The sequence below is a fragment of the Ranitomeya imitator genome, chromosome 2 (genome assembly GCF_032444005.1).
Source record: "Ranitomeya imitator isolate aRanImi1 chromosome 2, aRanImi1.pri, whole genome shotgun sequence".
Classification (NCBI taxonomy): domain Eukaryota; kingdom Metazoa; phylum Chordata; class Amphibia; order Anura; family Dendrobatidae; genus Ranitomeya; species Ranitomeya imitator.
Genome location: NC_091283.1, coordinates 166,373,985 through 166,446,073, shown reverse-complemented (window position 1 = coordinate 166,446,073; position 72,089 = coordinate 166,373,985). Strand labels below are relative to the sequence as shown.

Below are 72,089 nucleotides of genomic sequence, written 5' to 3'. Positions count from 1 at the left end.
ATCCACCACATTTGGATACTTCAAATGGAACCTGAAAACCCATCTCTTCCAAAAAGATTACAACCTGTAATGATCATACGGCCACCTCAACACCATTGGAGCTACTGCAACCCCGGTCTACTGTCTCCTTCCCCATAATCCTGTAGAATGTAAGCCTGCAAGGGCAGGGTCCTCTTCCCTCTGTATCAGTCTGTCATTGTTAGTTTGTTTACTGTAAGTGATATTTGTATTTTGATGTAACCCCGTCTCATGTACAGCACCATGGAATTAATGGTGCTATATAAATAAATAATATCTGGACACTGCTCTGTTATATCTGGCACTGCTGTATTATATCTGGGCTCTGCTCTATTATAATACAAAATCTTTAGGACAGAACACATTCTATAAAGGGTGACCCATTCCTATGTAACCAGATCACCAAAGGCAATAGCCGTGGAAATTACTCCCACCAATCTGTAAACAGAGAATGGAGTAAAATAGTCCACCAAAAAAGTAAAAGCAAAGAAATTTTATTAAACCAAATGTATAGAAGGCACCAAAAATAGACAATATTAAAAATACCATATCATTGACAGACCCCTGGAAGCGCTTGGTATTAGCGCGAAACGATCGTCGTCGTCTTGCCTGTCGCACTCCTACTTTCACTCCCTCCCTTGAACCGTGAAGATGATTTGCTGCATGTTCTAATAAAGGACGTTTGAATTGCCACTGATTGGTGAGTGCTATTGCGTTTTTTCTATTTTTTTATTTATATAATTGACAGAGCTAAAGAAAACAAGGAATCAGGTGCAGCAAAAAATCACGTGCAAGCACACAGATACAGCATAGTAGAGTCTAGTAGTAAAACATATAAATACAACTAAAGTGACAGTGCTTCAAGTCTTTATCCAGAAAGAGTAAACAGTGAGACACATGCAGACATGTCAGCATAAGTGCGCAAAATATAATGTCTTACATGTCATGATAGATAAACATTCTAATGCTCACATGGCAACATAAGGATCACAAATAGTAAATGCCCTTACCCATGGCTGTCCTGCAAGTCACACGTGCAACCCCAACGCGCGTTTCACGTGGGCTCGTCAGGGGGCTGTGATGGTGTGCTCTGTCCCTAATGCCCCTTATAAATCCCTTTGCCAGCTGTAGAAATCATCGCTGTTTATGGTGCTGTGGCCGAAAGCCGAAACCCAGAGGTTGCGTCGCACCAAGCGCCACAATTGTGGTATGGGTAATTTTGAATAATAATAATAATCTTTATTTTTTATATAGCGCTAACATATTCCGCAGCGCTTTACAGTTTGCACACATTATCATCGCTGTCCCCGATGGGGCTCATAATCTAAATTCCCTATCAGTATGTCTTTGGAGTGTGGGAGGAAATCGGAGAACCCGGAGGAAACCCACGCAAACACGGGGAGAACATACACACTTCTTGCAGATGTTGTCCAAGGTGGGATAAGAACCCAGGACCCCAGCGCTGCAAGGCTGCAGTGCTATCCACTGAGCCCAGTGACGTCACTGACCCGCACGCGTCACATACAGGCGCCAGTAGTGATGCACCAATATTACCGTAATCATCTTGGAGACATGCGCCCTAGCAATCTCATTGCAATACGGCAGCCTTAACAAGATCTATTATATCTAGACAGTGCTCTATTATGTCTGGACAATGCTGTATATCTGGGCATTGCTGCATTATATCTGAAAACTGCTCTGTCATATCTGGACACTGATCTGTTATTTCTGGAAACTGCTCTGTTATATCTGGCACTGCTGTATTATATCTGGGCTCATCTCTATTATATCTGACACTATCATATCTGAACACTGCTCTATTATATCTTGGCACTGCTGTATTATATCTAGACAGCACTCTTATACCTTATATATAGACAATGATGTATATCTGGGCATTGCTCCAATATATCTGGATACTGGTCTATTATATCTCAGCACTGCTCTATTATATATTGGCACTTCTCTATTATTTCAGGACACTTCTGTATTATATCTGGACACTGCTCTATTATTATTGCGCTATGATATCTTGTGGTAGATCAACTCACGTGGCGGTATAGCGGCACATTGAGGTAGAAAATAGGAACACCGTCCTTTTAGGGTAAGATCCTGCATTTGAGCAGAGCCAAAATTTTACCCAGACACCCATAGATCAAGAACCTCAGCCTCACTCAGCACCAAATCATCCTCATCACCCGCCAGGACACACAAGGGGAACTGCTCCACCTTCGGCTATGACGGGGATTGATCAGGGTTGAGTTGGCTTCTGTCTGAGTCAAATATCAATCCTGCCTTCCTCCACAAGTCCCAAAATAAGCTGAAGTCCCACCAGATTATCACGGGGTGTAGTAAATCTCTCACTACCCCGACCTCATGGGGCTCAGTACCACAGTTTGTTTTTATATATACTCTGGCAACAGGGTAGTCCTTGGCATCACCGTTCATACAGCGGACGCCCACATGTTTCAGTGGGATCAACTGGTGGGGGAGTGTGGCCCTTATCAGGGTCACCAAACTCCCTGAGTCCAATAGTCCTGATACCAGCACTCCATTTATGGACACGGGACATGATTGCGGCCCATCTTCGGGCTGATGGTCCGCACTGTAAGCGGGATAAGCATAATACATGCAGCACCTGCATAGGCTGCAATCCATCTGCTTGGAAGACAAAGGATAATGGGCGGCTATGTGTCTAGGACGTTGACACAGCCAGCAGATCAGGTCTTTCCCAGCAGTCTTTTGCAACCCCTCCATGGCTCCTTGGGATCACGGAATTCCCCCAGTGGTGGCTCTGCTACCTCTCTTTAGGGACTCTGGCTCCAGCTGAGTACCCCAGTATAGAGATGCACCACCCCCAGCTTCCTTAGCGACCTCTTAACCACCTGGTATCTTTCTACAAGGCCCAATTGTATTAATTGTATGGGTTGGATATCCGACTTGAGCACCACCAGCAGCATTATTCCAGAGTGCCGTGTTATTTATTTCCATTTACTTTCTACGAGGCCCACCAGGTCATCCGCTTTCAAGGGGACCCCCCTGGGCAACCCATGTCTGTACTGGCCTTGGTAGGGAGTAGATAAATCTGTCCATTACAAACCGCTCCACCATCTGGGCTGGAGTGGAGGACTTTGGCTGCAACCATTTCTGCACCAGATGCAGTAAGTCGAACATTTGAGAGCAAGGAGGTTTATCACCGCATGAACCCTTTGTGCTTGGACAGACATAGTCCACAGTTTTTAGTTTGGCATATTCCCAGGCATCTTGCAATGCCAGGTCATAATAAGCCTTCTGGGGCTCCCCGGTTATATATGGGGTCAGCACCTCCGCCTACTGGTCTGGCGGCAGTCTCTTTTGCTCCAGTACCCGCTCAAAAACAGTCAGAAATGCCTCTACATCATCCCCGGGGCCAATTTTCTGTATCGCTCGTCTTACCACCTTCCGGATGTGCGTGTCGTCACCTGGACTTGTGGAATGGGCTTCCAGTCTCCCACGAACCGTCTCGGCAAGCAACTCGATCTGCTGCTTTGTCTGAACTGGTCCTGATGCTGTTGCTGCTGCTGTTGCATCTGCTGGATAAGCAATTTACTTGTCTCCTGTGCCAGCTGTTGTTGCTGCTGCGCGCTCACCAGATGCTTGAGCAAATCCTCCATTTTGCCTGACGTCATCTGCTGGCTTGTGGCCTCCTTAAGGCTGGGTTCACATTGCGTTAACAGCAGCCTGTTCAACACATAACGTTAATGGGCTGCTGTTAACGCAAGTGCTGGTTTTGCAGCACACTAGCGCAGATAGAGCATCTGCTAGCTCTATCTGCGCTAGCGGTGATGGACCCGGAAATGCTGCAGCCCGCGTCTCAGTCTCCGTCACTCAATGACGGCACATGGCTAGCGCACGCCCATTGTGGGCATGCGCTAGCGATGCATCCGACATTGCTTTCAATGGCGGCGTTAACGGACTACGTTACACCGTGTTATGCCGCGGTGTAACGTAGTCCCTTTAACGGAGGCACAGAACGCAATGTGAACCCAGCCTTACCCAGGACATGCAGTTTGACCACAGCTGCTACTGGTGTTCCCGGAACGCTGTCTGCATTCAAAACACCACTTGTGGTAGTTCAACTCATGTGGCGGTATATTGAGGTAGAAAATAGGAAAACTGTCTCTTTAAATCCTCGGTTGGTTTATTATTATGTGGTATCAACCAATAAGAGGGGAAAACAAAGACAGCCTCCTGGCTAAAACAGGAAAACAACAAAGAAAAACAAAAACTCTGCAACACTGTCCATACTTATGTGGGTAACATCCTGCTCTGGAGCAACACAGGTTCAGTCTTCTTCCACAAGACACAAAACCACTGGACAATCCTCTTTCCAGTCAATCTGGCCAAAGATTGCCTCTAGAGCCCAGTTATTTAACCCCTTAATGACCGCCAATACGTCTTTTAACTGACCTGAGATATAAGAGAATAGCCTCCCCATACAGGTGACAATCCAGCAGCTGTCGGCTGTACACTATAGCTGACAACTTGCTGCACCGGCCACGATCAGTGTTTGCACCGTCCAAATCTTTTTTAAAGGGAACCTGTCACCCCGTTTTTTCAGTAGGAGATAAAAATACCGTTAAATGGGGCCTGAGCTGTGCTTTACAATAGGGTATTTTTGGTCCCCTGATTCCCTACCTATGCTGCTGAAATACCTTACAAAAGTGTCCTTTTTCGCCTGTCAATCAGGCTGGTCAGGTCGGATGGGCGTGGTCACAGCGCTGTTTCTCCCCCACATCTTGCTTATGTTCCCGTTGGTGGCGTAGTGCTTCTCGCATGCGCAAGTGCCGAATGCACTGCGCAGCTGTAGAAAAAGAGCGCGCTCGCCGCTATTCAGCGGTTTCTCGGTAGGCGCGGCCATCTTCCTGAGGCCGCGCGTGCGCAGATGGAGTCTGCTGCTTCCCGGGGCTTCAGGAAAATGGCCGCGGGATGCCGCACGTGCGCAGATGGACATCGCGGCGGCCATTTTCCTGAAGCCGAGATTCGAACTCGGCTTCAGGAAAATGGCCGCCGCGATGTCCATCTGCGCACGTGCGGCATCCCGCGGCCATTTTCCTGAAGCCCCCGGAAGCAGGAGACTCCATCTGCGCACGCGCGGCCTCAGGAAGATGGCCGCACCCACCGAGAAACCGCTGAATAGCGGCGAGCGCGCTCTTTTTCTACAGCTGCGCAGTGCATTCGGCACTTGCGCATGCGAGAAGCACTACGCCACCAACGGGAACATAAGCAAGATGTGGGGGAGAAACAGCGCTGTGACCACGCCCATCCGACCTGACCAGCCTGATTGACAGGCGAAAAAGGACACTTTTGTAAGGTATTTCGGCAGCATAGGTAGGGAATCAGGGGACAAAAAATACCCTATTGTAAAGCACAGCTCAGGCCCTATTTAACGGTATTTTTATATCCTACTGAAAAAACGAGGTGACAGGTTCCCTTTAACCCTTTAGATGCTGCTGTAAATAGTGACTACATCATTATAAATGGCTAACAAAGTGTGGGGGCTTCCTCTTTATCCCAAATGGTGCCCTCAGATCATGACTGTGTGGTCCTGATGTTTGCCATGGCAGTTCACAAGCAAATAGCGGCCTTAGAGTCTGCCGGCTGTAGTAATCTGTTCAGAAGTTAGAGGCATTTAGATGATAAAAATACAGTTTTTCATTTCTGTCATGCCACTTTGCATTCATTCCTGAAAATCACCTGAAAGGTTAATAAACTACCTGACTGCAGTTTTCAATATGTCAGGGGGTGCTGTTTTTAAAATGGTATAACTTTTGGGGGTTTCCCAATATATGGGACCACTAAAGTCACTTCAAACAAAAAAAATGAAAAATTGCTGCTACATTTTTAACCCTCCTAAAATGCTAACAAAATAAAAGAACATTTTACAAATGGTGCTGATGTAAAGCAGACATGTGGGAAATATTATTTATTAATGTTTTGCTGTAGTATGAGTATCTGAATTAAAGGGATAATTATTCAAAATTAGAAAATTGCTAATTTTTAACATTTTTCTCAAATTTCTGATATTTTTTTATAAATAAACACTAAACATATCGACCTAAATTTAGCATTATAATAAAGTATAATGTGTCATGAAAAAACATTCTCAAAATCACTGGGATTTGTTGAAGTATTCCAGAGTTATTACCACATAAAGTGACACTGGTCAGATTTCAAAAATTTGGCTCCGTCACGAAGGGGTCAAACCCCAGACCATGTGACTCTTTCCATCATGTGACTGAACAAATGATTATGACATCACAGGGGTTCTGTCGGCTCTGCATGTGGAGATATGGTGGACCTCCTCCCTCCCGCTCTATGGAGGTCCACTAAAACCAGCCTATTATGCAACTTTAGCTTAACCCTTACAACACATAGTGTGCTTGAGGGAAAATACTCTGGTTTCATATCACTGACGCCATTAACCCCTTAACGATTGCCAATACGCCTTTTAACAGTGGCAGTTAAGGGTACTTATTCCTCAGCGCTTTTTTAATGGCACTGTGAAATAAGTCTATAGCGCCCCCCAGCGTCGGCAAATCTCTGGGGTCTCGTCTGCCGGGGGATAGCTGAGACCCCGCAGAACATGATTTGGGTCAGTTTTTACCAACCCAGTGTTGCGATCACCATTATTCACCGAATAACGGCAACCGCAAAAAAAAACGGTTTCCCATTTATTTCTTCCTCCTCTGATATGATCTAGCACATCAGAGGAGAGAGAAATGATGTCCCCTGAGCCCACCTGGTACCTCCGATGTCCCTGATGTCTCTGATGTCCCCTGGTCCCTCCGGCTCTGTCCCCCAGCCCTTGGCGTCTTCTTCCGGGAAGAAAATGACGGGTGCATGCTCAGTGTGCCTGCCGAGATCTGACGGCCCGGCACCTGTCAACAATAGGAGATTTTTCCTATTGGTTCACTTTGATCACTGTGATAGACCCTATCACAGTGATCACAATAAAAAAAAATTGTAAATCAAGCCCTCTTTATTACCCCCTTAGTTAGGTAAAAATAATACAAGTTAAAAATTATTTCCATTTTTCCAGTAAGGTTAGGGTTGGGGTTAGAGCTAGGGTTAGGGTTGGGCTAAGGTTTGGGTTTGGGCCAGGGTTAGGGTTGGGGTTGGGGCTAGAGCTAGGGTTAGGGATGGAGCTAGGGTTATGTTTGGGGTTTAGCTAGGGTTAGGGTTGGGGCTAGAGTTAGGGTTGGGGCTAGAGCTAGGGTTAGGGCTAGAGTTAGAGCTAGGGTTAAGGCTGAGCTAGGGTTCGGGTTGGGGCCATGGTTAGGGTTGGGGCTAGGGTCAGGGATGTGGTTAGGGTTGTGTTGGGGTTAAGGTTGTGTTGGGGTTAGGATTGTGGTGTTGGGGTTAGAGTAGTGTTGGGGTTAGGGTGATGTTGCGGTTAGGGTGGGCGTTAGAGTTATGGTTGTGGGTATGGTTGGGATTAGGGTTAGGGGTGTGTTGGGGTAAGGGTTGCATTAGGGTTGGAGTTAGAATTGGGGGTTTCCACTGTTTAAGTACATCAGGGGTCTCCAAACGCTATTTGGCGCCCACCATCGATTCCAGCCAATTTTGCCTTCAAAAAGCCAATCGGTGCTCCCTCCCCTCTCTGAGACCTGGCATGCGCCCAAACAGTGGCTTTCCCCCACATTCGGGGTATTGGCGTACTTAGGAGAAATTGCACAACAGATTTTGTGGTCCATTTTCTCCTGATAACCTTGTGAAAATAAAAATGTTTCCAAAGTTAAATTTTTGTGAAAAAAGCAAAATGTTCATTTTTTCCTTCCATATTGCTTTAGTTCTCATGAAGCACCTGAAGGATTAATAAACTTCTTGAATGTGGGTTTGCGCACCTTGAGGGGTGCAGTTTTTAGAATGGTGTCACTTTTGGGTATTTTCTGTTATACTGATCCCCAAACTCACTTCAAATGTGAGGCGGTCCCTAAATTTTGTAAATTTTGTTGGAACAATGAGAAATTTCTGGTCAACTTTTAACCCTTATAACGTCCTAAGAAAAAATATATATATTTCCAAAATTGTGCTGGTGTAAAGTTAGCATGTGGGAAATGTTATTTATTAAGTATTTATTAAGTGTGACACCACTCTCTGATTTAAGGGTACAAAAATTAAGTTTGAAAATTGCAAAATTTTCAAAATTTTTGCAAAATTTCTGCTTTTTACCTAAAGAAATTTTACCACTAACATGAAGTACAATATGTTACGCAAAAAAAAAAACCCTCTCAGAATCAGTGGTATCCGTTAAAGCATTCCAGAGCTATAGCCTCATAAAGTGACAGTGGTCAGAATTGTAAATATTGGCTTGGTCATTAAGTACAAAATTGGCACTGTCACTAAGGGGTTAAGCACAGTGACACATATCTCCCCTCTATTACATTACCAGTGACGTTGTCACGGTCTGGATACTGCTCTATTATATCTGGGCACTGTTTGTATTATATATGGGCACCTCTCTTTTATATCTGGACACTGTTCTATTATATCTGGACAATGCTGTTTTATATCTGGGCACTGCAGGATCTATGGCTTTGATGTATGTACTTCCCCACCAGGGCACTGGCTTGTGGCCTATCAAAGGCTACATGATTTTCATTATATATATTTTTTTATTCCTTTGCTTTTGTAGCCACATGCCCGTACCCTACTCTTTGGATTTTCAACTCCTGCACATTATACTGTATGCATAATATCGTTGCCTTGGTCTTCTGCGGTACCATCTATTGGTCACTCATATATCAGACTCATCACCCTAGTCTTTGATACTTTTTATAATAATTCAATATAGGGTAGTTTGTTTTTACTATTTTGCTACTTCCTAGCTCATTGCTGCAATTTCTTTATATGTTCTTTAGATTTGGACACTGATCTTATATCTGGGCACTGCTATATTATATGTGAGCACTGCTCTATCATATCTGAACACTGCTCTATTATATCTTTGCACTGCTGGAATTATATCTGGGCACTGCACTATTATATCTGGCCACTGCTCTATCATATCTGGGCACTGCTCTTTTATATTTGGGCACTGCTTTAATAAATTTGGACAATGCTGTATGTCTGGGTACTGCTGTATCATATCTGGACACTGGTCTATTATATTTGGGAACTTCACTATTATATCTGGACGATGCTGTATTATATCTGGATACTGCACTATTATATCTGAGCATTGCTCTCTTCTATCTATGCACGTCTCTATTATATATGGCCACTGATCTATTATACCAGGACACTGCTGTCTTATATCTGGACACTACTGTACTATATCTGGGCACTGCTCTATGATAAAGGGGCATTGCTGTATTACATCTGGGCACTGATCTAATATAGCTGAGCACTGCTGGAATATAGCTGGGCACTGCTCTATTATATCTGGGTTCTGCTTTTTTACATCTGAACGCCGCTGGTGTTTTTTCTGCTCACTATTGATCAGATCGGAGCATAATTTTAGGCCAGTGCCGGTATAATATCTGGGCACTGACATTTGTACCTGGGTATACTATAACGTCAATGGTGGTATAATATTTAGAGATTCTTGCCATAGTATTTGATCATTGGTGGTATAATCCATGGGCATTGAGAGTACAGTATGTGAGCATTGGTGATATAGCACATGGGCATTCACGGGCATGGGTACAGTACTTGGGCATTTACGCTACAGTATGTGGGCATTGGTGGTACAGTATGTGGGCATTGGTGGTACAGTATCTGGGCATTGGTGGTACAGTACAGTGGGGCAAAAAAGTATTTAGTCAGTCAGCAATAGTGCAAGTTCCACCACTTAAAAAGATGAGAGGCGTCTGTAATTTACATCATAGGTAGACCTCAACTATGGGAGACAAACTGAGAAAAAAAAATCCAGAAAATCACATTGTCTGTTTTTTTATCATTTTATTTGCATATTATGGTGGAAAATAAGTATTTGGTCAGAAACAAACAATCAAGGTTTCTGGCTCTCACAGACCTGTAACTTCTTCTTTAAGAGTCTCCTCTTTTCTCCACTCATTACCTGTAGTAATGGCACCTGTTTAAACTTGTTATCAGTATAAAAAGACACCTGTGCACACCCTCAAACAGTCTGACTCCAAACTCCACTATGGTGAAGACCAAAGAGCTGTCAAAGGACACCAGAAACAAAATTGTAGCCCTGCACCAGGCTGGGAAGACTGAATCTGCAATAGCCAACCAGCTTGAAGTGAAGAAATCAACAGTGGGAGCAATAATTAGAAAATGGAAGACATACAAGACCACTGATAATCTCCCTCGATCTGGGGCTCCACGCAAAATCCCACCCCGTGGGGTCAGAATGATCACAAGAACGGTGAGCAAAAATCCCAGAACCACGCGGGGGGACCTAGTGAATGAACTGCAGAGAGCTGGGACCAATGTAACAAGGTCTACCATAAGTAACACACTACGCCACCATGGACTCAGATCCTGCAGTGCCAGACGTATCCCACTGGTTAAGCCAGTACATGTCCGGGCCCGTCTGAAGTTTGCTAGAGAGCATTTGGATGATCCAGAGGAGTTTTGGGAGAATGTCCTATGGTCTGATGAAACCAAACTGGAACTGTTTGGTAGAAACACAACTTGTCGTGTTTGGAGGAAAAAGAATACTGAGTTGCATCCATCAAACACCATACCTACTGTAAAGCATGGTGGTGGAAACATCATGCTTTGGGGCTGTTTCTCTGCAAAGGGGTCAGGACGACTGATCCGGGTACATGAAAGAATGAATGGGGCCATGTATCGTGAGATTTTGAGTGCAAACCTCCTTCCATCAGCAAGGGCATTGAAGATGAAACGTGGCTGGGTCTTTCAACATGACAATGATCCAAAGCACACCGCCAGGGCAACGAAGGAGTGGCTTCGTAAGAAGCATTTCAAGGTCCTGGAGTGGCCTAGCCAGTCTCCAGATCTCAACCCTATAGAAAACCTTTGGAGGGAGTTGAAAGTCTGTGTTGCCAAGCGAAAAGCCAAAAACATCACTGCTCTAGAGGAGATCTGCATGAAGGAATGGGCCAACATACCAACAACAATGTGTGGCAACCTTGTGAAGACTTACAGAAAACGTTTGACCTCTGTCATTGCCAACAAAGGATATATTACAAAGTATTGAGATGAAATTTTGTTTCTGACCAAATACTTATTTTCCACCATAATATGCAAATAAAATGATAAAAAAACAGACAATGTGATTTTCTGGATTTTTTTTTCTCAGTTTGTCTCCCATAGTTGAGGTCTACCTATGATGTAAATTACAGACGCCTCTCATCTTTTTAAGTGGTGGAACTTGCACTATTGCTGACTGACTAAATACTTTTTTGCCCCACTGTATGTGGGCATTGGTAGTACAGTGTATGGACATTACTGGTATAGTATCTGGGCATTGGTGGTATAATATTTGGGAATTGATGGTATAGTATATGCGTATTGGCAGTATAGTACATGGACATTAGTGGTATAGTATGTGGGCATTAGTGGTACAGCATATGAGCATTAGTGATATAGCATATGGACATCATTGTTATAGTATATGGGCCTTGGTGAGATAGTATTGGAGCATTTCAGACACAAGCTGGAGGATCACATGTTCTTGGTTTTCTCTTGGACCAGAGTTTTACATTCTCGGTTTCCCGCTGCCATTACTGCAGATGACTGTGTAAGGGGATGAAAGAGTGAAGAGACGCACACAGCAAGTAAATATCACCATCTGCTGACCAAAGATGATAGAGAAAGTCAAAGCAGAAAGAATTGCATTATTAGGAACCAAAAAGTGAAGTGCATGTTCCCTCAGGGAAAAGATTGTAGAAGACACTAGGTCAGGTGATAGCTGTGGCACAGTTAGTAATTATAAAAGGACAGGAGGGCAGCGAAGTGTAGGAGTTGGCATCCAAACCTGTGGCAGGACAAACGTGCAGTACAGCGAGCTGGCTTACAGCCGTCGTTATGAGAGACCAGATGAGAGTGAAGAGCTGACCCAAGAAGTCAGATGCAAGTGAAGAACTGAGAGACCAGATCTGGGAGATCCAAGCCGAGTGGGCCAAGTCCAAACATAAAGAACAGTGTGCATATATACATAATTGTATTACTGTTTCTGATTGTGCCATATTTTACTGTACTGTCATTGTTTACTGTTTCCCTTGACACCGTTCCTACATATCTAAAGTGTTAAATAAATAGTTGTTTGTGAAGTAAGGCTGTATCTTCATTGTCTGTGCAGTTGCATTCGTGTACCTGTTACCACCCGGTGGTGACCCTCCCGTGCCAGCTTACACAACACTCTGGTTTTTTTTAGCACTTCCCTGTTTGCTGTATTACAACATAGACTGGGCTCTAATTCTCCTAAACAGCACTGAGCACTGAGGACAAGAGGGCAGGGGTGGAGGTGAGCCAAAGCCTTCATAAGCCGGGGCCAGCGGCTGTGACAACATAGACATTGCACCACTGGTATAAGCTATATACAGGGCAGACAGGCAGGACATGCTAACACTTAGCTGGAGTCAACCAGAAGCATCATGGTCTCTCTGCTGCTACTACTACTCTCCACATCCATCCTTCAGACTGCTGCAGGTCAGTAACCCCGGCCATCGCCCTGGTCCCAGAGGACATTGTGCCGATGTCCATTTTTGTTTTTCAATCATTTTGCTGGTGATGGATCTGAGTCATTTTCAAAGCAAACCCACAAGGCCCTGGTAATAACATCACTACTGGGCATTTGTGGCCACCGCATTGTCATGAGCACACAGCTATGGGGCATTTGCATCTGGCACCTATGGAGGCATTTATGTCTGTCGCTGATACATTGTTATGGGGCATCTGAGGTAGGCACATTGTTATGGGGAAATCTTTGTATGACACTTCATTACTGGCCATCTTTATCTGGTTGATATGAAGTATTTGCATCTGGCTCTTAGGAGACACCTATGGTTAGCACATTGTTATGATGACAATAGCTGGTGATTGTTGGGGGATCAGGGGTTGGCACATGGGGCTTGGTAGTTGTCATTTATGGGTATTCCATTGCTTATGGAGAGCATCTAAGGCTTGAGGGGTTACAATGGCCTTACAGTGATGTGAGTGAATGTGTTATGTTTGCTCCTTTAGTAGGACACTGAAAATATATCTCCCATAAATATAAGATCCATGCAAACCCCAATATTCATCACTGACCACTGGCTCTAAAGTGTCTTAGACATGCCCTTTGAACAGAGGAAGCTCTTGACTTGGAAATGTACTTCTCCGCCTCTGAAAAAATGAATCCGTGATTTAGTGTCTGGCTCCCAGAGGAGATCTTTACTGTAATCACCTGGTCACTGCAGAAGGCCCAACTACAATGGAGGTTAAAATGTCAACTGCTTGTCAGTTCCTCAGTTATAATTACTCCCATATGTTCAATGTGAGGTCCTACTTCTATGGAGATTGAAGTGTCATCTGTTTCTCACTTCCCTAGTTATAATTAATCCCATATGTATGTAAGGGTGATATGTCCCATCTGTGAAGATGTCTTTATTTTAATTTTTCTCTATGATAGCCTCCATAAGAGCTTGGAAGTATGCTTAAACAAACTAATTTTCCCAGCCCAGAGTAGAATCTCAGCAGCACCTGCTTATGGCCCTCATAATCGCATAGGTTCTAACTCGCAGTTTCCAACTTTAAGCCATATAAAAAAGAAGTCTGTGGCCACCAGCTGTCCGGGCTGTACCAGCCGGCTAGTCGGCACACGTCCCTGCTATGTGTCACAGGGTCAGTGCCAGTATGGCAGCGCTCCCCTGCCTTCATGTGCCTTGTATCACTCGATGCCATCTCCCTCCCGTCATGATGATAGCAATTTAATGCGACAGACTAACCATGCAGCACCATATCGTGCAAAAACACCACACCCAACATCAATAATAACAAATCATAGCAGGGACACTGGGCACAAAATGGCAGCAACCGATTCCTCCACCATAGAACAGCTTACCTCTGGTACTATGCCCTGGGCACGTTATTATGATGCAGAGCCATCTGGCCCTTGTGGAAGCTCAGTAATTGGCACATTGTTATGGCGGCATAGATGGGGCTATTGGCATATCTTCATAAGACAATGATGGAGCATAGTATAGCCGACGTGTTATAGAGGGTGCAGGATCTGTGCCTGGGATACTATAAGGGGGCATCTGAGGCTGGTATATTATATAGGGTTGTCTGTGGCTGGTATAGTAAAATGTGGCATCTATGACTGGTATATTATGATGGGGCATCTGTGGCTGGTATATTATAATGATGTCACGATCCATGTTTGGATCTGTGGCAGATCTGGTTTCCCTCAGATTAAAACTTTTTTCCTTTCAGGTTATCAGGGGTTAATGCAGTCCCCAGGGTGCTGTACTTGAGAAGGGTTTACATACAAATTACAGATATCACTTACAGTAAACAAACTAACAATGACAGACTGATACAGAGGGGCAAGGACCCTGCCCTTGCGGGTTTACATTCTACAGGATTATGGGGAAGGAGACAGTAGGTTGAGGGTTGCAGTAGCTCCGGTGTTGGTGAGGCGGTAGCTCCGGTAGTGGTGAGGAGGCAGTGGGGTCAGTGCAGGCTGTAGGTTTTCCTGAAGAGGTGGGTTTTAAGGTTCCGTCTGAAGGATCTGAATGTTGTTGATAGTCGGACATGTTGGGGCAAAGAATTCCAGAGGATGGGGGATATTCGGGAGAAGTCTTGGAGGCAGTTGGGTGAGGAGCGAATAAGCGTGGAGGAGAGAAGGAGGTCTTGGGAGGACCAGAGATTACGTGAGGGAAGATATCGGGAGATTAGTTCAGAGATATATGGAGGAGACAGGTTATGGATGGCTTTGTAGGTTAGTATTAGTAATTGGATACAATGAGGGAATGGGAGCCAGTGAAGAGATTTGCAGAGGGGGGAAGCGGAGGAGTAGCGAGGAGAGAGATTAATTAGTCGGGCAGAGGCAGCAGCGTTAAGAATGAACTGGAGAGGTGCAAGGGTGTTAGCAGGGAGGCCACAGAAAAGGATGTTGCAGTAGTCGAGGCGGGAGATGATGAGGGCATGCACAAGCATTTTAGTAGATTGAGGGTTGAGGAAAGGACAGATTCTGCAGATATTTTTGAGCTATAGACGACAGGAGGTGGAAAGAGCTTGGATGTGCGGTTTGAAGGAGAGGGCAAAGTCAAGGGTTACTCCGAGGCAGCGGATTTCCGGCACGGAGGAAAGCGTGATGTCATTACTTGTGATAGATAGGTCAGTTAAGGAAGATCTATGAGATGGAGGAAAGATGATGAGTTCAGATTTGTCCACATTGAGTTTGAGGAAGCGGGAGGAGATGAAGGAGGATATGGCTGATTGACACTCACGGGATTCTGGACAGCAGAGAGGTGACGTCTGGGCCAGAAAGGTAGATCTGAGTGTCATCAGCATAAAGGTGGTACTGGAATCGGTACTGGAATCCATGGGACTTTATGAGTAGTCCCAGGCCACGTGTATAGATTAAGAGTAAGGGTCCTAGGACAAAGCCTTGGGGGACTCCAACAGAGAGAGGGTGGGATGAGGAGGTAGTATGGGAGTGGGAGACGCTGAATGTGCGGTTGGAAAGGGATGAGGAGATCCAAGATAGGGCAAGGTCTTTAATGCCAAAGGAGGAGATATGATGGTATATTATGATGGGGCATCTGTGGCTGGTATATTATGATGGGGTATCTGTGGTTGGTATATGATGGGGCATCTGTGACTGGTATATTATATTGGGGCATCTGTGTCTGGCATATTATATTGGGGCATCTGTGCTTGGTATACTATAAAGTGGTATCTGTGTATCTGTGGCTGGTATATTATATTGAGTCATCAGTAGCTGCTACATTATAATGGGGCATCTCTGGCTGGTATATCATACTGGGGCATCTGTGGTTGGTATATTATAATGAGGTATCTGTGACTGGTACATTATAATCGGACATCCATGACTGGTATATTATAATGGGGTACCTGTGTCTGGCATATTATATTGGGGCATCTGTGCTTGGTATACTATAAAGGGGTATCTGTGGCTGGTATATTATATTGAGTCATCAGTGGCTGGTACATTATAATGGGGAATCTTGGCTGGCATGATGAGGCATTTGATCACATTTAGAGAGTATACGACCAGGTTCTTCTTGGCTGACCCAACTAAATCTTGGCCTCCGCTTTTTTATTCCTCAGACACCCCCAATGTTCATTGCTTCGCAGAGGTGAACGAGCAGACTGGTGAGTGTGAGGACTACCTGGGGGAAGGAGTGTCCGATATCGACTGCTGCCTTAACATCAAATATGGCTACAAGCTGCATGGCTCATCCTCGTGTGTGGGCTGCCGGTAAGAAAGATGTCTGCTGCTGTCATCATTCTCCCGGTTGCCCTTGGAAACAGACTGCAGTTTAGCTCCCACCTGTAGTCAGACATGTGATTTACTCTCTATGACTCTGACTCTGAGCTCCCATAATGCACTATTTTTCGGTAGCAGGAAACCAAATTTCAGGAGTTTGCTTTAGCTATGAATATATTGTGCTGGGACTGCCCCTTGCTCCATTCTTGTCTAGTTAATGTTTTTTTATTTTTTTTATTTATCTAGTTAATGGGAGTGTCCCACCAATTTTTTTTCATGCAGAAACAAGGACTGGCCCATAGCAGGAGGCCCAGGGTCTCAGACGGTAAAATAAGGACAATGAAGTCCTGCTCCGATGACCACCCAAAGCCAAAAGGGAACCCTTACATTTTGTTGGAATTTACGTAAACCTTGCTATCTTTCTGGACAGGCATAGTGACCAAATTTACCCCAGTCCATCCAGACCTCAAAGAAGGAAATGGTCTTAGAGGAGATACAGTATTCATGTAGCAATGAAGCCATCTTGTACCAGAAGGCCCAATGTGACTTCTTTAGTCCCTGCTGGTCCATGCCACTCTCACACTGATCCTTTCCTATACAGCCCAGCTGAGTGGTCCCAGTGGAGCAACTGGACGCCGTGCACGGTCTCATGTATGGAAGGCGTTCAGCAGCGGCAGAGGGTTTGCATAGGAGAAGGCGACTGTCTAAAAGGAGAAAGCCTGGAAGTTCGTTCCTGTAGCCTCCAAGATTGCTGTCCCCGTAAGTTCTATTACAGTGGATGCTGGGGTTGGTATAGGTAAATCTCTAGAATGTGACTGCTGTCCCTGTAAGTTCTATTACACCGGATGTTGGGGTCGGTATTGGTACAGCTCTATATAGTGACTGCTTTCCTTGTAAGTTCTGTTACATCGGGTGCTGGGGTTCGTATTGGGATTGTGTGGGCCCCTGAGGGTTCAGTCGCCACAGAGGTACTGCATCTCACCCATAGGTGTTGTGCCCCACTCTCAGGTAATGAGTGGACACCATCCAGGACTCTAACACTCGCACCCAACACATATCAGTTCAGTCTGGGCACCTGGACGTTCCCTAAGGGAGGAAGGTCTCATCTCAAGCTGGATAGGGTGTTGGAGGAGTGGGTGGGGTAGGTAGAGTAGGGGAGGAGCTAATTAGGAGGGAAAGTAAGGCTAGTTTCACACTAGCGTTTTGAGAAGCTGCAGAGGGCTGCGGACTTCCTCCGTGAAGCACTGCCCTCGTCCGCACATCCGCCGCTAGCTCCGCCTACTTCTGCATGCCGCCTACATGCGGCCTGCATACCTATCTTTAACATTAGGTACGCAGGTCGTGCGGCTGTATGCGGATGCTTCCACATGCGTCATTTTGACAGTGCGGAGAAAAAACGAAATTGCTACCAGCTGCGTCCTACGCTGGTCACCGCATCGTCAAAACGACGCATGCGGAAGCATCCGCATACAGCGTACCTAATGTTAAAGATAGGTATGCAGGCCGCATGCAGAAGTAGGCGGCGCTAGCGGCAGAGGTGCGGCCAAGGGTGGGGCTTCACGGAGGAATTCCGCAGCCCTCTGCAGCTCCTCAAAATGCTAATGTGAAACAGGCCTTAGTCAAATAGAGAGAGGATGGAGAAGCAGTAAAATGTGCTAAGAAGGAGTTCCATGCCCCTAGGACCCCTTCTGTCCTTCTGGGAGTTTCCTCCTGCTTCTCCTTCTCACTTCTCTCTTCTGTCTGTCAGGAGCTGCAGACACTCACGTCTGCTCAGCTCCACTACCTTTCTTAATCTTTTTCTAGCCCCCTCTTTTTCTAGCCCCCTAGCAGGGGAGCACACAGATCACAGGAAGCACATAGATAACAGGGGGCACAAAGCTGGGAGCCACATAGATCACAGGGATGCACATAGCTGGAGGGCACATGAATCACAGGGGGAACAGAGATTGCAGGGGGGTACATAGCTGGGAAGGCACAGATCACAGAGGGCATATAGCTGGAGGTGCAGAGAGATCACAGGGAGAACAGAGATCACAGGGGGGGCACATAGCTGGAGGGCACAGAGATCACAGGGGGCATATAGCTGGAGGGCACAGAAATCACAGGGGCATATAGCTGCGGGGGGCAGAGAGATCACAGGGGGAATAGAGATCACTGATGGGCACATAAATCACAGGGCACATAGTTGGGTGACAGGGATCACAGGAGGGGCACAGAGATGACATGGGGGAACACAGCTGGGAGGCACAGAAATCACAGGGGGCTTATAGTTGGGGGAGCAAAGAGATCATATTGGGGCACATAGCAGGGTGCACAGAGATCACAGGGAGCACATAGCTGGGGGGCACAGAGATGACATGGGAGCACATAGCTGGGAGGAACAAAGATCACAGGGGTCTTATAGTTGTGGAGCAAAAAGATCATATTGGGGCACATAGCAGGGGGGCACAGAGATCACAGGGGGCACATAGCTGGGGGGTACAGGGATCGTAGGAGGAGGGGTACAGCGATGACATGGGGGCAGATAGCTGGGGGCCACAGAAATCACAGGGGGCTTATAGTTGGGGGAGCAAAGAGATCATATTGGGACACATAGCGGGGTGCACAGAGATCACAGGGAGCACATAGCTGGGGGATACAGGGATCACAGGAGGGGCACAGAGATGACATGGGAACATATAGCTGGGAGGCACAGAGATCACAGGGGTCTTATAGTTGGGGGAGCAAAAAGATCATATTGGGGCACATAGCAGGGGGGGCACAGAGATCACAGGAGGCTTATAATTGGGGGAGCAAAGAGATCATATTGTGGCACATAGCGGGGGGGCACAGAGATCACAGTGGACACATAGATTAGCTGAAGGACACAGATCACCTGCAGAGCTGCCAGCAGAGAGATCACTTTGGACTTTCTGGCTGCAGCAGCTCCTCATCCGAGACAGTAGGATGGGTGAGCATTTGGCGCTGGCCATGGCCATGTGCAGGGCAGGCAGCGTTCTGTGATGAACGCTGTGTTCCGTGCACTTGGAGTTAAAAGGCCGGCAGAATGCGGCTGCCGCCCGGACATTGCGGACTCTGGGGACCTTCCCGTGGGCCGCATGAAAACCACCACAGGCCTTATGCGGCCCACGGACCGGAGGTTCCCCACCCCTGATCTACAGATTGTGGCCAGTAGAGGGCAAATTTAAAGAGGTACAGTCCTTTTAAGAAAAAATTGAAAACATTCCGGAGAAGCAGAAAGTTTTCTTTGGCCTTGGCCACTCTTCTGAGGAAGCCGAATTTTACTGGAAGCAGGAGTTGGGTTTTGTCAGTTTTCAATATTTGTTGTATGATTTGGGCAAACAAATCAATGAAAACTACACAGTGCAAGAGCCGAGGCCATGGCCTGAGTACACAGGACAAGTCCCACCCCTGGTCACCTGCACGTTCAAATTTTGGATTTTTTTTCCTAAGAGCGTCTGTGGCCTTTCATCATAAAGCGTTTTTTTTTTTTTACACAATCACATATACAAGTGTATCTCACTAAATTAGAATAGCATCAAAAAAAATTTATTTCAGTTCTTCAATACAAAAAGTGAAACTCATATATTATATAGAGTCATTACAAACAGAGTGATCTATTTCACTTGACACTTGACACTTGACACTTCACAGAGTGATCTATTTCACTAGGAGCAACATGGCAGATGTGACAACCTACATGGTGAGCTGCAGCATGTGCTACATGTTCACAGATCGACCAGAAGAAGAATCCAATTTCACCTGTCAGAAGTGTAGACTAGTGGCCCTTTTAAAAGAAAAGGTGCGGGGTCTGGAAGAAAGAATAGCAACTTTGAAACTCATCAAAGAGAATGAAGACTTTCTAGACAGAACAGAAGCATCTCTACTGGTCACAGAAGGTGCAAAAAGTGTCAGAGAACCTCCAAAAGCAGATGAGTGGAAGCATGTGACCAAAAGAAGCAAGAAGACCATGGAGAAATCACCAACCACACAACTGAAGAACCGATATCAAATCTTTGTAGAGGATGAAGATGGCACACCTAAGAATGAAGCAATACCAGCAAGCAAAAAAGAAAAGGGCACACAGCAACAAGTGACAGCAAAAAGTACAGCCAAGAAGCAACGAAGAGTGGTGGTGGTGGGAGACTCACTACTGAGAGGCACCGAAGCAGCCATCTGCAGACCGGATATAACTGCAAGAGAAGTATGCTGCCTTCCAGGTGCGATGATCAAGGATGTGACCGATAGGATACCAAAGCTCTTCAGCTCCAAGGACGTCCACCCATTTCTTCTGATACATGTTGGCACCAATGACACGGCAAGGAAGGACCTACCGACAATCTGCAAGGACTTTGAAGAGTTGGGGAAGAAAGTAAAGGAACTGGATGCACAGGTAGTTTTTTCTTCTATCCTTCCAGTAGACGGGCATGGCACCAGGAGATGGAACAGGATCCTTGATGCAAACAACTGGCTAAGACGATGGTGCAGACAACAAGGATTTGGATTCCTGGACCACGGTGTGAATTACTGGTATGATGGACTCCTCGCCAGAGACGGACTACACCTCAACAAACCTGGGAAACACACATTCGCCAGAAGACTCGCTACACTCATCAGGAGGGCGTTAAACTAGAAGAAGAGGGGACGGGAAGACAAACATTAGACTCGAACAAAGACGACCCAGGAAAACATACTCAGAAGGGAGGTAAGAACATTTCTAAAACAATCCACAGTGAGGAGATTGGAACAAAACAAAATCCTCTAAACTGCATGCTCGCAAACGCCAGAAGCCTGACAAACAAGATGGAAGAACTAGAAGCAGAAATATCTACAGGTAACTTTGACATAGTGGGAATAACCGAGACATGGTTAGATGAAAGCTATGACTGGGCAGTTAACTTACAGGGTTACAGTCTGTTTAGAAAGGATCGTAAAAATCGGAGAGGAGGAGGGGTTTGTCTCTATGTAAAGTCTTGTCTAAAGTCCACTTTAAGGGAGGATATTAGCGAAGGGAATGAGGATGTCGAGTCCATATGGGTTGAAATTCATGGAGGGAAAAATGGTAACAAAATTCTCATTGGGGTCTGTTACAAACCCCCAAATATAACAGAAAGCATGGAAAGTCTACTTCTAAAGCAGATAGATGAAGCTGCAACCCATAATGAGGTCCTGGTTATGGGGGACTTTAACTACCCGGATATTAACTGGGAAACAGAAACCTGTGAAACCCATAAAGGCAACAGGTTTCTGCTAATAACCAAGAAAAATTATCTTTCACAATTGGTGCAAAATCCAACCAGAGGAGCAGCACTTTTAGACCTAATACTATCTAATAGACCTGACAGAATAACAAATCTGCAGGTGGTTGGGCATTTAGGAAATAGCGACCACAATATTGTGCAGTTTCACCTGTCTTTCACTAGGGGGACTTGTCAGGGAGTCACAAAAACATTGAACTTTAGGAAGGCAAAGTTTGAACAGCTTAGAGATGCCCTTAATCTGGTAGACTGGGACAATATCCTCAGAAATGAGAATACAGATAATAAATGGGAAATGTTTAAGAACATCCTAAATAGGCAGTGTAAGCGGTTTATACCTTGTGGGAATAAAAGGACTAGAAATAGGAAAAACCCAATGTGGCTAAACAAAGAAGTAAGACAGGCAATTAACAGTAAAAAGAAAGCATTTGCACTACTAAAGCAGGATGGCACCATTGAAGCTCTAAAAAACTATAGGGAGAAAAATACTTTATCTAAAAAACTAATTAAAGCTGCCAAAAAGGAAACAGAGAAGCACATTGCTAAGGAGAGTAAAACTAATCCCAAACTGTTCTTCAACTATATCAATAGTAAAAGAATAAAAACTGAAAATGTAGGCCCCTTAAAAAATAGTGAGGAAAGAATGGTTGTAGATGACGAGGAAAAAGCTAACATATTAAACACCTTCTTCTCCACGGTATTCACGGTGGAAAATGAAATGCTAGGTGAAATCCCAAGAAACAATGAAAACCCTATATTAAGGGTCACCAATCTAACCCAAGAAGAGGTGCGAAACCGGCTAAATAAGATTAAAATAGATAAATCTCCGGGTCCGGATGGCATACACCCACGAGTACTAAGAGAACTAAGTAATGTAATAGATAAACCATTATTTCTTATTTTTAGTGACTCTATAGCGACAGGGTCTGTTCCGCAGGACTGGCGCATAGCAAATGTGGTGCCAATATTCAAAAAGGGCTCTAAAAGTGAACCTGGAAATTATAGGCCAGTAAGTCTAACCTCTATTGTTGGTAAAATATTTGAAGGGTTTCTGAGGGATGTTATTCTGGATTATCTCAATGAGAATAACTGTTTAACTCCATATCAGCATGGGTTTATGAGAAATCGCTCCTGTCAAACCAATCTAATCAGTTTTTATGAAGAGGTAAGCTATAGACTGGACCACGGTGAGTCATTGGACGTGGTATATCTCGATCTTTCCAAAGCGTTTGATACCGTGCCGCACAAGAGGTTGGTACACAAAATGAGAATGCTTGGTCTGGGGGAAAATGTGTGTAAATGGGTTAGTAACTGGCTTAGTGATAGAAAGCAGAGGGTGGTTATAAATGGTATAGTCTCTAACTGGGTCGCTGTGACCAGTGGGGTACCGCAGGGGTCAGTATTGGGACCTGTTCTCTTCAACATATTCATTAATGATCTGGTAGAAGGTTTACACAGTAAAATATCGATATTTGCAGATGATACAAAACTATGTAAAGCAGTTAATACAAGAGAAGATAGTATTCTGCTACAGATGGATCTGGATAAGTTGGAAACTTGGGCTGAAAGGTGGCAGATGAGGTTTAACAATGATAAATGTAAGGCTATACACATGGGAAGAGGGAATCAATATCACCATTACACACTGAACGGGAAACCACTGGGTAAATCTGACAGGGAGAAGGACTTGGGGATCCTAGTTAATGATAAACTTACCTGGAGCAGCCAGTGCCAGGCAGCAGCTGCCAAGGCAAACAGGATCATGGGGTGCATTAAAAGAGGTCTGGATACACATGATGAGAGCATTATACTGCCTCTGTACAAATCCCTAGTTAGACCGCACATGGAGTACTGTGTCCAGTTTTGGGCACCGGTGCTCAGGAAGGATATAATGGAACTAGAGAGAGTACAAAGGAGGGCAACAAAATTAATAAAGGGGATGGGAGAACTACAATACCCAGATAGATTAGCGAAATTAGGATTATTTAGTCTAGAAAAAAGACGACTGAGGGGCGATCTAATAACCATGTATAAGTATATAAGGGGACAATACAAATATCTCGCTGAGGATCTGTTTATACCAAGGAAGGTGACGGGCACAAGGGGGCATTCTTTGCGTCTGGAGGAGAGAAGGTTTTTCCACCAACATAGAAGAGGATTCTTTACTGTTAGGGCAGTGAGAATCTGGAATTGCTTGCCTGAGGAGGTGGTGATGGCGAACTCAGTCGAGGGGTTCAAGAGAGGCCTGGATGTCTTCCTGGAGCAGAACAATATTGTATCATACAATTATTAGGTTCTGTAGAAGGACGTAGATCTGGGGATTTATTATGATGGAATATAGGCTGAACTGGATGGACAAATGTCTTTTTTCGGCCTTACTAACTATGTTACTATGTTACTTGTTTATTTCTGTTAATGTTGATGATTATGGCTTACAGCCAATGAAAACCCAAAAGTCATTATCTCAGTAAATTAGAATACTATATAACACCAGCTTGAAAAGTGATTTTAAAATCTGAAATGTTGGCCTACTGAAATGTATGTTCAGTAAATGCACATGTAACACCCCTTTAGGGCTACCACGGTACACTGGGTGTTATGGGAGTCTCACCTCTCCAGGGCGCAGTGCCTCCACCCGAATCTTGATTGGAGCTCTCTCTCTGGGACTGCAGAAGGACTATTATCTTCTGCCAGGGGCTGACTCGGGAAGCCCCTGCCACACTCAGTACACACTCACAGGGATCAGGAGTAAAACAGTTTTTAACAGGTTTATTGCTATGCAGCATAAATGAGATTGCAATAACATGCAATACAAGTAACTGTGCTCTGTCAAAGTCATATATACATCACACTCTAATTCTACTTCAACCCTGCAAGTATAACGTAGCAGGGTATTTTTGTCTCTTCTGGTTTAACTCAGTCCAAACGTTGGGGCCCAGTTGCCGCGGATGTTGGCGCGCAAATTAGAACAGTTGGTGCACTTAGATGAATACTAATGGCAATAGTCTGGGCTGTAGGGTACTCACTGTAAATAGTGCTGGTAGAACCACAAGTCTCAGAAGGGCACTCACTGCACGTCTCCAACGGTCGGATGGGTCTCTGGACACCAGCTGGGGGTGGCCGGATTCAGTCCTTTATACGGTGGGAGTGCCGGCAGAACTCTCCAAGTTCTTGATGTAACTTGCTTCAGAGGGTAAAAACAAGCCGCGCTCTCTCCAGCAGTGTGGGTATATCCGAGGGGACAGCAACACTGCAGCATAGAGGGATGCAAATCCACAGCGCTTCTTTCTCTGACCTTTTGCTTTCACTTTCTGCCCAGCTCCTCCCTCCAAGTCCCTCCTCATCCAATCCAGGCAGTGTCATCTGACTGAAACAAGGGTCCCTGGGAATGGTAGTCCACTGCAGCTCAGGGGAAAATCTGCTAATGTCTGTAGGCCCCTAACAGCAGCTGCAAAGCTCTTCTTAGTGTCTGTAAGTCCCAGTATGCCAGTAGCTACCCTGACAGTTCCAGTGCAGGTGTTACACACAAGATACTTGGTCAGGCTCGTTTTGCATCAATTACTGCATCAATGCAACGTGGCATGGAGGCGATCAGCCTGTGACGCTGCTGAGGTGTTATAGAAGCCCAGGTTGCTTTGATATCAGCCTTCAGCTCGTCTGCATTGTTGGGTCTGGTGTCTCATCTTCCTCCTGACAATACCCCGTAGATTCTCTATGGGGTTAAGGTCAGGCGAGTTTGCTGCCAGTCAAGCACAGTGATACTGTTGTTTGTAAACCAGGTATTGGTACTTTTGGCAGTGTGGACAGGTGCCAAGTCCTGCTGGAGAATGCAATTTCCATCTCCAAAAAGCTTGTCGGCAGAGGGAAGCATGAAGTGCTTTAGTGAGAAGCACATGTATTTGTGCAATCTAAGGCTGTGTGTGGTTGTTCAGTGTTTATGTTTACTCTATTTATAGGACTATTACCGTATATAGGAACTGCGGGTGTGATGTTGGGACTGTGTAGCAGTATTTTGTGGAGCATTGTATGGCAGTATTATGTGAGCAATGTATGAAAATATTATGTGTGCACTGTATGGAAATGTTATGTGGGGTATTGTATGGCAGTATTACGTGAGCAATGTATGCGTTGTATTGGCATTGTATAATAGTTTTGTGTAGGCACTGTATGGCAGTATTATGCAAGCAAATTACAGCATTTATGTATACTTTATACTTAGTGTCTGAACACACAGGGAAAATCCAGACAATATAATAACTCTGCAGCCTCCCCAGTCAGGCTTATATTTCTTCCAAAGCAGCTTTTAACAAAAGTACTGTACATTATCGGTACTGCTGTTGTATTATTTTGGGCACTAGGAGGCAGTATTATAACATTAGCACATCAATATGTGCACTCTAGGGTAATGTAAGAGGTTTACTACATGGCACTATAAAAGAGGCACTGTATGGAACGATTACCGTATATAGGAAATGACAGTGGTACGTTTATACTGTATGGCTGTGATACGCTATACTGGTATTAGATAGACGTATTGAGATATGACTGCTCTCAATTCTTCCAAATCAAGGAAAGTAAAACTACAGTAGAAAATTCTTTTGTTGAATTGTACAACTAATTTCTGCTTGGGACTTAGGGTCTTCATCAGGTATAGTGCATACATATTACTTCTATAATTTGCTCACTTAATACTGACATATAGTACCCACATAAAACTGCTATGCAAAGCCTGTATAACACATTATGAACTGATTTCACTCACTGACCTCTGACCCATTGTATCCCTATAGAGGTTGGAGGCTGGTCCTCATGGTCCTCGTGGACCCCGTGCTCCGTCACATGTAGGGTTGGACAAAGACAACGCACCAGAGAATGCACCAACCCTCCGCCATCTTGTAATGCTGACTGCACAGGTCACAGGGTGGAGACCGAACAATGTGACACTTACCAAATCTGTCCCAGTAAGTAACAGGACATGGCACTGAACTATGGTAGTCTAAAATAGAGAAAGTGGTTCTCCAGCCTCACTACTTGGTGCTGAACTGGGTGTTGGGACCCTACTGATGACCTCGCACAGAATTAGGAGAAACCGTTTATGGACCGGTTCACTTTTAATATTACTTATCTTTTTTTCAATCCGCAGCCCATGGTTCTTGGGGTACCTGGGGGTCTTGGAATCCATGTTCCTCCAACTGCATTAGAGAAGGTTCTGGAATTTTCCCAACTCAGCCCCGTTATCGAGATTGCGATAGCCCCCCACCCTCTGTGACCCCACCTGGAAGAGCATGTGATGGAAGTCGGCAAGATACCAAGGACTGTCGAGATCTTCCCTTTTGTGCAAGTAAGCTATTAAAAAATGGAACCTGTCAGCAAGCAGGACTCTTTACCAGATGCGATACTCTTAAAGAAAAATGTCATGATATTCTCATTAAAAATGTAGTGGTTTATTGGGTTATCCACAAAAAAATCACATTGCAGCAAAACATAAAATAGGCGAAGTAGTTACAAAGAGATTTTCCACTTGAGATTCTGAATGGTAAATGGCATCTGTCTTTGTCATGGAGTAGAAGTCATCATGGCTACCAGCTGTTCATTCCTTCTGTGAGTAGTCTGAACTTCAAGTCCATAGAGAATGAAGGAGAGAAGGCAGGAGGTGACAGCCCCCATGTGCCCCCACCCTAAGAGACATGATTATATATGTCCCATAGAACAAGTGTTCTCTCTATATGGTGTTATACTCTGAGCTAAATATACAGAAATAGCTTTTGTATTGTCAGGGAGAGGCAATGTACTCAGTACAGAATTGAGAATAAGAATAATTCAAATAATAATTAATATTTAACAATTCACCCTTTTGTGGGTGACAGACATTGATTGGAACCCTCAAAGTAGATATATTGATAATAAGATCTTCTTTTCTTCTTCTTTGGCAAAATAATTTAATGTCCATAATAATAATAATATTGTTATACGTACTCAATAACATAATGATATGTAAATTCATGTTATGGTAAGCCGTGACCAATATTCATATAAAATATATAATTATACTTCCCTATACATAATTGAAGCATCTCAGGTCCGATTATAATCATCTGATGTCATCGTCGTCTTTATCTTGACGTCTTCTTCTTGGTTTTTTAAAAGAATCTTTATTTTAATTCTTTTTAAATGGCATGTAGATATTGTAGAAACCGTGTGTCATGTGTCAATCAAGGTCCATAAATTCAAATGTTGATAAGAAAACAAAGTCCATAAATGAAATGTAGCTTTAATATCTGTGCAGTGTCACCTTTAGAGACCTGGACTTACATTTGCTCACCTTGGAAATCATCTGGAATCCTTCCATATCATCCGCACTGGTCTTGGAACAGGTGTGACGTCTTTGGTCAGCACAGCAAGGGTTAAAATGACTCTTCCTTGCTATACATAGCACCATAACACATGTCAGGGTTGTAGCGTCCTGACAATTACCTGATTGTTCCCCAGCTTTTATCGAAGCTTTATAAATGATAGGAAACCACTGGAATGTGATAAAACGTAATAACACAGTTCATCTTAGCAACATAGGATCATTGTCCTCTCCAATTGTGGTTGTCAGTTTAGATACTGCAATCATAGTTGTCAGTGAGGGATGCTGCAGTTGTGATTGTCAGTGGTGACATGAATTGTAAGTCTATTATTACTCAGAAATCATAGCTTTGTTACCTTGTGGAACTTCTGGATAGCGGCTTTTTCTTCTTACAACTTTTAAGCATCAATTGAATTTAGAAATGTGAAAAGTCTTTATTAACATAACTCCAGCATCTTGATTGAAGTCTTCATTCCCTATTCTATACCAAATCTGGTAATTTTCTAACCTATAATATCCATATAATTATTATCAGAATATTAATATGGAATTCATATTTGGAAGAAATGAAATAATAATAAATGATAATACATTATTAACCATATTTTTCATATGATAGAACACTTATGTCATAGGTGTAATTTATTTTTGAACCCATAGATGTCAGTGTATTTTTTATGTCACAAGTGTTTCCATCTTTATTACTAAAACTTTATTAATAAGCTATATTTATTAGACCAATAATATGTAAAAATGTATAGCCATGAACCAAAATAATATATATATATGAATGAATGAGTGAAAGAATTGTTGTATTTAACTCAGAATTGAAACATTTTTCTCATAATGAAACCATATGATCACTATATTTAATGAAGCAATATTCTTGTACTAGACATTACTTTATTAAATATTGATGTTTTCTTCCTGAGATAAAATAATAGAAATTTTGAAACAAATGAAGTAATAATAAAAATTAGAATAAAAATAAAAATAAGGCCTTTATATGTTGATGAAATTATGCAACTTTGCATATAAAAGTTGAAATTATGCATCTTTGCATATAATACCCTTCATTAGAGTAAAAAAAATGACTTTTATAATACTTAATGTTATTATACCCAATAGTACCTTATTAATAACTCTTCTTTATTAAAATGTGTGAAGAAGAAGTATTGATGAAATGTGCTGATGTAATCAGCATCAAAAACACATTTCCCCCTTAATATCAAAAAATATTATTTTATGACAAAAATTCATTTGTAAAAATCACAATTAAAATAATTAATTATTTTATAACTGTCATATCAGCTTTATACCATATATTTGTCTGAATATGTGTACCCATCTATGTAACCATTAAAAAACACCATTGAATACCATAAAATTATCATTTGGAAAAAAATATTCTAAATGTAGATTTTCTTGATAAACCATATTGATGTGTGATTGCACTTAGCCACTATTAACTACATCAAGAAGTCTTACGTTAAAATTCACTCTTAGCAGCTGCTCATACACGTATCTGTCACTCAGACTGTGACACACATACATATGTTCACACCGCAAAGTCCTTATACAAAAAAAATATGAATGCATGTGTATTAACCCAAATTATTGTATCCTAATTATCAGTGTGCATTGTAAACTATTACATTTAATATTTTAATATTTCTTTGAATATTTCCCAAACACACATTACCTAAAACTTTGTAAACCATTTTATGAATAGAAAGACTCATAAGAACTTGGTCTTTGACTTGCCAAGGCTGAGGGATTCTCAAAAGTTCTTCTTACTGAGATTACCAGCTTTAAACTGAAACAGGGGTGTATGGTATCCTTAATATTAGCCCACAGCTCAGATATCACCTGTTGTGACATGCCATTTCATGCCATGCAGTAAATATATATATACGGTATATATTATTACCATGCAAAGAATTACATCTGCATTATGTTACAGAAATGTTAAGAGTACACAAATGTTAGATTGTTAGTTATGTATTATTTCTTTTAAGTGATATATATATATATATATATTACACACACACAATAAGAGGTTTTTGTTCAAATTCTGCTTTGAAATAGAAGTTCTAAGGAAAAATTATAGATAACAGTTAAATTTCATATTCATTCAAAGAACAAAATTATTTAAATATGTTCTACATATGTATATATTTAATATATGTATTTATTGTGGTTCTAAATATTATTACTGAAGTAAATCTCACATCTTGTTCAAGCTCCACATAACAGTCAATCTTGGGAACATCACTAATTTCCTTAGAAATTCTTTCTACACAGTCTTTTTTTTATTTCTCTGAAACAAACTTGTGAAATACGTCAACCAAATGTAAAATATTTTTCAGTTTCTCTTTTTTTTCTATTGTAAATTAGCTTAGAATCTATCTTTAGATTTGCTATCTTGCATTCTGCATATAAACTCAGCCAAAATACTTCTAATTTTTTAACTCGCTTAAAGATAAGAATTTCAGCTGACTTGACTTAGAATATGAATTAATTAAATCCATTTTTCTTGCCTTAAAATATCTCAGCTTGTAGTTACTTTGTTGGACAACGCTTTGCTCTGGTCTTCAGTACTTCCCACTTCTGTCTGTCTTCAGTACGTCTGGCACTTGTACTTCTACTAAGGCCGCCGTCACACTTGCGAGTTTTACGTACGTAAGAGCGCAGAAACTACGTGCGTAAAACTCGCATAACATATGGGTCTAGTCCTATCAGCCGTATATTACGGATCCGTAATATACGACGTTCTACGGCCGCACAAAATCGCAGCATGCTGCGTTTGTCAGCGTATTGCGCAAAAAATACGCCAATGCAAGTCTATGGGAGAGCGTATAATACGGAATGCATACGGACCATGCGTGTGACTTGCGAGAAATACGCAACTCACTAGCAGATGTCCGGAAATGTCCAAAGGCCTCAATCAGGCAGGTGAGACATGCTAATTAGCTGAAAAAGCCAGACAGTGAACCCGGAAGTCTGCTGCACGCCTCCACGGAGTGAGATTCAGCATGGCCAGCATAATAAATGTCGACATGCTGATCATTTTGGTCCAAGAGAGGCCTGTGATCTGGGACCAAAGAGACCCCAACTATGCTAACAGGGCCCAAAAAGAGGCAGCATGGAGGAGCGTGTGTGGGTCCCTCTTCCCACATTATGACCAGCAGCCACGTGAGGCACAGCGACAAATAAGTAAGTACACCCATGTTTGAAATGTAATGTTCTTGTTAAACAGCAGGCCCTTACTACTTTGAATTTCTAAACAAGAATTTATAAATTAATCCTGAAAGATATAGAAAGCACACCAGTAGATACATGGTATTGTACATGATAAACGGATTTCAGTAATGTTTTGAATAGGTGTCCCTTACTAACAGTGTTTCCCATTAATTGTGCTTTCTGGGATAGAGGGTAGCGGACTCTGTCCTTGTGGCCTTGCTTCATAATTGTGTGAGTTTTTCAAATTTAATACTAAATGTGCTCCACAAATGGCTATTTCTATGCTACACTTAAATCTGTGTAGTCGATTACACCTTGTGTGAGCACTCTGCATAATGGGCTAATCAATGTGTTTAATTTTTGTTGTTTCAGTGGGTGATGTTACAACAAGGTGGCGGAGTATCCGTGACCAATATAGGAGGGAGAGGCAGCAGCGGGAGAGAAGTGGAGCCGGGGCACCTCCTAAAAAATGGAAATACGTGTATTTCGACCGGCTAACCTTTCTGAACCCCAGCATGGACCTCAGGCCGTAAGTAAAAACATCACAAACTTTTTTAATTTTTTAAGTTGGAGAAATGATTCCAAATAAAATTTAAACTAAATACATTTTTCTTTTTCAGAACTCAGGTTAACCTCACTGACAGGGAGACAGGGTCTGACTCTGAACTGGTCATTGACCCAGTTGGTGAAGGTGAAGAGGTGGCTGGTCCATCTGCTGCTCCCTCAGGCTCCATCCCTCCAGGATCCTCCTCATCTGGCCAGCCAGCTCCAGCTGCAGCAGAACAACAGCAAGAGGCCCCACAGTTCGCATCAGCAGCATCAGCAGCAGCAGCAGCACCACCACCTAGCCAGGATGACCCTGGAAATAGCAGCAGCCCAACTGTTGCCCTGGAGCGATCCCCACAGGCTGCAGTCAGACCACAGCATTCACGCCGCAGGAGAGAGCTTCTCCAAAGCAGGAGAAACGTGGATGCTGGGGTCATGAACTATTTGGCACGGGTTCGAGAGGATGATGGGGAGGAGGGATTTACACGTAGCCTTGCCCAGTACTTACGGTCCATAGAGCGGGAGTTGAGGCTTTGTGTGAGAGGGTGTTTTCAGATCCTTATTGATGCATGCACCCCCCCAAATAACCCATACAATCTCTTGCAGATGATTGAACAGTGGCAGATGTCACCAGAAAATATTCTGCGGCCTCAGAGATTACAAGGCATGCATGCTCAACAAGGATCTGAAGCACCCCCTCCATGTCAGCCAACACCTCAACCCCAACCCACAACGAGAACCTACAATGGCAACCTCAGCACCATATGGCGGGATATCAGCAACCATCCCAATATGGCCACTTGTCCACACCCAGTGCTGGAGGCTGGTCCCAGCCTGGGTTTGGACAATATGGTCATTTTGGGTTGGGGTATGATTCCCGCCCATATGGTCATCAACATCAGGGGTATCTCCAAAATCCTGTCCCCACTCTTCAAAGTGCCCAGCATCATAGCAGGCCTAATGTCCCTCAGGCCACTACAACATCCGCACAGGGTGCTGGACAATTGGGCCTACAAAGGCCACCTGATGCTGACCCTGAGCAATCAACATCTCCAGCACCTACCTACCAGGACTTGTAATTTTTTTTGTTTTCTTTTTGTTTGGTTTTTTAATTTTAATTTAACCATTTTGTTTATTTTTTATCTTTGATTTGTATAGACAATATTGTTTTTGCTTGTGCTTACATAGCAATCTTGAATGTGGATGTTGTTCCTATTTTTTTGGCCACAAAAAAATTTGGAATTTAGATAAAAAAAATGGTTATGCCAAAACAATAACCAACCAAAAAAAAAATTACATAAGTAAAATTTTCGTTAATAACAATCAAACTCTGGATGCGATCTATTCATTCTTACATCACACACACATGACATGCTCATAACCATATGTGAAATAATTAAATACAACAGACCTAGTTTCAAAATTGGTTAACACAAACTTTATATATCTAACTAATTACACATGCAAAATTGCATAGTCTTGCCAGGGAGTAGCACCTTGAGGAGTCAAAAAATAATTTGTCAAGACATCACGAACTTTGAGGCCAGAAAGTGGACGACGCGGAGGAGGGACATATGGGGTAGGCCTACTAACATTGCTCATGAGGTGATCTTCAAAATTTGGAGAGGAACAATCATGTATTCTGGTGAAATTATGTAGAATTACACTGGCTTTGATCACTTCATTGATTGTAGTCTCACTCAGCTGGATGGCAGACTGAAGAACCCGCCATTTGGCAACAAGAATCCCAAAGGCGCACTCAACCAGTCTCCGTGCCCTGGCAAGTCTCAAATTAAACACCCTCCGCCGGTGGTCAAGGTTGCGCCTGGGGTAAGGCCTCATGACGTGCTCGTCAGTTGGAAGGCCTCATCTCCAACCAAACCAAAAGGCACTGCTTCCGCATTGGAGCCTGGGAGCTGTTGTGGTGGTGGGAGGTTCAACTGGTTGTCACGTAGCCACCGACCCATTATGGACGAATTGAAGACCCTAGAGTCTCCAGTTCGCCCATAGGCCCCAATGTCTACAATTATAAACCTGTAGTTACTGTCAGCAACTGCTAACAGAACTACAGAGAAAAACTGCTTATAATTGTAGAAATGGGAACCAGAGTTCGGCGGCTTACGCACCCTGATATGTTTCCCATCCACAGCTCCAATGCAGTTAAGGAAGTCACAAGTATTTTTGAAACCAGTGGCGATTTTGAGCCAGTCCTCCTGTTTGGGCTCAGGCATCACAACTTCCTGAAGTTTCTGCCATATTTGGGAACAAGTTGTCCTAACAATACCTGAAATTGTCGACCGCCCAATCAGAAACTCCAGGTGTAGACCCGCATAAGACAAGCCTGTGGACAGGAAGCTGAAATACAAGAAAAATTAAAAAAAAAATTAACATGAGGACTATGAAAACATGAAGAAGCACAAGTGTATATTTCATTTACTATGACATTATTTACAATATAAAAAGGTTCATTTAACATTCTTACTATACTAGAATATTAACACCATTTTTTTTATGTGCTTGTGGCTTCATGTCCAAGTAAAGTTACTGAAACATAGTAGGACACAACACATTTTTAAAAACAATAAAAAAAACATACAGTATGTGCGAACGTTGAATACATACCGTAAGGTTAGGAGCAGACGCTCCTCAGCATAGATGGCTTTTCTCATCCAGGTGTCCTGATAGGTGAGCCCAGGACGTAAGATCTCTAACAACATGTCAAAAGTCCTGATGGACATGCGACTATACAGGTAAAACTTGTCAGGATGTGCCCTCAAAGCTGAATATAGTCTCTGGAAATGTCCTTTACTCTGGCGTTGGGTCAATAGAGGATGTACCCACAATCTTCGTCTCCTCCTTCACGGATCAACATTGACCTGATATGGCTGGCCAAAGCGACGAGACAACACCCAGTGAAGCAACACCCGCTGAGTTGTGCTTAAATACACATGGTCAGACATGTTTGTAAGGTCAAAGCAACACAGCCAAAATATGCTAGAGAACATATAGGGCAGATGGGAGGGGTCCACCTGTTGTAGAGGGCTTAAATAGTGTGGTTAATGATGGTTTAAATGATTTGCAGGTCTGAAAACCGTTAAATGTCCATTTTGTGATGGTGCGTGAAAAATACGCCATACGGATCACATACGGATTACACACGCACAAGCACATGCGCAAAATACGCGACCACACCTAAGCAACGCATTAACTACGGAAGTAGATTTCGGGGACATTTTGGCGTATTGAACGCGTAGTACGGACGTATAATACGTTCCGTATTGTCTTACGCCAAGTGTGACGCCGGCCTCACTCATAGGTTCCTGTCTGATCCTTCTGACTTGAAGTGTTGTAGTGGAATTCCTGAAAACTTGCACAATTGACGTTTAGCGAAGCTCTTCTTGTCCCCCGTGTGCAGGGAGAAGGAAATCCACGCAAAAATAGCACAAAAAATCAGATCTGTATGGCTTGGCCAAATGTTAAATATGCTTATTTCGCACATTTATTTAATTAGGACTCTTTACCAGATGCGATACTCTTAAAGAAAAATAATCGTCTAAGGGTCACTTCCGTCTCTCACGGAAAACCCGCGTCGCTGATTGGTCAGAGCACAATCCAGCCGCGAATTCGAACCTTCCTACTCTGTCAGTGCCCCCTCCATACTCCCCTCCAGTCAGTGCTCACACAGGGTTAATGGCTGCATTACATTGCGTTATGCCGCAGTGTAACGCAGTCCGTTAACGCTGCTGTTAACCCTGTGTGACCAACTTTTTACTATTGATGCTGCCTATGCAGTATCAGCAGTAAAAAGATCTAATGTTAAAAATAAGAAAAAAAATAAAAAATCGTTATATACTCACCTTCCGGCGCCTTTCCCGCTTATCGCGACGCCATGCATTGCGGTCTCGCGAGATGATGATGTAGCGATCTCACAAGACCGTTAAGTCATCTGGGTAATTTTGCAATGCATCGCTGGGAACGTAAGCTGGTGGCCACATCGCGCGCATAGGGACAGCTTCGTTGGATGCCAGAGGGTGAGTATATAACTATTTTTTATTTTCATTCTTTTTTTTAACAGGGATATGGTGCCCACAGTGCTATATAGTACTTGAGCTGTGTTATATACTGCGAGGCTGCTATATACTATGTGGGCAGTGTTATATACTGTGTGGCCTGTGTTATATACTGCGTGGGCAGTGTTATATACTACGTGGGCAATTTTATATACTACGTGGGCAATGTTAAATACTACGTGGGCTGTGTTATATACTGCGTGGATGTTATATATTACGTGAGCTGTTATGATCTGGTGGTTTAGGAACAACATGAGACAAGCTCTGAAGGAGGTGGTATCTGTACTGACCGCAAACCCTGAACCTAGCAGCGCAGCTAAAAATAGCCGTGGGGGGTACCTGACGCTCCCTAGACCCCTCGGCACAGCCTAAGATCTAACTTCCCCTAAAGATGGAAACAGGAAACCTATCTTGCCTCAGAGAAAATCCCCAAAGGAAAGATAGCCCCCCACAAATATTGACGGTGAGAGGAGGGGAAAGTAACATACGCAGAAATGAAATCAGATTTTAACATAGGAGGCCAGTCTAGCTTGATAGATAGGACAGGAAAGGATACTGTGCGGTCAGTATAAAAACTACAAAACAATCCACACAGAGTTTACAAAATCTCCACACCAGACTAAAGGTGTGGAGGGTAAATCTGCTTCCCAGAGCTTCCAGCTAACCGAAAAAAATCCATACTGACAAGCTGGACAAATATAGAATGCACAGAACAAAAAGTCCACAACATGTGGACTGAAATGAGCAAAGCCAGAACTTATCTTTGCAGAACTGGTCAGGAAACCAGGAGAATCCAAGCAGAGATGTGAATCCAGCCAGGAACATTGACAAGTGGCACAGGCTGAAGAAAGAGCCAGACTTAAATAGCGGACAATAAGTGGAGGCAGCTGATGACAGCTAACTCCAAGGAGCAGCCATACCACTAGAAACCACAAGAGGGAGGCCAAGAGCAGAACTCACAAAAGTGCCACTTACAACCACCGGAGGGAGCCCAAGAGCGGAATTCACAACAGTGAGCTGTGTTATATACTACGTGGCAGTGTTATATACCATGTGGGCAGTGTTATATACTACGTGGGCAGTGTTATATACTACGTGGCAGTGTTATATACTATGTGGGCTGTCTTATATACTGCGTGGGCTTTGTTATATACTGCGTGGCAGTGTTATATACTACGTGGGCTGTGTTATTTACTGAGTGGGCTGTGTTATATACTACGTGGCAGTGTTATATACTACATGGGCTGTGTTATGTACTACGTGGGCTGTGTTATATACTACGTGGGCTGTGTTATATACTATGTGGCAGTGTTATATACTACGTGGGCAGTGTTATATACTACGTGGCAGTGTTATATACTACGTGGCAGTGTTATATACTACGTGGCAGTGTTATATACTACATGCGCAGTGTTATATGCTACGTGGGCAGTGTTATATACTACGTGGGCAGTGTTATATACTACGTGGGCAGTGTTATATACTATGTGTGCAGTGTTATATACTACGTGGGCTGTGCTATATACTACGTGGCTGTGTTATATACTACGTGGCTCCTATATACTACATGGCTGTGCTATATACTACGTGACTTTATTACGTGGCCTCTGCTATATGCTATGTGGCTGCTATATACATACATACATACATATTCTAGAATACCCGATGCGTTAGAATCAGGCCTTCATCTAGTGTCATGGTATTTTCATAAAAAATGTAGTGGTTTATTGGATTGTCCACAAAAAAACCCACATTGCAGCAAAACATAAAATAGGTGAAGTAGTTACAAAGAGATTCTCCACTTGAGATTCTGAATGGTAAATGGCGTCTCTCTTTGTCATGGAGTCGAAGTCATCATGGCTACCAGCTGTTCATTCCTTCTGGGAGTAGTCTGAAGTCCATGGAGAATGAAAGAGAGAAGGCAGGAGGTGACAGTCCCCACGTGCCCCCACCCTAAGAGACGTGATTATATATGTCCCATAGAACACGTGTTCTCTCTATATGGTGTTAACTTATACTCTGCGTTAAATATACAGAAACTAGATGGTGGCCCGATTCTAACGCATTGGGTGTTCTAGAATATGTATGTATACATATAGCAGCCACATAGCATATAGCAGAGGCCACATAACACAGACAGTCACGTAGTATATAGCACAGCTATGTAGTATATAGGAGCCACGTAGTATATAACACAGCCGCATAGTATATAACACAGCCCACGTAGTATATAACACAGCCCACGCAGTATATAACACTGCGCACGTAGTATATAACACTATCCACGTAGTATATAACACTGCCCACATAGTATATAACACTTCCCACGTAGTATATAAAACTGCCCACGTAGTATATAAAACTGCCCACGTAGTATATAACACTGCACACATAGTATATAACACTGCCCACGTAGAATATAACACTGCCCATGTAGTATATAACACTGCCCACGTAGTATATAACACTGCGCACGTACTATATAACACTGCCCATGTAGTACATAACACAGCACTGCCCACATGGTATATAACACTGCCCACGTAGTATATAACACTGCGCACATAGTATATAACACTGCCACGTAGTATATAACACAGCTCACGTAATATATAGCATCCACGCAGTATATAACACAGCCCACGTAGTATTTAACATTGCCCACGTAGTATATAAAATTGCCCACGTAGTATATATCACTGCCCATGCAGTATATAACACAGGCCACACAGTATATAACACTGCCCACGTAGTATATAGCAGCCTCGCAGTATATAACACAGCTCAAGTACTATATAGCACTGTGGGCACCATATCCCTGTTAAAAAAAAGAATGAAAATAAAAAATAGTTATGTACTCACCCTTTGGCCTCCAGCGAAGCTGTCCCTATGCAGCCGCCAGCTTCCGTTCCCAGCGATGCATTGCGAAATTACCCAGATGACTTAGCGGTCTCGCGAGACCGCTACGTCATCATCTCGCGAGACCGCAATGCATGGCCCGGAGCGTTGCGATAAGCGGTAAAGGCGCCGGAAGGTGAGTATATAATGATTTTTTTTTCTTATTTTTAACATTAGATCTTTTTACTATTGATGCTGCATAGACAGCATCAATAGTAAAAAGTTGGTCACACAGGGTTAATAGCAGCGTTAACAGACTGCATTACACCGTGGCATAACGTGAGCGCTGATTGGAGGGGAGTATGGAGGAGGCACTGATAGAGTAGGAAGGAGCGAATTCGCAGTCCGGACTGTGCTCTGACCAATCAGCGACGCGGGATTTCCGTGACAGACAAACAGACGGAAGTGACCCTTAGATGATTATATATATAGACTAGATGGTGGCCCGATTCTAACACATAGGGTATTCTAGAATATGTATGTATATAGCAGCCACATAGTATATCGCACAGGCCACGACATATTCTTGAATACCTGATGCATTAATACAGGCCACGCAGTATATAACAGTGGCCACGCAGTATATAGCACAGGCCAAACAGTATATAACACAGGCCACACAGTATATAACATTGCCCACATAGTATATAACACTGGCTACGTAGCATATAGCAGCCATACAGTATATAACACAGCCCACACAGTACATAACATTGCCCACATAGTATATAACACTGCCCACATAGTATATAGCAGCCATGTAGTATATAACGCAGCCCACGCAGTATATAGCATTGCCCACATAGTATATAACACTGCCCACGTAGTATATAGCAGCTATGTAGTATATACGCAGCCCACACAGTATATAACACTGCCCACGTAGTATATAGCAGCCATGTAGTATATAACGCAGCCCACGCAGTATGTAACACAGCCCACGTAGTATATAGCAATGTGGGCACTATATACATGGTTGAAAAAGGCTTAAAATAAAAAATAAACATACTCACCTTCCGAGGCCCCCTTGTAGTCCTGGCGCCTGTGTGCGGTGGACGAGGCAGCTTCCGGTCCCAGGGTTGGTATGAGCGCAGGACCTGTGATGACGTCGCGGTCACATGGCCATGTAGCATACGCAGCATCAATAGTAAAAAGTTGGTCACACAGGGTTAATAGCTGCGTTAATGGAGTGCGTTACACCACGGCATAACGTGGTCCATTAACGCTGCCATTAACCCTGTGTGAGGGCTGACTGGAGGGGAGTTATGGAGCGGCCACTGACTGTGGGGAGGAAGGAGCGGCCATTTTGCCGCCAGACTGTGCCCGTCGCTGATTGGTCGTGGCAATGGTCGTGGGCGTTTTGCCACGACCAATCAGCGACTTGGATTTCCATGACAGACAGAGGCCGCGATCAATGAATATCCATGACAGACAGACAGACAGAAAGACAGACAGACCGAAGTGACCCTTAGACAATTATATAGTAGACTAAATGGTGGCCCGATTCTAACGCATCGGGTATTCTAGAATATGCATGTCCACGTAGTATATTGCACAGCCCACGTAATATATTGCCCAGCCACGTAGTATATTGCCCAACCACATAGTATATTGCCCAGCCACGTAGAATATTGCCCAACCACATAGTATATTGCCCAGCCACGTAGTATATTGCCCAGCCATGTAGTATATTGCCCAGCCACGTAGTATATTGCCCAGCTACGTAGTATATTGCCCAGCCACATAGTATATTGCCCAGCCACGTAGTATATTGCCCAGTCACGTAGTATATTGCGCAGCTATGTAGTATATTGCACAGCGACGTAGTATACAGCACAGAGCCACGTAGTATACAGCACAGACACGTAGTATATTGCCCAGCCATGTAGTATATTGCCCAGCCACATAGTATATTGCCCAGCCACATAGTATATTGCCCAGCCACATAGTATATTGCCCAGCCACGTAGTATATTGCCCAGCTACGTAGTATATTGCCCAGTCACTTAGTATACAGCACAGAGCCACATAGTATATTGCCCAGCCACGTAGTATATTGCCCAGCGACGTAGTATATTGCACAGCGAGGTAGTATACAGCACAGAGCCACGTAGTATACAGCACAGCCACATAGTATATTGCCCAGCCACGTAGTATATTGGCCAGTCACGTAGTATATTGCCCAGACACGTATGTAACAGGTTAAAAAAGAGTTAAAATAAAAATAAACATATACTCACCTTCCGAGGGCCCCTTGTAGTCCTGTCGCCTGTGTGCAGTGCAGGCGGCAGCTTCCGGTCCCAGGGTTGGATGAGCGCAGGACCTGTGTTGACGTCGCGGTCACATGACCATGACGTCATGGCAGGTCCTTCTCGCATAGCATCCTTGGCACCGGAACCTGCCGCTTGCACTGCCGAGGAGAGGATGCGACGGTGGAGGGTGAGAATAACCTTTTTTTTAATTATTATTGTTTGTAACATTAGATCTTTTTACTATTGATGCCGCATACGCAGCATCAATAGTAAAAAGTTGGTCACACAGAGATAATAGCTGCGTTAATGGAGTGCGTTACACCGCGGTCCATAAATGCTGGCATTAACCCTGTGTGAGCGCTGACTGGATGGGAGTACGGAGCGGGCACTGACTGCGGGGAGTAAGGAGCGATAATTTTTCCGCTGGACTGTGCCGGTCGCTGATTGGTCGTGGCTGTTTTGCCGCGACCAATCAGCGACTTGAATTTCCATGACAGACAGAGGTCGCGACCAATGAATATCCGTGACAGAAAGACAGACCGACAGAAAGACTGACAGACAGACAGACGGAAGTGACCCTAAGACAATTATATAGTAGACTAGATTGTGGCCCGATTCTAACACATCGGGTATTCTAGAATATGCATGTCCCCGTAGTATATGGACAATGATGATTCCAGAATTCGTGGTAGACTGTGCCCGTCGCTGATTGGTCGAGGCAACCTTTATGACATCATCGTCGCCATGGCAACCATTATGACATCTACGTCGATACTGTGCCTGACGCTGAATCAGAAACGTGAGATGTCTACGTCCTTTATGACATCATCGTCGCTGTGCCCGTTGCTGATTGGTCGAGGCCTGGCGGCCTAGACCAATCAGACGCGGGATGTCTACGTCCTTTATGACATCATCGTCGCTGTGCCCGTTGCTGATTGGTCGAGGCCTGGCGGCCTCGACCAATCAGAGACGCGGGATTTCTACGTCGATGCTGTGCCGGTCTCTGATTGGTCGAGGCCTGGTGGCCTCGACCAATCAGAGAGCCGGGATTTCCAGGACAGACAGACAGACAGAAAAACCCTTAGACAATTATATATATAGATAGCTTTTTTGTAATGTCATCGAGAGGCAATGTGCCGAGTACAGAATTGAGAATAAGAATAATTCAATTAATAATTAATATTTAACACTCTACCACTCTTTATATAATAATTCTGGGTTGAAGCTCTTTAGTGACTTTAATAGATGATTTGCATCTTGTAATTACAGTATGCCACTCAGCCTGCTTGCTGGCAGTTTCCACAGTACAGCACAAGGTGGTATAAAATACAGGACGTGTGATTATGTGTGTCCTCTCCCTGCAGTTGATGGATCATGGGGGGAATGGCAGCCCAGCTCTGATTGTTCCGTGACCTGCGGTGTGGGGCGGATAACTCAAAAGAGGTCTTGTGACAATCCTGCCCCCCGTTATGGAGGAAGAGACTGCGTGGGATCTCCAGTCAGACAGTCCATCTGTAATACAAAAGTGCCTTGTCCCGGTAAGATCAAGATTTACAACCGTAAACTGTGCATGATTGTGCACAGTAGGAAGCATCAAGCCTCTACTCACTGACAGCAAGCACAGGTCATGAAGAAAAAAAAAAAAGCCCCTGTAAAAAAAAAAACATTGATTTTCTTGATTTCCGCAGTTGACGGGCGTTGGTCTGAATGGACTGAATGGTCGAAATGCAGCGTTCTGAGCAACGATAACATTCGGTGCAAATCAAGTTATGGAAACCAGAACAGACATCGCGAGTGCAAGGGACAAAAACATGAAGGGAAATGGTGTGAAGGCAGCCGCCGGGAAGGCCGAGCCTGCTACTACTTTGAAAGGTGTGAGGGTAAGTGATTTCCTGATTTTTCTCCAATACCCTTCAAAGCCCCACTCTTTTCTTTCTACATTTTTAAAGTTTTTTTTTGTAATGCAGCTGCTGGATCCTGGACAGAATGGAGTGAATGGGGGCTATGTTCACCTCCATGTGGAAGAGCCGAAAAAACAAGATCTAGAGACTGTGAGCCTATATATCCAGATTTTCCGTGAGTAGTATGACATGAGACTATCCTCGTCTTTAAGGGGCAGTATTATAGTAGTTATATTCTTGTACATAAGGGGCAGTATTATAGTAGTTATATTCTTATACATAGGGAGCAGTATTATAGTAGTTATATTCTTGTACATAGGGAGCAGTATTATAGTAGTTATATTCTTGTACATAGGAGCAGTATTATAGGAGTTATATTCTTGTACATAGGAGCAGTATTATAGTACTTATATTCTTGTACATAGGGAGCAGTATTATAGTAGTTATATTCTTGTACATAGAGGACAGTATTATAGTAGTTATATTCTTGTACATAGAGGACAGTATTATAGTAGTTATATTCTTGTACATAGAGGACAGTATTATAGTAGTTATATTCTTGTAAATAGGGGGCAGTATTATAATAGTTATATTCTTGTACATAGGAGCAGTATTATAGTAGTTATATTCTTGTACATAGGATCAGCATTATAGTAGTTATATTCTTGTACATAGGGGGCAGAATTATAGTAGCTATATTCTTGTAAATAGGGGGCAGTATTATAGTAGTTATATTCTTGTACATAGGGGCAGTATTATAGTAGTTATATTCTTGCACATAGGATCAGCATTATAGTAGTTATATTCTTGTACATAGGGGGCAGTATTATAGTAGTTATATTCTTGTACATAGGGGGCAGTATTATAGTAGTTACAGTATATTCTTGTACATAGGGGCAGTATTATAGTAGTTATATTCTTGTACATAGGGGCAGTATTATAGTAGCTATAGTCTTCTACATAGGAACAGCATTATAGTAGTTATATTATTGTACATAGGGGGAAGTATTATAGTAGTTATATTCTTGTTCATAGGGGCAGTATTATAGCAGTTATATTCTTGTACATAGGGTCAGTATTATAGTAGTTATATTCTTGTACATGGGGGCAGTATTATAGTAGTTATATTCTTGTACATAGCAGCAGTATTATAGTAGTTATATTCTTGTACATAGTGGCAGTATTATAGTAGTTATATTCTTGTACATAGGGGCAGTATTATCGTAGTTATATTCTTGTACATGGGGGCAGTATTATAGTAGTTATATTCTTGTACATAGGAGCAGTATTATAGTAGTTACTAGATGGTGGCCTGATTCTAACGCATCGGGTATTCTAGAATATGCATGTCCACGTAGTATATTGCACAGCCCACGTAGTATATTGCCCAGTCACGTAGTATATTGCCCAGCCACATAGTATATTGCCCAGTCACGTAGTATATTGCCCAGTCACGTAGTATATTGCCCAGCCACGTAGTATATTGCCCAGCCACGTACTTCACGTAGTATATTGCCCAGTCACATAGTATATTGCCCAGCTACGTAGTATATTGCCTAGCTTGCCCAGTCACATAGTATATTGCCCAGTCACATAGTATATTGCCCAGCCGCGTAGTATATTGCCCAGCTTGCCCAGTCACATAGTATATTGCCCAGTCACATAGTATATTGCCCAGTCACATAGTATATTGCCCAGCCACATGGTATATTGCCCAGCCACATAGTATATTGCCCAGTCACGTAGTATATTGCCCAGTCACGTAGTATATTGCCCAGTCACGTAGTATATTGCCCAGTCACGTAGTATATTGCCCAGTCACGTAGTATATTGCCCAGCCACGTAGTACAGGTCCTTCTCAAAAAATTAGCATATAGTGTTAAATTTCATTATTTACCATAATGTAATGATTACAATTAAACTTTCATATATTATAGATTCATTATCCACCAACTGAAATTTGTCAGGTCTTTTATTGTTTTAATACTGATGATTTTGGCATACAACTCCTGATAACCCAAAAAACCTGTCTCAATAAATTAGCATATCAAGAAAAGGTTCTCTAAACGACCTATTACCCTAATCTTCTGAATCAACTAATTAACTCTAAACACATGCAAAAGATACCTGAGGCTTTTATAAACTCCCTGCCTGGTTCATTACTCAAAACCCCCATCATGGGTAACATAGTAACATAGTAACATAGTTAGTAAGGCCGAAAAAAGACATTTGTCCATCCAGTTCAGCCTATATTCCATTATAATAAATACCCAGATCTACGTCCTTCTACAGAACCTAATAATTGTATGATACAATATTGTTCTGCTCCAGGAAGACATCCAGGCCTCTCTTGAACCCCTCGACTGAGTTCGCCATCACCACCTCCTCAGGCAAGCAATTCCAGATTCTCACTGCCCTAACAGTAAAGAATCCTCTTCTATGTTGGTGGAAAAACCTTCTCTCCTCCAGACGCAAAGAATGCCCTCTTGTGCCCGTCACCTTCCTTGGTATAAACAGATCCTCAGCGAGATATTTGTATTGTCCCCTTATATACTTATACATGGTTATTAGATCGCCCCTCAGTCGTCTTTTTTCTAGACTAAATAATCCTAATTTCGCTAATCTATCTGGGTATTGTAGTTCTCCCATCCCCTTTATTAATTTTGTTGCCCTCCTTTGTACTCTCTCTAGTTCCATTATATCCTTCCTGAGCACCGGTGCCCAAAACTGGACACAGTACTCCATGTGCGGTCTAACTAGGGATTTGTACAGAGGCAGTATAATGCTCTCATCATGTGTATCCAGACCTCTTTTAATGCACCCCATGATCCTGTTTGCCTTGGCAGCTGCTGCCTGGCACTGGCTGCTCCAGGTAAGTTTATCATTAACTAGGATCCCCAAGTCCTTCTCCCTGTCAGATTTACCCAGTGGTTTCCCGTTCAGTGTGTAATGGTGATATTGATTCCCTCTTCCCATGTGTATAACCTTACATTTATCATTGTTAAACCTCATCTGCCACCTTTCAGCCCAAGTTTCCAACTTATCCAGATCCATCTGTAGCAGAATACTATCTTCTCTTGTATTAACTGCTTTACATAGTTTTGTATCATCTGCAAATATCGATATTTTACTGTGTAAACCTTCTACCAGATCATTAATGAATATGTTGAAGAGAACAGGTCCCAATACTGACCCCTGTGGTACCCCACTGGTCACAGCGACCCAGTTAGAGACTATACCATTTATAACCACCCTCTGCTTTCTATCACTAAGCCAGTTACTAACCCATTTACACACATTTTCCCCCAGACCAAGCATTCTCATTTTGGTAAGACTAGCGACCTGACAGATGTCAAGAAGGCCATCATTGACACCCTCAAGCAAGAGGGTAAGACCCAGAAAGAAATTTCTCAACAAATAGGCTGTTCCCAGAGTGCTGTATCAAGGCACCTCAATGGTAAGTCTGTTGGAAGGAAACAATGTGGCAGAAAACGCTGTACAACGAGAAGAGGAGACCGGACCCTGAGGAAGATTGTGGATGAGGACCGATTCCAGACCTTGGGGAACCTGAGGAAGCAGTGGACTAAGTCTGGTGTGGAAACATCCAGAGCCACCGTGCACAGGCGTGTGCAGGAAATGGGCTACAGGTGCCGCATTCCCCAGGTAAAGCCACTTTTGAACCATAAACAGCGGCAGAGGCGCCTGACCTGGGCTACAGAGAAGCAGCACTGGACTGTTGCTAAGTGGTCCCAAGTACTTTTTTCTAATGAAAGCAAATTTTGCATGTCATTCGGAAATCAAGGTGCCAGAGTCTGGAGGAAGACTGGGGAGAAGGAAATGCCAAAATGCCTGAAGTCCAGTGTCAAGTACCCACAGTCAGTGATGGTGTGGGGTGCCATGTCAGCTGCTGGTGTTGGTCCACGGTGTTTCATCAAGGGCAGGGTCAATGCAGCTAGCTATCAGGAGATTTTGGAGCACTTCATGCTTCCATCGGCTGAAATGCTTTATGGAGATGAAGATTTCATTTTTCAGCACGACCTGGCACCTGCTCACAGTGCCAAAACCACTGGTAAATGGTTTACTGACCATGGTATTACTGTGCTCAATTGGCCTGCCAACTCTCCTGACCTGAACCCCATAGAGAATCTGTGGGATATTGTGAAGAGAAAGTTGAGAGACGCAAGACCCAACACTCTGGATGAGCTTAAGGCCGCTATTGAAGCATCCTGGGCCTCCATAACATCTCAGCAGTGTCACAGGCTGATTGCCTCCATGCCACGCCGCATTGAAGCAGTCATTTCTGCCAAAGGATTCCCGACCAAGTATTGAGTGCATAACTGAACATTATTATTTGTTGGTTTTTTTGGTTGTTATTAAAAAACACTTTTATTTGATTGGATGGGTGAAATATGCTAATTTATTGAGACAGGTTTTTTGGGTTATCAGGAGTTGTATGCCAAAATCATCAGTATTAAAACAATAAAAGACCTGACAAATTTCAGTTGGTGGATAATGAATCTATAATATATGACAGTTTAATTGTAATCATTACATTATGGTAAATAATGAAATTTAGCACTATATGCTAATTTTTTGAGAAGGACCTGTATATTGCCCAGCCACGTAGTATATTGCCCAGTCACATAGTATATTGTTATGGCTGGCAATCAGGCAACACAGCGTGCAGTAATCAGCGCACATACAGAGATCTGGCAATAACCAAAAACAATAGGACGAGCTCTGAGACGTGGAATCTCTGTAGACTGCAGTACCTGATCTATCCTCACACAACTATAAGCAGCAGTGGATTGCGCCTATAACTACCTATGCAACTCGACACTGCCTGAGGAGCTGACTAGCCTGCAGATAGAAATACAAGCCTGACTTACCTCAGAGAAATACCCCAAAGGAATAGGCAGCCCCCCACATATAATGACTGTTAGCAAGATGAAAAGACAAACGTAGGAATGAAATAGATTCAGCAAAGTGAGGCCCGATATTCTAGACAGAGCGAGGATAGCAAAGAGAACTATGCAGTCTACAAAAAACCCTAAAACGAAAACCACGCAAAGGGGCAAAAAGACCCACCGTGCCGAACTAACAGCACGGCGGTGCACCCCTTTGCTTCTCAGAGCTTCCAGCAAAAGTTAATAGCAAGCTGGACAGAAAAAACAGAAAACAAACTAGAAGCACTTATCTAGCAGAGCAGCAGGCCCAAGGAAAGATGCAGTAGCTCAGATCCAACACTGGAACATTGACAAGGAGCAAGGAAGACAGACTCAGGTGGAGCTAAATAGCAAGGCAGCCAACGAGCTCACCAAAACACCTGAGGGAGGAAGCCCAGAGACTGCAATACCACTTGTGACCACAGAAGTGAACTCAGCCACAGAATTCACAACAGTACCCCCCCCTTGAGGAGGGGTCACCGAACCCTCACCAGAACCCCCAGGCCGACCAGGATGAGCCACATGAAAGGCACGAACAAGATCTGGGGCATGGACATCAGAGGCAAAAACCCAGGAATTATCTTCCTGAGCATAACCCTTCCATTTGACCAGATACTGGAGTTTCCGTCTAGAGACACGAGAATCCAAAATCTTCTCCACAATATACTCCAATTCCCCCTCCACCAAAACAGGGGCAGGAGGCTCCACAGATGGAACCATAGGTGCCACGTATCTCCTCAACAACGACCTATGGAATACATTATGTATGGAAAAGGAGTCTGGGAGGGTCAGACGAAAAGACACTGGATTGAGAATCTCAGAAATCCTATACGGACCAATAAAACGAGGTTTAAATTTAGGAGAGGAAACCTTCATAGGAATATGATGAGAAGATAACCAAACCAGATCCCCAACACGAAGTCGGGGTCCCACACGGCGTCTGCGATTAGCAAAAAGCTGAGCCTTCTCCTGGGACAAGGTCAAATTGTCCACTACCTGAGTCCAGATCTGCTGCAACCTGTCCACCACAGAATCCACACCAGGACAGTCCGAAGACTCAACCTGTCCTGAAGAGAAACGAGGATGGAACCCAGAATTGCAGAAAAATGGAGAGACCAAGGTAGCCGAGCTGGCCCGATTATTAAGGGCGAACTCAGCCAACGGCAAAAATGACACCCAATCATCCTGGTCAGCGGAAACAAAACATCTCAGATATGTTTCCAAGGTCTGATTGGTTCGTTCGGTCTGGCCATTAGTCTGAGGGTGGAAGGCCGAGGAAAAAGATAGGTCAATGCCCATCCTACCACAAAAGGCTCGCCAGAACCTCGAGACAAACTGGGAACCTCTGTCAGAAACAATATTCTCAGGAATGCCATGTAAACGAACCACATGCTGAAAGAACAAAGGCACCAAATCAGAGGAGGAAGGCAATTTAACCAAGGGCACCAGATGGACCATTTTAGAAAAACGATCACAGACCACCCAAATGACCGACATTTTTTGAGAAACGGGAAGGTCAGAAATGAAATCCATCGAAATATGTGTCCAAGGCCTCTTCGGGACCGGCAAGGGCAAAAGCAACCCACTGGCACGTGAACAGCAGGGCTTAGCCCTAGCACAAATTCCACAGGACTGCACAAAAGCACGCACATCCCGTGACAGAGATGGCCACCAGAAGGATCTAGCAACCAACTCCCTGGTACCAAAGATTCCTGGATGACCGGCCAGCACCGAACAATGAAGTTCAGAGATAACTTTACTAGTCCACCTATCAGGGACGAACAGTTTCTCGGCCGGACAACGATCAGGTTTATTAGCCTGAAATTTCTGCAACACTCTCCGCAAATCAGGGGAGATGGCAGACACAATGACTCCTTCCTTGAGGATACTCGCCGGCTCAGATAACCCCGGAGAATCGGGCACAAAACTCCTAGACAGAGCATCCGCCTTCACATTTTTAGAGCCCGGAAGGTATGAAATCACAAAATCAAAACGAGCAAAAAATAACGACCAACGGGCCTGTCTAGGATTCAAGCGCTTGGCAGACTCAAGATAAGTAAGGTTCTTATGATCAGTCAAAACCACCACGCGATGCTTAGCACCCTCAAGCCAATGACGCCACTCCTCGAATGCCCACTTCATGGCCAGCAACTCTCGGTTGCCCACATCATAATTACGCTCAGCAGCAGAAAATTTCCTGGAAAAGAAAGCACATGGTTTGAACACTGAGCAACCAGAACCTCTCTGTGACAAAACCGCCCCTGCACCAATCTCAGAAGCATCAACCTCGACCTGGAACGGAAGAGAAACATCAGGTTGACACAACACAGGGGCACAGCAAAAACGACGCTTCAACTCCTGAAAAGCTTCCACGGCAGCAGAAGACCAATTAACCAAATCAGCACCCTTCTTGGTCAAATCGGTCAATGGTCTGGCAATGCTAGAAAAATTACAGATGAAGCGACGATAAAAATTAGCAAAGCCCAGGAATTTCTGCAGACTTTTCAGAGATGTCGGCTGAGTCCAATCCTGGATGGCCTGAATCTTAACCGGATCCATCTCGATAGTAGAAGGGGAAAAGATGAACCCCAAAAATGAAACTTTCTGCACACCGAAGAGACACTTTGATCCCTTCACGAACAAGGAATTAGCACGCAGTACCTGGAAAACCATTCTGACTTGCTTCACATGAGACTCCCAATCATCTGAGAAGATCAAAATGTCATCCAAGTAAACAATCAAGAATTTATCCAGATACTCACGGAAAATGTCATGCATAAAAGACTGAAAAACAGATGGAGCATTGGCAAGTCCGAACGGCATCACCAGATACTCAAAATGACCCTCGGGCGTATTAAATGCCGTTTTCCATTCATCTCCCTGCCTGATTCTCACCAGATTATACGCACCACGAAGATCAATCTTAGTAAACCAACTAGCCCCCTTAATCCGAGCAAACAAGTCAGATATCAATGGCAAGGGATACTGAAACTTAACAGTGATCTTATTAAGAAGGCGGTAATCAATACACGGTCTTAGCGAACCATCCTTCTTGGCTACAAAAAAGAACCCTGCTCCCAATGGTGACGACGATGGGCGAATATGTCCCTTCTCCAGGGACTCCTTCACATAACTGCGCATAGCGGTGTGTTCAGGTACGGACAAATTAAATAAACGACCCTTAGGGAATTTACTACCAGGAATCAAATCGATAGCACAATCACAATTCCTATGCGGAGGTAGGGCATCAGACTTGGACTCTTCAAATACATCCTGAAAGTCCGACAAGAACTCTGGGATGTCAGAAGGAATGGATGGCGAAATAGATAAAAATGGAACATCACCATGTACTCCCTGACAACCCCAGCTGGTTACCGACATAGAGTTCCAATCCAATACTGGATTATGGGTTTGTAGCCATGGCAACCCCAACACGACCACATCATGCAAATTATGCAGTACCAGAAAGCGAATAACTTCCTGATGTGCAGGAGCCATGCACATGGTCAGCTGGGCCCAGTACTGAGGCTTATTCTTGGCCAAAGGTGTAGCATCAATTCCTCTCAACGGAATAGGACACCGCAAAGGCTCCAAGAAAAATCCACAACGTTTAGCATAATCCAAATCCATCAGATTCAGGGCAGCGCCTGAATCCACAAACGCCATGACAGAATATGATGACAAAGAGCACATTAAGGTAATGGACAAAAGGAATTTGGACTGTACAGTACCAATAACGGCAGAGCTATCGAACCGCCTAGTGCGTTTAGGACAATTAGAAATAGCATGAGTAGAATCACCACAATAGAAACACAGTCTGTTCAAACGTCTGTGTTCGTGCCGTTCTACTTTAGTCATAGTCCTGTCGCACTGCATAGGCTCAGGCTTACTCTCAGACAATACCGCCAGATGGTGCACAGATTTACGCTCGCGCAAGCGACGACCGATCTGAATGGCCAAGGACATAGACTCATTCAAACCAGCAGGCATAGGAAATCCCACCATTACATCCTTAAGAGCTTCAGAGAGACCCTTTCGGAACAAAGCCGCTAGTGCAGATTCATTCCACAGAGTGAGTACTGACCATTTCCTAAATTTCTGACAATATACTTCTACATCATCCTGACCCTGGCATAAAGCCAGCAGATTTTTCTCAGCTTGATCCACTGAATTAGGCTCATCGTAAAGCAATCCCAGCGCCTGGAAAAATGCATCAACATTACTCAATGCAGAATCTCCTGGTGCAAGAGAAAACGCCCAGTCCTGTGGGTCGCCGCGCAAAAAAGAAATAATAATCAAAACCTGTTGAATAGGATTACCAGAAGAATGAGGTTTCAAGGCCAAAAATAGCTTACAATTATTTCTGAAGCTCAGGAACTTAGTTCTGTCACCAAAAAACAAATCAGGAATCGGAATTCTTGGTTCTAGCATCGATTTCTGATCAATAGTATCTTGAATCTTTTGTACATTTACAACGAGATTATCCATTGAGGAGCACAGAGCCTGAATATCCATGTCCACAGCTGTGTCCTGAAGCACTCTAATGTCTAGGGGAAAAAAAAGACTGAAGACAGAGCTAAGAAAAAAAAATGATGTCAGGATTTTTTTTTTCCCTCTATTGGAAATCATTGGAGTGGCTCCTTGTACTGTTATGGCTGGCAATCAGGCAACACAGCGTGCAGTAATCAGCGCACATACAGAGATCTGGCAATAACCAAAAACAATAGGACGAGCTCTGAGACGTGGAATCTCTGTAGACTGCAGTACCTGATCTATCCTCACACAACTATAAGCAGCAGTGGATTGCGCCTATAACTACCTATGCAACTCGACACTGCCTGAGGAGCTGACTAGCCTGCAGATAGAAATACAAGCCTGACTTACCTCAGAGAAATACCCCAAAGGAATAGGCAGCCCCCCACATATAATGACTGTTAGCAAGATGAAAAGACAAACGTAGGAATGAAATAGATTCAGCAAAGTGAGGCCCGATATTCTAGACAGAGCGAGGATAGCAAAGAGAACTATGCAGTCTACAAAAAACCCTAAAACGAAAACCACGCAAAGGGGCAAAAAGACCCACCGTGCCGAACTAACAGCACGGCGGTGCACCCCTTTGCTTCTCAGAGCTGCCAGCAAAAGTTAATAGCAAGCTGGACAGAAAAAACAGAAAACAAACTAGAAGCACTTATCTAGCAGAGCAGCAGGCCCAAGGAAAGATGCAGTAGCTCAGATCCAACACTGGAACATTGACAAGGAGCAAGGAAGACAGACTCAGGTGGAGCTAAATAGCAAGGCAGCCAACGAGCTCACCAAAACACCTGAGGGAGGAAGCCCAGAGACTGCAATACCACTTGTGACCACAGAAGTGAACTCAGCCACAGAATTCACAACAGTATATTGCCCAGCCACGTAGTATATTGCCCAGTCACGTAGTATATTGCCCAGTCACGTAGTATATTGCCCAGTCACGTAGTATATTGCCCAGCCACGTAGTATATTGCACAGCGACATAGTATACAGCACAGAGCCACGTAATATACAGCACAGACACGTAGTATACTGGCCAGTCACGTAGTATATTGGCCAGTCACGTAGTATATTGCCTAGCCACGTAGTATATTGCCCAGCCACGTATGTAACGTATGTAAAAGGATTAAAATAAGAAATAAACATATACTCACCTTCCGAGGGCCCATTGTAGTCCTGGCGCCTGTGTGCGGTGCACGCGGCAGCTTCCGGTCCCAGGGTTGGTATGAGTGCAGGACCTGTGATGATGTCGTGGTCACATGACCGTGACGTCATGGAAGGTCCTTCTCGCATAGCATCCTTGGCACCGAAACCTGCCGCTTACACTGCCAAGGACAGCGCGCACGTTGGAGGGTGAGAATAACCTTTTTATTTTTTATTATTATTATTATTTGTAACATTAGATCTTTTTACTATTGATGCTGCATACGCATCATCAATAGTAAAAAGTTGCTTACACAGGGATAATAGCTGCGTTAATGGAGTGCATTACACCGCGGCATAACGCGGTCCATTAACGCTGCCATTAACCCTGTGTGAGGGCTGACTGGATGACTGGAGGGGAGTATGGAGCGGGCACTGACTGCGGGGAGGAAGGAGCGGCCATTTTTCCACCGGACTGTGCCCGTCGCTGATTGGTCGTGGCAATGGTCGTGGGCGTTTTGCCACTTCCAAGCAATTTTGAATTCCATGACAGACAGAGGCCGCGACCAGTGAATATCCGCGACAGAAAGAAGGACAGACGGAAGTGACCCTTAGACATTTATATAGTAGATATTCTTGTACATAGAAGGCAGTATTATAGTAGTTATATTCTTGTATATAGGGGCAGTATTATAGTAGTTACAATCTTGTACATAGGGGGCAGTATTACTTGTACATAGGGGGTAGTTTCATAGTAGTTATATTCTTGTACATACAGTAGGAGCAGTATTAGGCTATGTGCACACGTTCAGGATTTCTCGCAGAAAATTCCTGAGAAAAACCGGACATTTTCTGCAAGAAATCCGCAAGAAAATCGCATGTGTTTTTGCCACGATTTTGCCGCGGTTTTTTCCGGACACTTCCCATTGCATTTTGTAGTGGGAAATCCGCAAAAAAATGCCAAATTAATGAACATGCTGCGCTTTTTACCGCGATGCGATTTTTTCGCAGAAAAAACGCATCATGTGCACAAAACATGCGGAATTCATTCTAAATGACGGGATGCTTATTGTATGCGTTTTTTTTTTGCGGTTTTATAGCGTTTTTATCGGGAAAAAACGTGAAAAAACCGCAACGTGTGCACACACAGCCTTATAATAGTTATATTCTTGTACATAGGGAGCAGTATTATAGTAGTTATATTCTTGTACATAGGGGCAGTATTACAGTAGTTATATTCTTGTACATAGGAGCAGTATTAGAGTAGTTATATTCTTGAACATAGGGACAGTATTATAGTAGTTATATTCTTGTACATAGGGGGCAGTATTATAGTAGTTATATTCTTGTACATAGGGGCAGTATTATAGTAGTTATATTCTTGTACATAGGGGCAGTATTATAGTAGTTCTATTCTTGTACATAGGGGCAGTATTATAGTAGTTCTATTCTTGTACATAGGGGCAGTATTATAGTAGTTATACTCTTGTACATAAGGACAGTATTACAGTAGTTATATTCTTGTACATAGGGGGCAGTATTATAGTAGTTATATTCTTGTACATATGGGCAATATTATAGTACTTATATTCTCGTACATAGGGGCAGTTTATAGTAGTTATATTCTTGTACATAGAGGCAGTATTATAGTAGCTATATTGTTGTACCTAGGGAGCAGTATTACAGTAGTTATATTCTTGTACATAAGAGCAGTATTATAGTAGTTATATTCTTGTACATAGGGGGCACTATTATAGTAGTTATATTCTTGTACATAGGGGGCAGTATTATAGTAGTTATATTCTTGTACATAGGGGGCACTGTTATAGTAGTTATATTCTTGTACATAGGGGGCAGTATTATAGTAGTTATATTCGTGTACATAGAGGCAGTATTATAGTAGTTATATTCTTGTACATAGGGGGCAGTATTATAATAGTTATATTCGTGTACATAGAGGCAGTATTATAGTAGTTATATTCTCGTACATAGGGGCAGTTTATAGTAGTTATATTCTTGTACACAGGGGGCAGTATTATAGTAGCTATATTCTTGTACATAGAGGTAGTATTATAGTAGTTATATTCTTGTTCATAGGAGCAGTATTATAGTAGTTATATTCTTGTACATAGGAGCAGTATTATAGTAGTTATATTCTTGTACATATGGGCAGTATTATAGTAGCTATATTGTTGTAATTAGGGAGCAGTATTATAGTAGTTATATTCTTGTTCATAGGGGGCAGTATTATAGTAGTTATATTTTTGAACATAGGGGCACTATTATAGTAGTTATAGTCTTGTTCATAGGGGGCAATTTTTATTATAAAAACCAAACATAAATACAAATAAAAACAAAAATCACCCAGAATTACAAAACACAATTCACTTAGGTTATATATACAGAAGTACTAAATAATCAGATCATATTCATACATAAATTAAAGTGTCCACACCTGGAGGTAGAAGAAAAATTAAGCACAAAAAAAAAACAAAACAAAAAAAAAACAAAAACAAAAAAACAAATCATATTTCCTAACTGAAATTTACATTCCTCCATAACTTATTATTTCTCGGACTCCTTCCAACTTCTAGCGATTTTATCCACCGGAGTTCTGACATAACCTGACCAGCCGCAGCGGTGTGATCGAACAGCTGATTGTGCAGTGACACCCGGGTTCTCATGTGCCAATGATAGTATTTGATAACACTTATTATAATGTACATTGTCTCTCTGTCGATGTTACTAATAGTGGAGGGGACACCATAGATTATGTCAGGATACTTTAGAATCCGTAGTCTGGGGACTTTTAGATTAGCTGACACTTCCTCCCAGATCTTCCTCCCTCCCCAGCAATCACATATAAAGTGCTCCATAGTCTCCTCCTGCTGACAACCAAGGGGACAATTCCGATCAGAGACACTCAGATGTTTCAGGTTCCCCCTGACAAAAAGCCGACTATGCAGTGAAAGCCAAGTGACATCAAACAGTTTAGGAGGAAGTCGTTTCCAATTTAGGAACCTAAGGCTTTCCTGCAGGGTGGTGGTGACACAATCTCTCAGGGCCAGTGGAGAGTAAAGGTACCTTCACACATAACGATATTGTTAACGATATCGTTGCTATTTGTGACGTAGCAACGATATCGTTAATGAAATCGTTATGTGTGACAGCGACCAACGATCAGGCCCCTGCTGGGAGATCGTTGGTCGCTGAATAAAGTCCAGAACTTTATTTCGTCGCTGGACTCCCTGGAGACATCGCTGGATCGGCGTGTGTGACACCGATCCAGCGATGTCTTCACTGGTAACCAGGGTAAACATCGGGTAACTAAGCGCAGGGCCGCGCTTAGTAACCCGATGTTTACCCTGGTTACCATGCTAAAAGTAAAAAAAAAAAAACAGTACATACTTACCTACCGCTGTCTGTCCTCCAGCGCTGCGCTCTGCACTCCTCCTGTACTGTCTGTGAGCCGGAAAGCAGAGCGGTGACGTCACCGCTCTGCTTTCCGGCTCCCAGACAGTACAGGAGGAGAGCAGAGAAGCAGAGCGCAGCGCTGGAGGACAGACGGCTGTAGGTAAGTATGTACTGTTTGTTTTTTTTTACTTTTAGCATGGTAACCAGGGTAAACATCGGGTTACTAAGCGCGGCCCTGCGCTTAGTTACCCGATGTTTACCCTGGTTACCGGCATCGTTGGTCGCTGGAGAGCGGTCTGTGTGACAGCTCTCCAGCGACCAAACAGCGACGCTGCAGCGATTCGGATCGTTGTCGGTATCGCTGCAGCGTCGCTAAATGTGAAGGGGCCTTAAAAGAAAGTCATACATACATGAGCATACAGGTCTCTTCTCGTACTGCTCTCAATGTAAGACTTCTCCAGTCCCCACCTCCTAACACACTTCAGACCATAGTCCAGATACTGAGGGAGGTAGTCACCTGTCCATCTCCTCCTCTTGAGACTGCCGCCTCGCACCCAAGATTCTGCAAAAGGCAATATCCAGTACCTGATACTATTTACCCACAGGGAGCTACTGTTTGAGTCCATGTTCCCAAAATTTACCTTTAGAAACAAGGAGTCAAAGAAAACCTTTGGATTCAACATATCCAGCCCACCCTCTCTCCGCCGTAGGTACGCTATTCCCCTCTTTATTAGGTTCAACCTATTCCCCCACAAGAGCTGGAAGAACAGGCTGAAGAGCCTCGCTGAGAAAGATTCTGGCAAAGGGAAAATGACAGAGAAATACAAGAAAACTGGGACCAGATAAGTCTTCAACATTGCAACCCTTTCTCTGTAGGTCAGCCTCCAGTTCCTCCATCGCTGAACCTTTGCATTTCCGGCTTCCAATTTCTCCTCCCAATTTAGGGTGGCATTATCATCCCTCCCAAATTTAACCCCGAGGATCTTAATATGGGTGGAGGCTTTGGCAAACTGCAGCAGATCATAGCTGGGATCAGTATCTAATGTCCACAGAGCTTGACTCGTTTCAAGGTTGACCAGAGACCTGGAGGCCTCTGAGTAACTTCTGATAGACGCAGATAACATCTGCACCTCTCGAGGATTAGAGATCACCAACCTCACATCATCCGCATAGGCAACAACATTCAGAGGCAGGCAATGGGGGACCGGCACCCCCTGAAAATCGCACTCCTGCAGTGACCTCAGAAACGGGTCTAGGGCATAAACATACAGGAGAGGACTCAGTGGGCAACCCTGTCTCACCCCCGCCTCAACTCCAAAAGTGTCACCCTGCCAACCATTAATCAGAGGAAAGCTCTCCGCCTCTCTGTACAATGTCTTCAGCCAATTGACAAATTGTCCCGGAATACCGTACTTTGACAAAGAGGCCCACAGATAGTCATGATCAACCCTGTCAAAGGCTTTAGCCTGGTCCAGACTAACAATATATTTCCCACACCGCAGAGCTTTACATCTCTCAAACATCTCCCGTATCGAGAGGACTGCTCCAGAGATGTTCCGCCCTTTTACTGTGCCAAACTGAGAGCCTGCCAACAGTGCTGGGGACAAACAGACTAATCTAGAAACAGGATCTTTGCTAGAATCTTCCTGTCCACATTCAAGAGGGCAATCGGCCTCCAGTTCTTGATGTTGCTCGGCACTTTACCCTTAGACAGCAGAATCAACTAGGACACTCTCATGGATGGAGGCATCAGGTGATTTTCTAGACAACTTCTATACACATCCATGAGGATTGGAGCCAGGAGGTCTCTGAATTTCCTATAAAATTCTGCTGTTATGCCATCTGGACCTGGTGCCTTCTTCAGATGTAATTTATCAATAGCCTCCTTAACTTCCTCCACCCTTAACTCTGCTGTCAAAGGGAGAAAATCCAGATCATTAGTATCAGGCGCAGGAGTTGCCTCCAAGAATTGAGCCATCTTATCTTTATCCAAAACTTTCCTCTGAAACAAGTCAGCATAGTAAGATCTCACCACCTCCAGGATACCCTCCTGTGAATCCTGCAATACACCCTGGAAGTCAGTGAGACCCGTGACCATTTTTTTGACTACCCTCTCCCTGCAATTCTCAAAGGGATCAGGGACCCCCAAGGACCCATAATCCCGTTCAAGAACCAGGGAGGTATACCTACTATACTGATACTGCCTTATCTCAGATTTCAGTCGGTCGATCTTCACTTTGTCATCCCCGCCCGCCGAATATAGTGACTCCAATTCTTTACGCAGCTTTAGGTACCGGCTGTACTTATTCCTCCATTTATTAACTGACAGTCTCTTTAAGAGGGATCTGATATCCTCCTTGACGTCCTCCCACCAGTCGGTCATGTTGTCATAGAAGTCAACCCTATCTAGATGAAGCTGGATAAGGGAGTAGACACGACTCTGAACATAAGCATCATCCAGGAGACTGGAATTGAGCTTCCACAACCCTCTACCGATGTCCGGACAGTTAGAGGTCCCCAGACAGAAGCACAAGGCGTGGTGATCAAAGTAAGGGACGACCTTCTCACTCAGGGTGCTGACAGCCTCAGTAGGACTCACAAAAGCAAAATGTATCCTACTGCTCCTTTTGGAACATGAATATGTGAATTTTGGCTGTCAACCTCCCTGTGCGAAAACGTCAGTCAGTCCAGCCTGCATTATAATGTTATGTAGGGACCTTACCGTCCCTGGTCACTGTCCTTCCCGAGGAACTGTCACCTGATGTCAGTATGGCATTAAAGTCCCCTGCCATCACCACCGGAAGAGAAGTGAAGAGGTAAGGCTTAACGTTATTAAACAGCTGGATCCTGTCAGTCACTGTCTGTGGCCCATAGATGTTAATAAGCCGGAGTCGCCTACCATGAATAGTGACTTCCAGGACCAAACATCTTCCTATGACCACCTCCGTCATCCTATGTACAGTCACATCATTGGTGTTAAACAGGACAGCGACTCCAGTGTAAGGCTCCACAGCCAGTGACCAGAAAGAAGGACCGCACCGCTATTCCCTCTCAGCCTCTCTCATAAGCCCCAGAGATGTCAGTCGTGTCTCCTGCAGGAAAATGACATCGGTGTCCAGATGTGTGAGATGTTCATACACCACATGTCTCGTCCTCCTTGCCTTAATACTGTTGACATTACTTGAGGTTAGTGTTAATGGGAACCCCCCCATCACAACACAATAGAGAAAGAGCAAAGTAACTGCCATCATCATGAGTCAGGGATGTTCTGTCCACCACCGGTGTCCATCTCAGACTCTACCGGAGGATCTAGAGATAAAGGCTTCCGCTTTGACGGAGGGTGGTCCTCTATGTCCCTGTCACACTCTGCATCAACTTTCCTCAACTCTGTCTCATAATCGTCATCATTAGACTCAGATAAAACTCCATACTTGTTGGACACAACCATCACTCCTGCAGAATTCTGAACCTTCCTAGTAGCACTCTGACCGGTGTCATATTCTGCCTCAGATTTACAGGAGGACGTGCTCTTTTTCTTCCTTTTATGATGATTAACGCTCCAGTCATCCAGATCATAAGAGGGCGCCCTCTGCTGGTTGTCCTCATATGAACTCGAGCCAGGGAGCTTTCTAGGAAAGTTCCCACGATCTAGGAACAACCAGCAGAGGGCGCCTCACCGCAAATGAAGGTAAATATAGGTCATTGACCTACTTTACCTACATTCTCCGGGGTTTTGCAGACATGAGCAATGTTGCATTAGCAAAGCTCGTGGCTGCAAAATATTTTAACCCCTTCAGATGGATTTACATCGTTGGACTTTACAGATCTGCGGAAGGTAAGGATATAGTTGGTTTATTATGTTTTTTTTTGTTACAGAACGAGGGTCTTCAGTGATTGGATTGGGCGTTCAATAAAATATTAAAACAACCTTTGTTTTTATTTCATTAAAATAATTTTTAATAATGTGTTTGTGTATTTTTTTAACCCTTTACTAGTATTGGATTAATAATGGATAGGTGTCATAATTGACGCCTCTCCATTATTAATCTGGCTTAATGTCACCTTACAATAGCAAGGTGGCATTAACCCTTCATTACCCCATATCCCACCGCTACACGGGAATGGGAAGAGAGTGGCCAAGTGCCAGAATAGGCGCATCTTCCAGATGTGCCTTTTCTGGGGTGGCTGGGGGCAGATGTTTTTAGCCAGGGGGGGGCCAATAACCATGGACCCTCTCCAGGCTATTAATATCTGCCCTCAGTCACTGGCTTTACTACTCTGGCGGAGAAAATTGTGCGGGAGCCCACGCCAATTTTTTCTGCCATTTAACCCCTTAATTTACTAGCTAGAACGGCCAAATTTTGCATAGACACACTACTGACATTAGTAGTGTGGAATATGCAAAAAAAATGGTGATATGAGATGGTTTACTGTATGTAAACCAGGTCTCATATCATGTCGGGTTTTAGGAAGGAGAAAGCAAAAGTCGGTAATTGAATTACCGGCTTTAAATATATATATATATACCTATTCTATGTGTACACATTTATTCTACCTATTCTACTGTAAGCTGTCAGTGTGATTTTACTGTACACCGCACTGAATTGCCGGCTTTTCTCGCTAACACCGCTGCGTATTTCTCGCAAGTCACACTGCTGGTCCGTGTGTAATCCGTATTTTTGGGGCTTCCATAGACTTTCATTGATGTTTAATTTGCGCAATACGGTGACAAACGCAGCATGCTGCGATTTTCTACGGCCGTAGAAAGCCGTATAATACTGATCAGTTTAATACGGCAGATAGGAGCAGGGGCATAGAGAATAATTGTGCCGTATGTTTTGCGAGTTTTACGGACGTAGTTTCTGCGCTCTTACGTCCGTAAAACTCGCAAGTGTGAAGCCGGCCTTATAGTTGTTATATTCTTGTTCATAGGAGCAGTATAAGGTTATGTGCCCATGTTGCAGAATGTAAGCAGAATTTTCCTCATCAAAACCGGACTCCCTTCGCAGGAAATCCACTCGCGTTTTTCTAGCTTTTTTTTGCGTTTTTTGGGGGTTTTTTTCCCCATGTGTCCCAATACAATTGTATAGCAGCAAAATCGATGAAATTCCGCAGAAAAAAACGCTGCATCGGCACAACAATGTTGAATTCCATTAAAAATAATGGGATGCGTTTGGTAAGCGTTTTTTTAAATGTTTCTGCAGCAAAAAAAAACGCAGAGAAACGCTAAAAAAATGCAACGTATGCACATAGCCTTATAGCCTGTTGTATATAGGAGCAGTGTTATAGAAGTTATATTCTTGAACATAACAGCAGTATTATAGAAGTTATATTCTTGTACATAGCAGTATTATAGTAGTTATATTATTGTACATAGGAGCAGTATTATAGTAGTTATATTCTTGTGGATAGGGGCAGTATTATAGTAGTTATATTATTGTACATAGGACCAGTATTATAGAAGTTATATTATTGTACATAGGAGCAGTATTATAGAAGTGTTATTCTTGTACATAGGGAGCAGTATTATAGTAGTTATATTCTTGTACACAGGGGGCAGTATCATAGGAGTTATATCCTTATTCTTGTACATCGGGGCAGTATTATAGTAGTTATATTCTTGTACATAGGAGCAGTATTATAGAAGTTATATTCTTGTACATAGGAGCAGTATTATAGTAGTTATATTCTTGCACATAGGGGACAGTATTATAGTAGTTATATTCTTGTACATAGGAGCAGTATTATAGTAGTTATATTCTTGTACATAAGGGCAGTATTATAGTAGTTATATTATTGTACATAGGAGCAGTATTATAGTAGTTATATTCTTGTATATAGGGGCAGTATTATAGTAGTTATATTATTGTACACAGGGGGCAGTATTTTAGGTGTTATATCCTTATTCTTGTACATAGGGGCAGTATTATCTATATATAAAATTGTCTAAGGGGTACTTCCGTCTTTCTGTCGGCAACTTCCGTAACGGAAATCCCGCGTCGCTGATTGGTCTCGCCAGCTGCCTGTCATGGCTGCCGCGACCAATCAGCGATGGGCACAGTCCGATTAGTCCCTCCCCTACTCCCCTGCGCTCACTGCCCGGCGCACGCTCCGTAATCCCCTCCACTCACCCCTCACACAGGGTTAATGCCAGCGGTAACGGGCCGCGGGTACCGCACTCTGTTACCGCTGTTATTAACCCTGTGTGTCCCCAACTTTTTTACTATTGATGCTGTCTATGCAGCATCAATAGTAAAAAGATGTAATGTTAAAAATAATAAAAAAACAAAAAACCTGCTATTCTCACCTTCCGTCGTCCGACGATGCGCTCGTGCATCTTCTGTTCCCGGCGAGACCGCTAAGTCATCTGGGTAATTTCACAATGCATCCTGGGAACGGAAGATGGCGGCAGCCGCGCGCGCATCGCCAGAGTTTCGCTGGATCCCAGGGGGTGAGTATAGAATTATTTTTTATTTTAATTATTTTTTTTATCAGGGATATGGTGCCCACACTGCTATATACTACGTGGGCAGTGTTATATACCGCGTGGCTGCTATATACTACATGGGCAGTGTTATATACTCCGTGGGCTGTGTGATATAGTCCGTGGGTTGTGCTATATACTACGTGCCCTGTGTTATATACTGCGTCGCCTGTGTTATAGACTGCGTGGCTGCTATATACTGCGTGGGCTGCGTTATATAGTACGTGGGCTGTGTTATATAGTACGTGGGCTGTGTGATATACTGCGTGGGCTGTGCTATATACTGCGTGCCCTGTGTTATATACTACGTCGCCTGTGTTATATACTGCGTGGCTGCTATATACTGCGTGGGTTGTGTTATATAGTATGTGGGCAATGTTATATACTGTTTGGGCTGTGTTATATACTGCGTGGCCACTGTTATATAGTGCGTGGCCTGTATTAACGCATCGGGTATTCTACAATATGTATGTATATAGCAGCCACATAGTATATAGCAGAGGCCACATGGTATTTGCTATATACTATGTGGCCTCTGCTATATACTATGTGGCTGCTATATACATACATACATACATATTCTAGAATACCCGGTGCGTTAGAATCGGGCCACCATCTAGTAGTAGTTATATTCTTGTACATAGGAGCAGCATTATAGTAGTTATATTCTTGTACATAAGAGCAGTATTATAGTAGTTATATTCTTGTACATAGGGAACAGTATTATAGTAGTTATATTCTTGTACATAAGAGCAGTATTATAGTAGTTATATTCTTGTACATAAGAGCAGTGTTATAGTAGTTATATTCTTGTACATAGGGGGCAGTATTATAGGCAAGAGTATTATATTTTCTATATATTTTTAAATATATTTTAGATATATAATATTTTATAATATTGTAAATTATTTTTATACTGTTAGAACTATTGTGCAAGGAGCCACTAAAGTTGTAGAAGTTTTTTTCTCTGGAATCGCAAAAGTAAAATGTGATGCTATTAATGGGGAAACTCTGAAGTTGGAGGAGAAAACCGAGTGCCGAAATGTTCCATCATGTACTTAAGGTAAAAAAAAGTTATTCACTGTACACCCCCTCCCAGTACTTCCTCTTCTATGTGTCAGTCCTCACTGCAGCTCTGGCATTGTATTCCTCCACCAGGATGCCTTCATTCCGTTTACAAGCACCCTGCCTTAGGGCAGTCCCACACGTCCAGCTAATTCCGGTACCGGAAAAATGAAGCCGCCATTCATATCTTCTCTGCAGCAGCGTTTGCTGTAGAGAAGATATGAATATTCCTTTTTTTTTTGTTTCTCGTGTTTAAAATAAAGATCCATGTCCCCACCCCCTTCCCACCCCCTGTGCGCCCGCCCGCTATTCTTAAAATACTCACCCGGCTCCCTCGCTGGCTGGCGCTGCTTCCTGTCCTGGCCGCACCTTCTACTGTATGAGCGGTCACGTGGGGCCGCTCATTTACAGTAATGAATATGCGGTTCCACCCCTATGGGAGGTGGCGCCGCATATTCATGACTGTAATCGGCGGCCCCACGTGACCGCTCACTCAGTAGAAGGTGCGGCCAGGACAGGAAGCAGCGCCAGCCAGCGAGGGAGCCGGGTGAGTATTTTAAGAACAGCGGGCGGGCGCACAGGGGGTGGGAGGGGGCTGGGGACATGGATCTTTATTTTAAACACGAGAAACAAAAAAAAAAAAAAGGAATATTCATATCTTCTCTACAGCAAACGCTGCTGCAGAGAAGATATGAATGGCGGCTTCAGCACCAGTGGGGGGGACAGCGCTTACTGTAGCGCTGTCTCCTGCACAGCACACGGACTGCACACGGAGAACGTCAATGGGTCCGTGTAATCCGTGCGCTCCCATGAACACTGACATGTCTCCGTGTTTGGCACACGGAGACATGGTCTGCAAAAAATCAATTACATCTACACAGATGCATTGATTTTAATGCGTCTACATGTGTCAGTGGCTCCGGTACGTGAGGAAACTGTCACCTCACGTACCGGAGCCACTGACGTGTGAAACCGGCCTTATAGGATTACTTGGGAGTGCCCTTATGGAATGGCCCTAAATGATTAATTGATGGTTAATTTATTATTGCGTTCTTCTTTTGTGTCTTTCAGACTTTTCATGTTGGCCGCCCTCACAAATGCGCATTCTGTTTTTTATTTCTATCGTCATGCCAAGAAGCAGCGCTGTAATGTAACCGTGGGGGAAATGCTCTAAAGGAAAGAATAGTGTCCAATGTATCACACATTTATTGCCACATTTAGGGATGATGCTTTTATATTTGAGCCGCCATCATTTCTTCCCGCTGTTGTTTTATGTTTAATGTTTAAAACAATCAAAAATTGTGAATTTTTAGCAAATGTCACATTTCTTCAATTCCTCAGTTCTCTTCTCACTTCCTACATGAACATGTAAGCGGAGGCTGAGAACTCGCCCAAAGGAGAAGAGATCATCAATATACTGCAGATCAGCCCTGAGGGGAGGAGCTTATCACTGCACAGCAGAACAGCCCTGAGGGGAGGAGCGTATCACTGCTATGTAGAACAGCCCTGAAGGGGGGAGCTTATCACTGCACTGCAGAACAGCAGCCCTGGGGGAGGAGCTTATCACTGCACTGCAGATCAGCACTGAGGGGAGGAGCTTATCACTGCACTGCAGATCAGCCCTGAGGGGAGGAGCTTATCACTGCTCTGTAGAACAGCCCTGAAGGGAGGAGCTTATCACTGCACTGCAGAACAGCAGCCCTGAGGGGAGGAGCTTATCACTGCTCTGTAGAAAAGCCCTGAAGGGAGGAGCTTATCACTGCACTGCAGAACAGCAGCCCTGGGGGAGGAGCTTATCACTGCGCTGCAGATCAGCCCAGAGGGGAGGAGCTTATCCCTGCACCGCAGAACAGCCCTGAGGAGAGGAGCGTATCACTGCTATGTAGAACAGCCCTGAAGGGGGGAGCTTATCACTGCACTGCAGAACAGCAGCCCTGGGGGAGGAGCTTATCACTGCGCTGCAGATCAGCCCAGAGGGGAGGAGCTTATCCCTGCACCGCAGAACAGCCCTGAGGAGAGGAGCGTATCACTGCTATGTAGAACAGCCCTGAAGGGGGGAGCTTATCACTGCACTGCAGAACAGCAGCCCTGGGGGAGGAGCTTATCACTGCACTGCAGATAAGCACTGAGGGGAGGAGCTTATCACTGCACTGCAGATCAGCCCTGGGGGGAGGAGCTTATCACTGCACTGCAGATCAGCCCTGAGGGGAGGAGCTTATCACTGCACTGCAGATCAGCCCTGAGGGGAGGAGCTTATCACTGCACTGCAGAACAGACATGAGGGGAGGAGCTTATCACTGCTCTGTAGAACAGCCCTGAAGGGAGGAGCTTATAACTGCACTGCAGAACAGCCCTGAGGGGAGGAGCTTATCACTGCACAGCAGAACAGCCCTGGGGGAGGAGTTTATCACTGCTCTGTAGAACAGCCCTGAAGGGAGGAGCTTATCACTGCACTGCAGAACAGCAGCCCTGAGGGGAGGAGCTTATCACTGCACTGTAGAACAGTCCTGAGGGGAGGAGCTTATCACTGCTCTGTAGAACAGCCCTGAAGGGAGGATCTTATCACTGCACTGCAGATCAGTCATAGGGGAGGAGTCTTTCACTGCTCTGCAGATCAGCCCTGAGGGGAGGAGCTTATTACTGCTCTGTAGAACAGCCCTGGGGGAGGAGCTTATCATTGATCTGCAGATCAGCTCTGAGGGGAGGAGCTTATCACTAATCTGTAGAACAGCCTTGAGGGGAGGAGCTTATCACTGCTCTGCAAAACAGCCCTGAGGGGAGGAGCGCATCCCTGCACTGCATACCAGCCTTGAGGGCTGCATACCAGCCCTGAAGGGAGTATCTTATCACTGCACTGTAGAACCCTGAGGGGAGGAGCTTATCACTGCCCTGCAGGTTAGTTAGAGGGGAGGAGCTTATCACTGTACTGCATAACAGCCCAGAGGGGAGGAGCTTATCACTGCTCTGCAGAACAGCCCTGAGGGTAGGAGCTTATTACTGCACTACAGATCATTCAGAGGGGAGGAGCTTATCACTGCTCTGCAGATCAGAGGGGAGGAGCTTATCACTGCTCTGCAGATCATTCAGAGGGGATGAGCTTATCACTGTAGGGTCTTATCCGATGATAACGGAAGAGTAGGAAGTGTGAGAACACTCACCTGGTGTGGTTGCAAGTAAGCAACACAAGATGGACACGTATTACAGCTGCTGCAGGACACTGGTTACGTGTGGACGCATGGAAAATGAAGAACAGGAAGGACGTGTCATTCAATTCGCTGCTGAAGGAAGTTCAATGGAAAGATGAAATCAATGGTGTATTATTGTAAAGGTTTTACAGGTCAGCGCATTTCAAGGTCTCACATGACCTCTTCATCAGGACAAAAACCTGAGGATGACTGTCAGGAATGTTCGTCTTATAAGCGGTCTTTTAAAAAAAAGTAAAGAAAACGCCAAACCGGGCACATGACTATGTCAAAGTTCAAACAGTGACTCTGGATCAGTATTGACGTTAGACATTTGTTTGATTTGTAATAATTGAATAATATCAAAATATACACATTTTTATAAAAAATAAATACCATAAAACTGATACAAATGTTAAAAAGAAATCAAACACAACAATAGGAAAAAATCTAAGAATAATTGGGTGAAAGGTCTAGGGAGAGGAATACCAGAGGGGGATCAAGCTGGATCAGACAGGCTATTTCACATTGTGAAAAACCAGGGAGTAGAGCGATGAGTCACTGCTCAGGTATCGAATTCTGATATTTATGACAGAAGAAAAGAATCTGTGATGGAATGGAATAAGTAACTCAATCTAGGAAAGAAAAGAAAGGAGAGATTATATGCAGAAATGTTAGCAACATTGGTGTATGACAAATGAGAATGGAATAAGGAGGGGGGAGAAAAAAGAAAAGTGGAGCCACTGCACTGAGGGGAGGAGCTTATCACTGCTCTGCAGAACAGTCCTGAGGGGGAGGAGCATATTACTGCACTGCAAGAACATCTCAGAGGGGAGGAGCTTACCACTGCTCTGCAGAACAGTCCTGAGGGGGAGGGGCTTATTACTGCACTGCAAGAACATCTCAGAGGGGAGGAGCTTATCACTGCTCTGCCGAACAGTCCTGAGGAGGAGGAGTGTATTACTGCACTGCAAGAACATCTCAGAGGGGAGGAGCTTATCACTGCTCTGCAGAACAGTCCTGAGGGGGAGGGGCTTATTACTGCACTGCAAGAACATCTCAGAGTGGAGGAGCTTATCACTGCTCTGCAGAACAGTCCTGAGGGGAGGTGCTTATTACTGCACTGCAAGAACATCTCAGAGGGGAGGAGCTTATCACTGCTCTGCAGAACAGTCCTGAGGAGGAGGAGCGTATTACTGCACTGCAAGAACATCTCAGAGGGGAGGAGCTTACCACTGCTCTGCAGAACAGTCCTGAGGGGGAGGAGCATATTACTGCACTGCAAGAACATCTCAGAGGGGAGGAGCTTATCACTGCTCTGCAGAACAGTCCTGAAGGGAGGTGCTTATTACTGCACTGCAAGAACATCTCAGAGGGAAGGAGCTTATCACTGCTCTGCAGAACAGTCCTGAGGGGGAGGAGCATATTACTGCACTGCAAGAACATCTCAGAGGGGAGGAGTTATCACTGCTCTGCAGAACAGTCCTGAGGAGGAGGAGCGTATTACTGCACTGCAAGAACATCTCAGAGGGGAGGAGCTTACCACTGCTCTGCAGAACAGTCCTGAGGGGGAGGAGCATATTACTGCACTGCAAGAACATCTCAGAGGGGAGGAGCTTATCACTGCTCTGCAGAACAGTCCTGAAGGGAGGTGCTTATTACTGCACTGCAAGAACATCTCAGAGGGAAGGAGCTTATCACTGCTCTGCAGAACAGTCCTGAGGGGGAGGAGCATATTACTGCACTGCAAGAACATCTCAGAGGGGAGGAGCTTATCACTGCTCTGCAGAACAGTCCTGAGGGGAGGAGCTTATTACTGCACTGCAAGAACATCTCAGAGGGGAGGAGCTTATCACTGCTCTGCCGAACAGTCCTGAGGGAGAGGAGCTTATTACTGCACTGCAAGAACATCTCAGAGGGGAGGAGCTTATCACTGCTCTGCCGAACAGTCCTGAGGGGGAGGAGCTTATTACTGCACTGCAAGAACATCTCAGAGGGGAGGAGCTTATCACTGCTCTGCAGAACAGTCCTGAGGGGAGGAGCTTATTACTGGACTGCAAGAACATCTCAGAGGGGAGGAGCTTATCACTGCTCTGCCGAACAGTCCTGAGGGGAGGAGCTTATTACTGCACTGCAAGAACATCTCAGAGGGGAGGAGCTTATCACTGCTCTGCCGAACAGTCCTGAGGAGGAGGAGCGTATTACTGCACTGCAAGAACATCTCAGAGGGGAGGAGCTTATCACTGCTCTGCAGAACAGTCCTGAGGGGAGGAGCTTATTACTGCACTGCAAGAACATCTCAGAGGGGAGGAGCTTATCACTGCTCTGCCGAACAGTCCTGAGGGGAGGAGCTTATTACTGCACTGCAAGAACACCTCAGAGGGGAGGAGCTTATCACTGCTCTGCAGAACAGTCCTGAGAGGGGAGGAGCTTATTACTGTACTGCAGAACATCCCTGAGGGGAGGAGAGTATTACTGCACTGCAAGAACATCTCAAAGGGGAGGAGCATATTACTGCACTGCAAGAACATCCCAGAGGGGAGGAGCTTCTCACTGCTCTGCAGAACAGCCCTGAGGGTGAGGAGCTTATTACTGCATTGCAGAACAGTCCTGAGAGGGGAGCTTATCACTGCTCTGCAGAACAGTCCTGAGGGGAGGAGCTTTTTACTGTACTGCAGATCAGTTCAAGGGAAGAAGCTTCACTGCGCTGCAGAACAGCCTGGAGGGGAGAAGCTTATCACTGCACTGCAGAACAGTCAGAAGAGAGGAGCTTATAATTGCACTACAGAACAGCCATAAAGGGAGGAATTTAATCACTGCACTGCAGAATAGCCCAGAGGGGAGGAGCTTATCACTGCACTGCAGAACTTCCTTGAGGGTATGAGTTTTTTTTACTGCACTGCAGAGAAGTCAGAGAGGAAGAGCTTAACACTTCACCGCAGAACATCCAAAGGAGGAGAGCTTATCACTGCACTGCAGGACAGGCAGAAGGGTAGAAGTTTATCACTGTACTGAAGAACAGTCAGAAGGGAACAGCCAGAGGACAGTAGCTCATCAAAGCACTGCAGAACAACCTTGAGCTTTTCACTTACTGTACCTGCAAAGCAGCCAGAGGGGAAGATCTTATCACTGCATTGAAGAACAGCCAAGAGGTTAGAAGCTTATTAATGCTGAACTGTCTAGAGGGGAGGAGCTTATTATTTCAGAACAGAGGGGAGGAGCTTATCACTTCCGAACAGACCAGAGGGGAGGGCTTATCACTGCACTGGAAAACAGCCTTTAGGGGAGGAGTTTATCACTGTACTGAGGGGGAAGAGCTAATCACTACACTGCAGGATGTACACCATGTAAAGTGGAGCGCCCCCAGACACAGGGCCGTGGGTTACTCGGTACCGGTCCTCTCTGTCTCAGTACTAGGATTGTCACCTGGTCCATGACCCTGCTAAGGGGCATCCAATAAAAGGGGTGATGAAAGTCGGCTAAGGTTTCGTGACGCCACCTGTGGTATTCAGTCAGGGTGACCGACGCTGCTTGGGGTCCACTGGGGTGATGTGATGGCAGCTAGATGGTTTACCGTCCCACAGGTGAAGTGTGTCCCCAGGGCTTCCCAGTAGTGTAGGTGGCAATGATGTGAGGCGCAGTTAATAACGAGGACACAGGGTTGCAGTCTCTTTACCTTTTACTGAAGACTTCGGTATCCTTAGTCCAGAGCACTGCTAACTGGGCTGTCTGAGACCGGCCGGTCCGAAGGCACATCCAGGGTTCCCTTTGCAGGTGGAAATCAGTGCCTACCATTAGCGCCTGTGTGTTGTAGTTCTTCCCTGCTGAGCATTCGGGATAGTCCTCACAACTCTCATGTTCGTTCTTTCTCTCTCTCCGTCCCCCAAGTTTATCTGGATAGGACGCACCCGTTTGACGGGAAGGCTTGGAGCTATTCTGGGACCCTAGAGATGCCCCTCTCCACGCTTGCCCCCTATGTCTTCTTAGGTGATGTATGGTAGACAGCCAACCTATAATCAACTGTCCTGCCGCTGTTTGAAGTAATGCTTGGAGTCAGTTACTTCCTCGGTGTTCCGGTCACCGGCTACGCACCCCAGTAGGATGTTGCTGTTCTCGGAGCACGACTCCTACTGGCTCTCCTTTGTGCTTTAATCTCGTTTCTCACTTTTCCACAATATCCTTCTCTTCATGTCCTTTCTTAGGATACCGCCGCAAGGCAGTGCAGGCGCGGTTCCGTCACTTTCTACTCTTTCTCCTAGGCCCCTGTCAGTAACCCACCCCTGACAGGTCCTCTCTGGAGCTCTCCCAGGCTGCGTTCTGTTCTAACTTCCTATCCGACCCCTAGTTTTACCAGTGTGAGGAGTGGCCTAATAC

General features: G+C 44.2%; 1 protein-coding gene across 1 annotated transcript; it reads left to right on the top strand.

The window, feature by feature from the left end:
• Window positions 1-12,423: 12,423 nt before the first annotated feature.
• LOC138662324 (properdin-like) lies at window positions 12,424-65,844 on the top strand. Its single transcript, XM_069747819.1, has 10 exons — window positions 12,424-12,645; window positions 16,273-16,423; window positions 17,034-17,191; window positions 26,481-26,651; window positions 26,834-27,031; window positions 42,415-42,588; window positions 42,739-42,930; window positions 43,018-43,126; window positions 64,392-64,531; window positions 65,605-65,844. Exons 1-9 carry the CDS (start codon window positions 12,591-12,593, stop codon window positions 64,528-64,530), a joined length of 1,347 nt encoding a protein of 448 aa, XP_069603920.1. The 5' UTR covers window positions 12,424-12,590; the 3' UTR covers window position 64,531; window positions 65,605-65,844.
• Window positions 65,845-72,089: the final 6,245 nt, after the last annotated feature.

Excerpts from the sequence above, each read along its gene's own strand:
- LOC138662324 (XM_069747819.1), top strand. The coding sequence starts at position 12,591 with ATGGTCTCTCTGCTGCTACTACTACTCTCCACATCCATCCTTCAGACT. Across the intron at positions 42,589-42,738 it reads TACAAAAGTGCCTTGTCCCG|TTGACGGGCGTTGGTCTGAA; the intron begins GTAAGATCAAGA and ends TGATTTCCGCAG. Across the intron at positions 43,127-64,391 it reads CCTATATATCCAGATTTTCC|AACTATTGTGCAAGGAGCCA; the intron begins GTGAGTAGTATG and ends TTATACTGTTAG.